We start from the raw sequence: 64611 nt of genomic DNA on the forward strand, positions 1-64611 counted from the left end.
ATCAAACATCAACTCATTTTCTGCCATTTTTTCTTTGAAACACACATTTTATTGGTTTTCATTGCTGCCGTAGATACATAGTCATAAATGAGCTGATGAGATGGATATCAAATTTTACAGTAAATGTAGCATTATATAATCCATCGTATTCATCTTATCAACTAATTTAATGACTAGGTGGCTAAGTCGTCAATGAAACCAATAAATTGTATGTTACATGAAGAAAATGGTCAAATCATCGGTAAATTTTATTTTGGGACTTATTCGCAAATTAGGGTAAAACAATGAGACTTTAGTGAAACAGGTAAGTAATAAAACCAGTAAACCGGAAAAAAGGGGTCAAATCGCTATTTTTACTGGTAATTCATGCTTTTTTGTAAACAAAATTTAGTTTGAGACTTTTTCGTAAATTAGGGTAAAATTTTAAGACTTTTCTGGAGATTTTCCAACAAGATAATAAAACACGACATATTTATTTCATTAAATTTATTTTCATGTGCCATTCAAAAAAAAATTATATATTTCGGGTAATACCTAAATTATCCAAACTCGACCTACTACTCGAATTACCCAAACCCGGATTACCTGAATTTAATTTCAGTTGGATAATGAATATTTTTTTAACATGACAAACACGAATTATCCGACCCGAATTATCTGAAACCAGAACAAATTACCCGATCAACACCCTTAGGTGCGCCAAGCAAGTCCAAAAGGTTGGTTCAACGGCCGGAGGGAAAAGATGAGAGAAAGTGGGAATGCATTGATCGTCTTTATTTTGTTTTTTTGTTTTTTTTTTTTTTTCTAAATCAAACATAATACTATAATAGACACACCAACACTTCTCAACTTTTACATGGTAGACATAGTTTCAAAAAATATCAAAAAAAAACTTATGTGACTAACATATTAAGAGGGTAAGCAATTACAATCTCTCTTCTTGCAAGAAAAAAATATACTTGTAGTAAGAAAAGGATCCGTCGAAATTCTCTTTAAATTCTCACTTTTTAAAGGAAAAAGATGAAATGAAATGAAATGACACTTACACCCCCATAGTCGTTCTGCCAACATAAATATCCTAAGGGTATTTCTGGCGAAGTACTAAAATCCCTCTTCTTGGAAGAAAGAGGGGCTTATCTACTTGTAGGAAGAAACGGGACCTCAAATTCTCTTAAAACTCGCATTTTGCAGACCAAAAATTTCCTATCTTTTCTCATACCTATCAAAATCTTGAAACCTTCAATTATCACATATTTTACCCTTAAAAATCTCTTCACACAATGTCTTGTGCTCTGAGTTTTACCCCTATCTCCTCCTTCAGTTCCCCGAGCAAAACAAGTACTCCCCTCATCTCTCTATATTTATATGTATATTGTATACGTACGATGCATATGTGCATAAAAAAGAGGTGTCGAATTTGAATATGAAATTGTTGTATGATTGATAACTTATTATTATTTGAGGATAATTGTAAACGTACCATGCATATGTGCATAATTGTCTTCTGATTCTTGAAATCATTCTAAAAATACACATTCAAACACCCTCCAAATGTATGTATACACTAATTGTAAACTTTTTTTTTTACAAAAGAGTACACAATATTTGATTTTTATAAATGTATAAATTATAGAAATATGATAAGTAAGATGTAGCATTACTATTTGATGAAGGACTATGTGGAGGTTCTAATGGATTGATGATAATGTTTCAGGGCTCATTGGTGGAAACGCCAATGCCCCGAAAGTGATTTTGATCAACAATTTGACTAATCAGAAGTCAAAATTCGAAAGATTTCAATCTTTGGAAGTCCAGGTCAGATTCTAAAATTTACCTTAATTTGATCACAAAAGCATGCAAAATCTTGTTTAAACCGTTCTATTTTCTTTGTTTTCCACTAAAAATTTGATACTTTGGTGTATAATAAGCTCAAGAATTGTGTTTATAAATTGTTCTATTGTCTTTGTTTTCCACTAAAAGTTTGATACTTTGGTGTATAATAAGCTCAAGAATTGTGTTTATAAATTGTTCTATTGTCTTTGTTTTCCACTAAACGTTAGATAATTTGGTGTATAATGAACTAGAAAAAAAATCCAACATTAGTGAATATTTGAATTCATTCAAGATATATTACCTTTTTAGCAAAATAAAAATTGGGTCATTATTAAAATCACCCAAAAGAAAAAGGGTTTTGTGAATCTTTAAAAGAAACTAGAAAATGTTTTATAGTTTTTTATTTAAATTTCATGTTACATCTTGTAGGCTACAGATGGTACAAGCAGCACCACAAAAGTGAACAGCATAGTTTGTGGTGATTGTGAAGGGAATGGTAAGTTAATACAGGCTACACATGACATAATAGGTTGTACTGTGTTTAATATGTTTAACTGACATAACAGGTTTTACTGTGTTTAAATGATTTCTAGAACTTATCAATAAGACAAAAACTGTAACTTTTTTGTCACCTCATCTATGCTTCGAATTGGCTATAATCTTTCTTTAGGTAAGGAGGAATGGAATTTACTAATTTGCCCTCTTGTGCAATATTAGGTTGTATACAATGTAAACAATGCAAAGGAAATGGAATAAACTCAGAAGATCACTTTGGTGGACGTTTCAAAGCTGGTGGATTGTGTTGGCTTTGCAGGTTTATTATTCTCATATTTATTTTATCTTACTTTATATTTCTAATAAAGAAAAAAACATATATATCATATTATGCTCGGTTTTCGTACCCGATTTGGGATTTGGTTTATTATTGAAGAAATCTTGTTGGTTGACCAAAAAGATTGCAAAGAGTTGACCTTTTTTGATTTGGTATTGATAAAGTGTATGCATTTTGAACAAGTGATGTTTAATTTATGTGTAGGGGTAAAAAGGAGATTCTTTGTGGTGGTTGCAATGGAGCTGGATTTAGAGGTGGGTTCATGAGCTCTTCTGATGACTAGGGAAAATCTTTAGCCACCACCTTCTGCCACCCTGAGTGTGGTGGTTCCGGCGAAACAATGAGTCTATGTTTATTCGATTTTGTAAAACTTAGTTCTTAATGGAAAAATGGTTGGTTGTAAGTGCTCAATGCAAAAAAACATAATAATCTACTTCCGTTTATTTGTTTATTGAAAAACATCGCAATACTTTTATTTCTTTATATTACAACATTGTACTAAAAGCAATAAGGGACATGATTAGAATATAAATATGGTATTGAAAATACAAACAATGAAAAGAAAACTAGGACGTATACTACTTTAATATCCTTATTTAACCATTAAACTGATATTACATTATCATAAAAAGAGTAGCTTAGTGCTTAATCGATATGTTGTGTCATTTTGTATTTTAACCCTTTTCAAAACCACGTAACATGGAAACTTGATTTTTGTAAACAGTCAAAAAAAGTATAATGTTAAACAAATAAGCCAATAAAATGGTAAAATTACGTTGTGTTTTTTCTGTATTCTATCCTCAAAAAAATCAAAACAAACAACACACATATAAAGTGAATATGAAAGACAAAAGCATTTGGGCAATAAAGATCATAACAACACATTATATGCAATTCAAGAAAGTCAAGACGCCTTTTTTCTTCACTTTCATGTTCCACATTTTATATAAAAGTGTACAGATTATGCACAAAAAACAACGATTCATGGCAAAAACAAACAAGAAAGATAGTGTATCAAGGAGTTTTTTTAAAGATTACATTTCATGTGTTTTTCAGCATCATGACAATATCAAACGCAGGATTTCCCCAGAAAACTTGAATGATTTCTCTGTTTCTTCAAGACAATGATTCTTCTCCTCTCTAGTCCAGTTCTGGTTATAACATAACACATAACAAACATGTTACAACATAGAATAAATCTCATTTACACTTCAAGAATCTACTTAATTATAGCAATTCAAATATCGTTTTTTTAAGAGGAAAACCTTTTACCTCTGCAACTACATTCAACTTGTCCCTAACATTCTGCAAGAGTTGAGAAAGATCACCATCCCATTTGTAAAACTCCAATTCCTTTCCATTCAATACCTCCTTAGCTACCTACAATTGAGACATGTAAACTCACAAGCATAAATCATAATAAGACAGTTAAGTCGTTCTTTCTGCGTTAAGTCTTGTTCCTGATAAATCCATTACCTTTTTCCCTATCATTCGACCTCCGGCTGAATGAGCAAAGTAGGTGTTGTAAAAGTGACAAATAAATGCTTGTGGATCTTTCTTTGATAACTCTTCAACATAAGCCGAGTAATTAAGCCCGGGTGATGATGGTTCGGGTATAGAATAGCCTTTTTCTTTGAACCATGTCAAATCTTTTTCAAGACTTTCCGCCCTTTCCAATCCCGTGTTCCTAAATTCAGCATCTGCAAAGAAACAACAGATAGCAGTACATGACATGACATGACAGACTGTACCATGTATAACATGACATAACAGATTGTACTATGTTTGACCTGCATTAGAGACTTTAGATGTATATGGGACATAAACTATTGTCCCACTTTTTGTCAAAGCTCAATAAGTTGCAATAAACACTTTGGACATAAATTAGAACTCTCAAGCCACAATAGATGTATTCAAGAAAAGGGGGTTAAAAACCAAATTTAAATCATAATTAGATCCTAGAGAGTTGACCATAAAAGTCAAAGTGTATCTCTAACTTCTAAAACATGGGGGTAAAGATGGTAAACACAAAATTTGAAAATAAACACCCAATAAACGTTTACCACATATTGCATATGTATACAAGATCATTCTACAAGGTTTCTAATGATAAAGTTGGACAATTATATGAGGATTTCTACCATTCACAACACACGAAAAGCATGATTCTTTATTTCTTTTATACACTTTATCACAATCTTATAACTAAAGTAAGAAACGAAACAATAAGGAAAACTTACATTCAGGGAAGTCAGCTTTATCAACAATCTTCTCAAGAGTATCATACACCAATTTACTATCCACCAAGAACTTCAAGTACCCATCAATGGTGGGTTCCCATTTAGGCAAAGGTTTCTCTTGAGCTTCTTTTTCTCCTTCTTTCGATTGATCTTTAGTATGCAATTTCATAGCCACAAACCTCATCTCCTCTACAAACCCTTTTCCCTCACCTGGATACCTCTTCTTCGACTTCTCCTCCGCTGCCGCCGTCGTCCCCGCTGCCGCCACAACCATTTTCTTGGACTTCAACACAAAACGATTCGAGGGATTGAAGCTGGTTGTGATTGGGAATATAGAAGTTTTCTGGGTGGATATGAACTGGGGTTTCTTCGAAAACAGTTGTGATTGAGAAATTGAAGGGATTGAAGCCATATTTGAAGTGAAAAGTTCTGTGTAGGAGTTGGATTGTGGAAGATGATGACAAGATAAGGGTGTGTATGAATCGGAATTAAAATTAAAATAATGGATTAGCTTGTGAATGATTGTTGGTTTGTTTTGTAATCTTGAAGACAAAGAAAAGCATTTAATAGTTATTTAAGGAAAAATTAATGATGTTCTATGTGGCTATGGAGTCTTCAAGAATTCAGTGAAGGAAGAAAGAGAAAAAAAGCGGTACGTATCTCTGTGTTCGGATGAATGTATGGCCTCCGTATGGCTGTTTCGAGATGGGCAATATTCCGATTATTGGATTTAAATAATACCATTTACCATATTGGAAGGAGAAAAAAAAATATAAATGATAATCTTTCTATATTTAGACCCCACAAAAATAAATTATCATGTAAACTCTTTTATTATAACTACTGTCAGTTAAAACTATAAAATTAAGTTTATTAAACTAATTTATAAGTTAAGTTATTATAAGTTATTTTAAGATAATCTTTGATAAAACTAAAAAAAATAGTTTATTTTATTTTTATAAATTAATTTATAATTTAGTTTGTTAATAAGCTAGCTTTTGACAAGTTTATAAATTTTTTTTAAACATAATCTAAGTATATCATAAAGTATAATTTTTTTAGTTATATATCTAATTGTTCATGTATAAAATGTCATTTTATATTTATAATCTAGCTTATAAGTTATTTTTTAATTTTTATTAAACATTATTAATTTATTAACTAATAAGATAACTTATCAACTTAGATAATTAATTAACAACCAGTTTTTCTACTAAAAACTAAATTTTCAATTAACTTATCAAACATCCTTAGTTTTGTCTTCAATAATACATTAATACTTTATACAATCATTTCAAAACACCAATAATAGTTTTTTGGGTTATAATGATTTAACATCTCAATAAATGAATTTTTAATTTACTATAAATATGAATGAATTTTAATTTACTATAAATAGGAATACATTGTGAATAGATATGTTGTTATTATATATATATATATATATATATATATATATTAAAATTAAAGTTATGAAGAAAAAGAACAGTAAACCTGAGAGATTTTGCCCAATTTTGGTCCCTTAAATTACATTTCCAGTCCCTCTATTTTTATTTGTTTTATATTAAGGAAATGAAAGTTAGGAACAGTATCTGACTAGGGTACTGTTCCTTGGGTTACCACAGGGTTACGCGTATTCCTTCCCGATCCTTCCACCGTCTTCCTTTATGTATCTGTTGTATGCCGATTTGAGATGGCAATTCTCCAAGAACAGAAGACAGGAAGTGGAGCAATTTTCTGTATTTTTTTCATATCCTCAAATGCAAATTACAAAATACTTAAATAATCAAGGAAGCAACTGAAAATAAGGAAAATCTAAGTGGTGGTGGACCTTATGCAGCTAAACTTAAGCAGAAATTACTGGAAACACTACTTCTATTCGAGACTAATTCTCATAACTGACTTCTTCCTCTTATCCTTGTTAGTCCAAGAATCTTACAGGCTTATGGATCACACGTTTGGGCCTGGTTGGCTGTGTTGCTGGACTGATATGAGCTGGACTCGTATCAGTATCTCTGTTCCAATTTCCACCGTCTTCCTTTTATCATCTTCATCAGGTCGATGGTTCTTCTACTTCATGCAGCCGTCTGGCTGCACGACCGCGACCGTGCCTCCATTTGATCGTGTTATTCTTTCCAGTACCTTCAATTACCCTTTTGTTCTCAGTTCATTCCTGCAAGTTGTGTTCGTTCTACCGACTCCCGTTCTCCATCGGCCTCCAAAAGCCCTAAATCAAGAAATTGTATAAATCGATGATCACAAAAGCTTCACGACCACCCTCTTCTATTCCTTTTTCGCTCCAGTCTTCTCATCATATGTATAGGCCTTCTGATCCTCTTCTCCTTCTTTCTACTGAAACCCATCGCCGGTGCTAACGACGACTGCTTGGTGGCCTCCTGCGGCGCCCACCAACCAGAAATACGTTTCCCGTTCCATATCCTCGGCCGGCAACCCACCCGCTGCGGATTCCCCGGTTTCAACCTCTCATGTGACGAACAAAACCAAACAATCATCCGACTTCCGTCATCCCGCTCATACATCGTCAATAGAATTTCCTACGTTTCACAGGTTCGTTTCCAAAACATTACAAAAATAAATCGCTTCAAATTCAAAATCACGTCTCTAATCAGAGACATGTAAACGATTCACAGGTGATCTACATAGATCCGGAATATCTCCTGTTTCCAAATCTGAGTCTCCGAATTCATCTGCATGAACATCAACTGTAATCGCCTCTCTATATCTCTCTATTTGTACTTTTGGAGATGTATATATGGTATGTACATAAGGTGTTCTATGAAATGTTTTACTGTTTTTTTATGACCGAATATTGCTTTTGTTTTGATTTGTTTCGCAGATCTCTGATTCCAAGTTGAACTTTTTGGGTCGATTGCGTCCCAGACAAACGAGATCATGATTTTCCGGATGTGTCGCTGCTCCTCCTCCCTCCAGTTCAATGAAAACTTCCGCTACAACGGACCACGTTCATGATATTGACAAACAAATTCGACAACTGCCAAAGAAGGTAACTCCTTACAAAACATGGGTTTAAACAGTGTAATTAATCCCTAAAATTATTGTTTTCGTGATATTATTGTTTGTTTATAATGTTGGGTTGCAGATTCTATTGATGGAGGCTCAACAACAGAAAGCAGGGTGTGGTCATGATCCAAAACAAGAACAAGTCGAGAAGGTTGCTAAATTTGAAGATTGGAGCAAGGAATTGAAACTTCTGTTGGATGCTTCTCTAGGATCACTATAAAGGCATTTTTGTTGGGATAAAAAAGGTTAGATGTTCAAATACATAGAAATTTACAATTCTTCATTGTTGTTTTTTGTATGCAAAAATCAAAACCATGTTTGTTAGACATGTAGCAATAAACTGAACATATAACAAATGGTGATTTTTTCGGATGTAGTGATTTCCATTTTATGGAAGAATGTGTTTTTCTCTTCTATTTTTGATAATGGAATGATATATTGTAATTTCACATTATTTTTATGAATATTATTTTCAATAACACATGCGTTCAAAAAAATTTTAAAAAAAACTTTAATTAAATATATATTTGTTATATATCTATTGAGATATATTGGTGTGTAGCAATAATTGCATGGTGTTTGATGTTAAGATTTTCCAATCTTAAACTGCATCCTCTGCTTTTGACTACAAATCGGTGAATGAAACTCATGCCATTCATATTACAGAAACCCGTTATCACTGGTATCTTGCTATGTTTTAATTGCTAATTTTTTGTTACTTATAATTGTATAAAGAAAGATTTATATAAGTTGGTATAATCTATTATTCATTAAAATTTCTAACCTTTTTCTATGCCTGTTGACAGAAAAATGCAAACTCATTATGCATGTTCTGAAAGTACCCTTCTGGTTTTTAAGTAAAATAATCACCAATAAGTTAGTTCTTAGAATAATTTTCCAAAAATACCCTTATGGTTTTTAAGTAAAATCATAAACACAACATATCTATTTTGTAGGTAATTAAGTTTGAGGATGTTAAAGAGTTGGGAAGTGTGCCTGCTGTTAAGGTATGTAAGCAAAAAAATCTATGTTTATATGATTTTTGTTTTGTGTTTTATAGGAGATCTGAATTGATGAAAACACATACAATTGGGATAAAATGGTGGAATTTGAAACGACGGTTAGCGAATACTAAATAGTAATGTACCTTGCATTTTTGTTATGACTCTTTTACCAAAAACCAAAGTACATTGCCATTTAGTGCATTTTCCATATTTAGATGGTAAATGCAGTAAATAGCAATGTACTTTGCATTTACACGTTTTTTTTTTCATATTTTTTGTAATTTCTTTTAATTTTTTCCAAAAACCTAGCTACATTGCCGTTAGGTGCATTTTTCATTTTCTGGAGTAAAATGTCCCAAATAGCAACGTACTTTGCAATTACCAAAATACAATGCTATCAGGTCATTTTTCCGTTTTTTGGTTATTGATGCAGTAAATATCACTGATAGTTGAAGAGTAAAACTGTTTATGTGGATGAAAACAGAACATGGAAGTCATATTTTGGTCCACCTTCAAGAAATGGTTGACTGACGATACTACCATATCGTAATTAACAATTTTTTCTCAACTCACTTTGCAGTTACACCTATTTCTTTATGATTTTTTTCCAATTTTTTTCAATTTATCAACAAAACTGACTATTAATGCCCCATTATAAACATTAGTATATAGTATATTTTATCACCAATTCATGTGAATTGAGCCAGCTCTGTGTAATTTTTTGTTTCAAAAAAAAAAAAATTACAAATTAATCATCATCTAAAAATGTAAAAATTAATGTAAAGATTTTAAATTAAGGTTAGAATTACTAAATTAAATTGTTTCTATTAATTCCAATTATTATATCTCAATGTTACCTAAATGGTTAATGACATTCATTTGGAAGAATGTATAACTACATAGTGATAATGTTGACCTATTTAACTATTCTTCATGCTTCTTAACAGCAATCAGCTATGAAGGAATAGAAAACTGATATACAAAATGTCAAAAAAAGGGTTTTTTTGGTGGAAAAAGAATAGTGTAATTGAAATACATGGTAATTTGCATATCCTTTTCTAATGTGCATTCAATCTATTTGTTTTGTAATCAAGCTCGAAGCTGGTTGATAAACACATCTGCACCTTCTTGGAGTAGGAAAGGGAAATGTTGGATGAGATCAGATAATCAAAACAGTGGATGTCCAAGTCAGTCCTTTGGTTTTTTTTCTCACTTTTGCTAATCATAGTGCCAGATCCACCTTTAGCTATGAAATCAGGTATGTTCACTGATTTGTTGCCTTTTTAATTTGTTTTTCTAGATTTGAGAACGTTTGATTTGCTGTTTGTTCCTCAGATTAGTACGGATAGATGGGTTTGCGGTTTTATGAGCACACAGATTTAGCTACAGTTTTATGAGTTTTTGGCAAAAATATCTATGAGGTTAGTTCAATTATGTATTCAGAATATTGTTTTTGGTTTTGTCCATGGATTCTTTTCTTCAGGGTTCTGACTGGAAGGTGAAGATTTCTTTTTTTATTACTCTCATTTTTTCCATTTGGAGCAGTAATAAGAAGAAGACATCGATGTGGTTAGTTTTTTTTTAATCAAATTGATGCTATGGTGCTCAGATTAATATAAAGCTTCTATTCTTCTTTCAAATATCTATAATTTTTCATTTGATTTTTTAGATTTTAGGGTTTCTTAGTTTGTGGTTATTGTACAGGTGATTTGAATAACCTTCCTGCTGCCTTGCTCCACGTTTGAACCAGATGCCCTGTTAAGGTTGGTTTACATGATTCCTAGATATATTAACAGAGAGTGTGACAACTATTAATTAATTAAAAAATGAAAAAACCTTTGAACAGTTGGGACATTTTTTATTTTGATGCTATTGTAGAGGTATTTTTATGCATTTACGGTATTATAAAAATGAAAAATTGTTGAATAATTTGATTAAAAACGATATATTACAATCGTATGTATGTATGATTTATATTCATTAAAAAAAAATTAATATTACAAATAATGATAACACATACTCTGGATTTTATAGGTCGTTGTGTATCTTGGTGACATGGCGGGGGTACGTGTGGTTGAAAGAAGAGAAAGCAAAACACTTGCAGCAACAGATGAAAGAAGGTTGTTATTATGAACATTTAATAGTTGAAAGTATATTCTTATTTGAAAATACTTTTTAGATTAACGGAAGCCATTCTAACTTTAAGTAACACATCTTTATGCAAGGTAACTCTCATTACAACCCGGTTAAATTCTTTAGATTTGGAGCTATAATTGCAAGGTTGCAACATTTTTTATTTTTTGCTGAATATTAAACTAATACAATCATTTTGTTTGTTATAGACCTCCAATTACAACTACTCATTTTTAATAATTGTTTGTTTTAATATTGCATGTGACATGAAAGCATTTGAATAATTACGGTGAATAGCAACATACTTTGACTTTTCATTTTTTCTTCTGCTTTTTTTTCCATTTTTTTTTGTTTTTTTTTCGCAAAAACTTAACTACATTGCCATTAGATACATTTTTTATTTTTTTGTACTAAAATGCCCTAAATAACAATGTACTTTCAAGTTCTACCTATTTTTCTTTTTCTGTTTTTTGCATTGTCATTTTGGTGACTTTTCCATTTTTACGTTATAGATGCAGTGAATAGCACTGTACTTCAAATTTAAAAAATCTTTCCTGTTTTTATTGAAATTTTTCCCGTAAAACTTTCGATCGTATCTGTTTAGCTCCATGCCCCGCAACGCGCATCATCTAGTATATATTAAAGTTGTGGAAGAAAGGAATAGTAAACTTAGGATACTTTGTCCAAGTTTGGTCCCTTGATTTACATATCCGGTCCCTGTACTTCTTTAATTAATTTATTCATGTCCTTTTGTTTGTGTTCCATTCAACTTTCCATTTTTTTGGCAGAATTGGTCCCTGTATTATTGTTGGAAGTTAGGAATACTAAATTTGGATGTTTTTTGACAACTTTGGTCATTATTCTTTACCCATTTTGACACTTTTGGTCCTTGCAATCAATATTTTTACACTTTTTTGGAACCTTTTAATATTTAAAGTTTGGCTACAAAACTTTAACGGTTTGACAACTTTGATCCCTTTTCTAAAAAGTTGCTAATTTCTACCCCTTTAATTCTTTAGCCATTTTCACACTTCTGGTCGTTGCAGTCAAAACTTTTACATTTTTTGTCCGGGGCAAAGCCCGGACTTTTCATCCTTACACTTTCTAGTCATATTTATCAATTCGGAAACAATATTGAAAGCTTCTGGCCCAGCGTAGCGGAGGTAACCTTTCTAGTTTCCATTATTAATGAAAGTTATAAGAACATGTTTTTTTTATTGAATTAACAAATCCTTTACAATAATGTAGTTTCATGTTTATTGGAATATATAGATGACAAATAAAGTTAAATAATTTTGAATATATATATATATATATATATATATATATATATATATATATATATATATAGAGGCTTAGGTTATTCTATTCAAAGTAATTATTGTGTTATTGTATGCATAAATGTGAGCCAATTAAATTTACTTATTTTAAGAAAGTGATTAATATATATTATTGAATTAAATATAATTGAAAATATCATCTTATTTAATTACAAGGGCAATTTAGTGAATTAATATAGATTTAATAAAGGAAATTGCATTTTTTAAAGGATCATAGATTCTATTAATTTTAAAAATCCGATTTTACGAATTATAATTATTTTAATTCGGACATTCTGACAGAATATGTTTATGAGTATATTCAAAAATAAAAATATTCTTGAACCATAAATAATAAAAATATTCTTGAACCTATTTTTTGATCATGAATTTAAAAACTTATTGTAGAATAACAAATTCTTGAACAATCAATTGAAGAATAAAAACAAAAAATACATTATTTCTTATAGAATACGGGTAACAATTGTTAAGAATTGCATTTATTTTTAAAGAATAAAACTAAAAAACAATTAAAACGGGAAAGAAAACATTAAAATCTAACAACGACTAATACATTCTAAAAGAATAATGTGGTCTGTTTCAATTTTGTGGTATGTTCTTCAAGCATCAACTTCTGTGATTCGAACAGAATTGGAATTCGTCATTCCATTCCAACAAAATTGGAATTCGTGATTCCATTCCAATAGAATTGGAATCTCACCAATATCATCCATTGAATCATCTACATAAACATACTTGATACCTTTTCAGAATTCAACCTTGTCAAGATCCTGCACTGTCCACATAAATGAAGTGTTAAATCAGGAAAAAAAAATTCGAATGAAAAGCAAATTAATCATTTTCTGTCAAAAGAATCAGAAAAAAGACAAGCTATGGAGATGATCAAACCTTTGCAACAAGAACTTACGCTCCTTGAATTGACTCCTAGCTTTTACCATAATTTCCATTCGGCTTCTTGAATGCCTTTCAATTTGAGCTTCCACCCATATCAAAGGCTTCACCTGAGTGCTAAGTCGATATGTCATCAGGTCAAATGCTCCATCAGGAGGCACAAATGATATTGTTCTGGTGGAACTTAATGTCATCCAAGTCAATGAAAATGAAAAACTATCTATATATAATATATGTGATATAAGATTTAAAAGAAAATGAAAAATTACTGGTGGAACTTAATGTCATCCAAGTCAATGGCTTTTCCCTTTGTAGTTCGTCCTTGTGCCTCCAATATTACTCTATCATTCAGTCCAAGCTTACACTCAGGCATACCAATGTAACAAGAATGAAATAAAGAACCCTAATTTGAAACTCACCTGGAAAATTAAACAAAAAAACAACAAATGAAAAACTGAAATCAAGAACCCTAATTTGAACAAAGAAGATGGAGATGGTCGATGAAGTGATTAGTAGTGTTCACAAGGGATATATGGAACCTATAATTGGAGCAATACTAGAAAAAAATCTCTTCTTTTTCGCTCCTGTACCCGAGATCGACATGGTGCAGGGGCTTTTTAGGCTTGCTTTTTCGTCAAGATAGGAGGGCCGGTGAGGCTTGATCGGAGGCAACAGCCTCCGGTTTCTTCTTTGGTTTTTCCAGCAAACAATAAAGATGACGAGAGAGAGAGAGAGAGAGCTTCTCCAAAATGTCTATTGAAAGTCGGTAAAAGGGGATGTGTTGTTGGATTCTCCAATCTCTCCATCTGGTTGGGACAGAAGGGCGGTGGATACGGTGGTCGGAGGAGCAAGAGGGTAGGGTGGCGGCCGGTGGTGGGAGGCATAAGGATGGAGGTGACGGCTGGAGATGGTTTGATTAGGGTTACGGTGGTTTTAAAAAGCCTAGTAGCTGAAGTCAATGGTTACCATAATTATAGGATATTATTTGTGGAAACTAATTATCAAATTACCTATTTACCCTTATTTATTTATTTAATTATTTATTTATATTTTAAATTTTGATTGGCCCACATTTATGCATACAATAACACAATACTTACTTAAAACACCTGAACCTATCTCTCTCTCTCTCTCTCTATATATATATATATATATATATATATATATATATATATATATATATATGAAAAACAAATCATACCATTTATAAAACATTTTAAAGTGTGTGGACATTAATAGATGATTTAGGTGTGGTTTGTTTTTTGTCTGCAGATCTTCTTGACCTATTCTGTCTGCACCGTGCAGACATTAGCCTTCACAGACTGTTTGTTTTTCTAAAGACTGCAAACTTAAAAATGTCTGTGCGCCATCTTCTTGACGCAGATGTTGACCAGAGTCTTCTAACATCTTCAAATATCTTATAGCCTAAACAAACACATATATCTTAATTTTTATAGTTTTTTTTTATTTTTATTTATTCAAACTTTATTAATGATAAACCATTTGAAAAAAAGTTACAACACTTTAAAAAAAAGATTCGACGACACAAGCATGATATTTTTGATAAATTTATTAATAAAGATTTATTACAATAATGGTTGTTGAAGTTGTTTATATAAATATGAAAAAAAAAATCATAATATATTCTTATATTTTTTGTACAAAATTTTATAAATCATTATTCGATACAGTATCGTCAATTTCTTGGAAAAATATTTATGGTATGTTTTTAATTGACTTAATTGAAAAAATCTATGTTTATTTCCATCCATTTATGTATCAAGTTCTTTGATTCCTAATTACAATGTTTATGTATAATTTTACGAACAAAATTGTTGGTTTTTATCAAATATATACCTTAATTCGTATAATTTTTATTTTCATTTTTTATACAATAATACATAAAAGTTGATCTTGATTTGTTAATTATTTATAACAAAGTCATAAAAATATTAAAAAGTCACTTTGAAGTTTAAAAAAAATATTTTAGTTTATTTTAATAGCCTGCAGATGTTAAAAAAACAAACAGTCTTCTTTTTTCAAACTGCAGACGTTTGGTCCACCTCTTCTAGATGTGGTCCGTAGACTGCAAACATTTTGCCTCAGAAAAACAAACAACACCTTAGAGAGTATTTGAGATTTCATTCAAAAACTTCTTATTGATTTATTTGTTTTTTTGAAATGTAAATAAGTTTAAAAAATATTTTATAAAAGAAAAAGGCATTTTAAAACAAACTTTTCATTAAACCTTTAAAAATAAGAATCTAAAAAGTCAGAATTTGTAACTTTTACAAACTCTTTATGACTTTTTGGTTAAAAAAATGAACGAAAATATTATCCTAACCCTATATCATCATCGACTACTCGCCTCTTTCACGACCTCTTCCATTGCTCCGCCTCCACAGTGAGCTCCATCATCCCCTTCCGGTGTATCTCTTCTTCGAGGTGTTTCTCCATCAAGCAATCAATTCTTCAAACATCCTTTTCACACATTCTTTTCTTCCCGTGTGGTAATATCGTTTTTTAATATACCTTCTTCTTCGTTTTTTTCACTTGGAGTTCTTCATTTTTTTCTTCAATAATTGTTAAATTGAAGGAACATATTTAGTAATTGTGAAATGAAATTAGTGATTGTTATCTGCCATGAATTCGTTATTAAATTGAAAAGTAGCAGCGTATTGAGTTTTCATAATATTTGATTGTCATTGCATTTGGTTTTTTGACTTGAAACTCATACTTGCTGAAATTTGATAATGATGACTTCATTCTAGCTGTTACATAATTATATTCCTAACATTTAACAATGGAGTAAACTACTTTTCATAACAAGATTGTGTTATATAACTTTAACTGTCTATTATGGCCCCATACTACTGAAAGAACGAATTCCGTACGAGGATCATGAAGAGTCAAAAGGTTATTAGGAAGTTGGTTGATGGTAGATAGTGTGGTATAGCACTAGGGTTAGTTGTAGTCTATTTTCTTATCTATCGGTCTTATAGTTATACTTAAGCATGATGAGGATGGTCTTGGTATTTGTTCGACACTAGTGGCTAAGATGGTTTGGGTCTGAGTGTTGCAGACCTGCAGGAGTTAGTTGATTCCAAGGTCTCAAGGGCCTTGTTTTCCACAATAAAAGGTAATCCAAATATATATTTTTTTTAAAAACTCATTTTCCCATCCTCATAAGTCAATAAGTCATTTTGCCTAAAAATCATTTTGAAGTTTAAAATGAAATCTCAGAAAACCACTTATATATATATATATATATATATATATATATATATATATATATATATATATATATGGACATATAAATGAGAGTTTTAATACTATTTAACTAGATTATATTTGTATATACAAAACTTCTTATGGAAAAAAGCTATAAGGATGGATTGTGGGCTGTGCATGACATGCAACAATAGTGTTGGTACCATCAAGGTGACTACTCTAACAATGAGATGATACCAACAATTATATGTTTGGTGGGGTGGAGAAGCCGCAACTTCTCTCTCTTTCTATTGTTTTTTTGTTCACAAATTATATATATATATATATATATATATATATATATATATATATAGAGAGAGAGAGAGAGAGAGAGAAAGAGAGAGAGAGAGTGTGTGTGTATAACATCCCGAGGTTCAGGTACTTATAAATTCATCTCTATAATTTTATTATATGTCATTTTGGTCCCTAAGTCCAAGAGAATGTTCCTTAAAGCCCTAGTGGCAATTTCATAATTTTGGACAAGAGGAGTACGCTAAGCGTACATGAGGGTACGCGGAGCGTACTAGGGCGCGCCTTAGGACGCTGGGCGTACACTTATGTATGTGGGGCGTACTAATGTCAAGAGGAAACCCTAATTCTTAGGGTTTGGGTGGTATTTAAGTATCATTATGGCTCATTTCTCCCCACCTTTTCAACCGCCACATCCTTTGAGACGTTTTTGCAAACCTTAGCCCCTTTGGTGTGTGTTTTGAGTTCAAGAGTGTGTTTTTGGTGTGTTAAAGGAAGAAGAAGTTACATCAAGGAGCCTTGAAGTGGAAGCAAGCTTGTGGACCTGGGATCTTTGCCTTCTTGAGAATCTCCAGAAGGTATAAAGTCTATACCTTGATGTTTTGATTGTTAGATCCCATTTTGGGTGTTTTATGTTGCTTTTCTTGTCCCAGAGGTCCCATATTTGTGCATGGTTGGTTATTGTCGTTTTGAGCTATCCTTCCAGACCCTAGGAGGGGTCTTAAGCCATAAAAATGAGGTCCCAATTGCTAGAATTGTTTCATGTATCTTGTAAAAGGTATTAATGGATTAAGACCTTATGCTAAGGACTCTATGGACGTGTAAAGTCATAAAGTTGGAAACTTTATGACTCTAGTATGCGTCTGGACCTTGGATCTGAAGTATGGGCTTAAGTGCTTAAGCCGATAAGCACTAAATGGATTTTTGTTGGCTGCGAGGTACGCCCTGCATACTCGGTCATCCACCCTGATGGTGGTCTTCTGCGAGTCTTTGCGTATGCTAAGTGTACCTCCGGAGTACGCCCCGCCTACTCGCACTGGGTCAGCTCGGTGGGTTGACTCGGCTGGGTTGACTCAGTTGACGAGGTGGGTTTGACCACTTGACCTTGACTTTGACTTTGACCAAGTTTAACCTTGAGGGCATTTTGGGTATTTTGAGTTTTTGATGGAAATTATCCACTTGTGAAAATAGGTATCGTGTAGAGAGCTATGATTTGGAGTCGGGCCTCATCAGTTCTGTTCAGTTTGTGAGGTGAGTTCTCATCACCGTACTTGCGGGTCGAAGACACCAAGGCCGACCCATTAGTTTGATAACCTAATATTCGTTGATATGCAGAGTATGGAATAGATATGCGTGCTAGTCTTGATATGGTAGTCTGGTAGATCTATAGGACTACCTGTGATACTATCTGATTATCTGTGTATGTTATTATTTGTTATATGTCGACATATTGTGTAGGTCAGGTTGAGGTTGTACTGCTCTGTGCGGTATCCAACAAACCCTGGAGCAATCCAAATATGAGCTGAGGGCCGGGGAGGGCATGCCAGACTCATACTGAGTGCTCATGAGCATTCCGGATACGAGCTAAGAGCCAGAAAGGGCATGCTATACTCGTACTCAGGGCTTAATGGTATTTAGTCTGAGGACTGATCTGGTCGGGAAGCAAGCCAGACATAAGCTGCGGGCTCGAAGGCAAGCCAAACTTATGTTGTGGGCTCAGGGGTAATCCAGTCTTTTAGTTGTGGACCCATTGCATGTTGTTATTGTATATGTGTTACTTATTGTGTTGATTTTGCGGGGTAACTTACTAAGATTTGGGCTTATAGTTTTGGGTTATGTTTTAGGTACCTCAAATGATCGCGGGAAGACGAAGGCGTGATCGTGCACCTCCTCGTGTTTTGATTTATGATTTTGGGAGAAATCTGATATTAAACATGTTTTGAAAACTATATTGTAAACAAATATGATTTCTGGTTGTTTTTAAAAGTTTAAATTTTTCATAATTTTTTATGCATGTTACAAGTTGGTATCAGAGCCTTGGTTTGAGTGAATTGGAGGAACACTCGTGTGAACCCAATCTCAAACTAAGGGAAAATATTAAAAAAAAACAAATTTTAAATGGTTTTCAAAATAAACAGGGAGGATGTGATGTGTACGATTAGCCGACGCCAGTAAGTAGACCCCAAATTACCACACTGTTATTTGATATTGTGATATGTTAGAACAACATGCTAGTGATAGGCTAGGGTTCTTCAGGAATTTGCATGATAGAATTTCTTGATTATATGATGCCTGATAGCCTAGGGTTCTCCTTCAATGGAATTGACATCATTACTGTAGTTGCTTAGTGTATGCATCATGGTTATACCTAACTAATATTATATAGCCTAAGAATGTTTGGTTTAGCCTTATTTCCTGTTCTTGTTTGATGAAGGGCTTAGGGTAGGATCCCATATCCGACTGTCTGTAGAGTCCATTGTTATGTATGATTAGCATACATGAGTGCTATAGGGTTGGTGGAAGTTTCATGAGTGAGTTGTATGGGGTCATCCGACCAGTTTCGAGATATTTAGCCTTCCTCTAGGGAGTAAGGATTGGATGTATGAGTATTCTAGTGTGTATTTTTAGGGTTTTTGTGATGATCCTTTGAGACTAATACGGGTAGGTGTGGAAGGTAGTATGGTCCCATACTACTGAAAGCACAGGACAACACGTACAACCCCTATGGCTTTGTTTGGGAGTTGGTTCCCCTGTTATTATTTGCATGTTATCTGATATCTCCATGGTTTATTTTTTGTATGGTGACGACGAGACGATTTGAGGTTGGGTCTGGATCGGGATCGGGAGCTGGCAATCAAGGTGGGCCAGCTACGTCTGATGACAAGATTACGGAGATCCTGTAGGAGGAGGTTGTCACTCGCTTTCGAGCTCAGTTGCCAGATATGTTTGGGTCTATTAAGACCGCCATGATAGAGTACTTTGATGAGCGTTATGCTACTTTGTCTGAGGTTGCTGCTTTTGCAGCCACCGCGACCGTTGCGGCTGTAGGGGTTGGATCGGGTCGGGTTTTTCAGTATCGGGAGTTCGACAATACGAAGCCCCCGACTTTTGATGGAGTTTAGGACCCGATCATAGCCATGAGGTGTTTATATGATGTTGAGGGATGATTTTTCACCTGCTCTTGCCTAGTTGACTAGAAGGTCAGCTGCGCTCCGAACCTTATGAGGTTTGGAGCGAAGGATTGGTGGAGACTTGTTATCAGCTCGTATTCCCCTGAGCAGAGAGTTGTTGTGTCTTGGGAGCAGTTCTCGGAGATGTTTCATTCTAGGTATGTGTCTGTAACGCCCCGATTCCCAGGTATTGATTTATGTATGAATCCTTTTTGGTTTTTGGTTCTACTCGACGAGTTGGCCGCCCTACTCGTCGAGTAGTAGCGGGTTGGTCCACATGTTTTAGTGATCTACTCGCTGAGTCCAAGAGCGGACTCGACGAGTAGGAGCTGGCAGATGAAACCTTAGATTTCGGGGCATTTCACCCTATTTAAAGGATCATTGGCCTCCCCCAGCCTCCCCTTTACTGCTTCTTGTCCCTCTCAAACCCTAAATCGAGTGTGTGTGTTCTTTTGGTGTGTTCAAGCTTTGAGGAGGAGTTTTGGAGGAGGAAACACTTGGGGAAAACAAGCAAGTAGAAGCAAGAACTCGTGGGATTCAAGATCTACATCAGTGAACACTCTCTTGAAGGTATTAGATTGTTTTCCTTGGCTCATGTTCATCAAATATCTCTTTTGGATGGGTTTTATGAAAGGCTTCTTATGTTTGAGCTAAGATCTGAAGTTGTAACTTCAGATCTGGACTCCCTTTGGCCTCTAGACCCATAAAGTTATCAGCCTTGCCTAGAATAAGCCTTCCCTCAAGTGTGAGACTTCATTGCAAGCTTAGATTTGTCATTTAAGGGCCTTAAAGCCTTGCATGCACGTAAAGTTTGCAACTTTACGTGATAAGCAGGCCTTGGAAGGTTGGATCTGTAATCTGGAACCTTTGCATGGCTTAAAAAGCATCTGTATGGATGAAGGATTGAAGGGACTCGACGAGCCGCAAAGTCGACTCGGCGAGTCAAAAGGAGATGGTCCCGAACTCGGCGAGTCCGATGAAGATTGTCGTAGACTCGGCGAGTCAGTAGAATGACTCGGCGAATCGTTTAAGGTTCTTACCAACCGTTGGGTGCGTGTGAACTTGTCGATTTGTAAGGGAAAAACTCGACGAGTGGTCAAGGAGTTTCGATCACGAGCCTTAGGAACTCGACGAGTCACTCCGGTGACTCGGCGAGCGGATGGTTTATGCCGGGAACTCGACGAGTGGCTGGATACACTCGACGAGTTCAGGTCAACATGGACTGTTGACCCGGGCAGTTGACTTTGACTTTGACGTTGACCAAGGGTTGACCAGTCGACTTCTGGGGTATCTGGGAATTCATGAACTTATGACGTGTTTGGATATAGGTGGTGGAGTTCGTGGAGGTGATTTGAGAGTTGAGCTTTCTATTTCCAGTTGACAGTTGCAAGGTGAGTTCTCCTCACTATATCAACAGGGTCTACGTCACCAAGGTCGTGTTGGGTTTTGAGCATTCTAACACTCCTAAGGTGTACATGCAACCCTATAAACCTTGGATCTATGTTTGTCTAAAATACATGCAAAATTTGATTTCCAAGGTTCTTAATCCTATCTAGCATACATGGGGAACTTTTATTCATAAAAGATAGCTAGAAATACATACCTTGTAGTTATTGGATTCCTTGAAAACCTTGTGAGCCTAGCACCCCAAGTGTGATGCCTCAAATGTCTCACACAACACCAAATGCACTTGGATTAAACTTGAGAGAAATGATACACACTTAGAAAATCGGCTAGCCCTCTCTATTCTTTCTAGTGCCGATTTTGGTGAACATGTTGATCCTTATATAGTGTGTTACAATTAGGGTTACACCATGTAAACCCTAATGTAACATGGCTCTTCATTTCCATTACCCATGGGTTTGTAACTCCCATGGAGCATCCTATGGACCTTAGCCCAACTTGATAATCCATGGAGCTTTTAGCCCACTATACAAGTTATGGATGATTTACATAATCAACCCATATATTTAATTAGTCATCTTTTGATCACTTAATTAATACTAGATTAATTCTTGATCAATACTAATTAAATAATATTATCAATATATTAGAACTTATAATATATTAATAAACCATAAGTGTTATTTCTCTCATTTTAGTTTATCCAAATGCATGATGTCATGCAACCCAAATGGACCATGTCAGGTCGGGTCAAGTACAACCCAAAAATACTTATGAACTTAGACACCTAATCCAACAGTCTACCACTTGGATAAGTCTAATAACTATAACTGCAAGTATGACTTCAAGAACCGACCAGCAATCGTAGCTCTTTTCAAGGTCTCGCGGAACTGAGATGATGATGATACTCCATTTAATATAAGTGATCATATAATCCTCTGTTTTAGATATCAGCCGGACAAATACATGGAACAAATGTCTTACTTATTGTCCAGCAGTTTGTTTCCCGATTTCCGATTTGTTTGACCGGGCCCGGTACATAGGTCAAAACAAAATCATCGAGGGGCCCAAATATCGCTTCTAATCCAAGAAGGAACAGATAAACTTCGACTCATATGCTTGTTCTACTACTTTTTGAATCATACACAAAGGTACGTTTTATAACATCGAGTTACCAATGCATTTTCGTACGATCAATGTATAACCAATTCATAGGCAACTAGTCATATCTCTAGGTTTGAAGACTTATATGATATTACCGTCTCACGATCACTCGAGATAGAATTCCATGAAGTGATACCAGTGAGCGTGGGTTGAATCCAATACTCAGAACTTATGAGCACTCATGAGTGTTGTAGCACCACTTTGTCCAACATCTTAGACATCTACAATCCAACCCATGACAGTCTTGATTCATATCTACTTCCAACATATGACCGACTGTGGATGGTTTGAATAACTTAGTCATTCAGGAAGAGCGACTTAGTTATTCTGGAAGTCAAAACATGCAAAGTGAAACACAAGAATAATCGAATCAACTATGGTCTCAGAACTTATGAATATAAATAAACACACCTCTTACTTATCACCATATTGATTGCATATTATTCATTGTATACCGTTTCATACTATCAACTTTATACTTGAATTAAAACAATCACTCTAAACACTAGTCATGCCATACACCAAGTATGCACACTATGTTTGTCTCAACATTAGTTATGCAATACATCAAGTATGCACACTAAGTTTGTCTATGCTCTTTACTCTGTGAAATAGATCGATTGAACATACTTCCAATGATTCTCATTTCACAATCCCAAATCCATACTGCAAATGCACGAATCCCAGATTCCTGGCATTTACTTAAATCTGTTAGATTCTAGACTTATATGCAGTGGTCCTCTTGTAATGATTATGCACAAAGTCACAAAGACTTGTCAACAGACATTACAGAGTATTCCAATGGAGATCTATTCCATGGAAACGAAGCCTTATATTCAAAGTTCATTACTTTGAACATTCTTCTTGCATTAAGTTTCCTAATCTTACACAGATTTAATGAATAGCTTCCACCTTTGGGAATATTTCCATATTCCCTTTTTAACTATTACTCTTAAACAAGAGTTACCTCCTTTCAGAATATGTCAATATGGTCCTTCCAAAATTAACACTATACTTCCAACTGTCCCGGAGCAACCAATCTTTGGTAAACCTTAGATTGTCCTCAACAATTGTAACGCCCGCAAATTCGGGCTAGTCAATTTAGAGACGATGAGCATCAAAAAATGAGTTTTTGATGGAAGATTAATTAGAAGGAATAATCTTAACCAAGTTGTAGAATATGTCACAAGGGTTCCGTACATATAAAGAACGCCGAAATCCGAGTTATAACGAAGAAGTTATGACCCGTCGAAGTTTCACGACGGAACCGGCACGACACTGCGCGACGTAAATAGTGAATTTATGATAGACGACTTTTTAGCCTTAGTAACCTAAACAAAAGTTGTAGTATACGTTAAACCGAGAGCGTGCATTAAAAAAAAAGGCCCAAATCTGACTTCATATGAGGAAGTTATGATTTTTCTAAGATTTGGCATAGCAGTGCACGACCCAAAACTCGAATTTTAGATCGAGCGGTTTTTGGCCGATGCGAACTAAATGAGAATTGAAGATCTCATTAATAGGAACTCAACGACAAAAAGACAGACGAAAATGGAGTCCGTATGAAGAAGTTACGAATTTTATGCGGACATTTAACGGTGTAATCTCCTCATACTGTTAAATTTAAGATCGGTCAAGAATTAGCCGACGGAGTCAAAAGTAAAGTTGTAGATCTTATTCTTACCTACGCGTGGATATAAAGAACGTCGAAAATGGAGCTCATATGCGAAAGTTACGGGGTTTAGAAGTCGGCAGGGTGCTGCTGCAAAAGGGGTGACGTGGCACAATCTTGGCCATTGCTTTCTCCCCAAGGCTTGCCACTAGATGGTGACATGTGGCACCAACTTCAGCCATACTTCACCCTATAAATACAACCCCTTCCACCCTCATTTCTTCACACCTCCACCCTTCTCTCTCTACTCTCTCTCTAAACCTCCCAAAACTCCCCTAGCGCTACAAGAAAGCCCCGGAGCGCTCGACGGCTCCGAGAAGAAGAGCTTTCGGCTCGGAAGTTCTGCCCCTGCAGAGCACGACTTCTAGCCAAACCCCCTCGTAGGTAAGATACGCCTACCTAATTTTTAACATAGCTTTTATTTAAATATAGTAACGTTATTAGGACCTTATAATAATTATTTGAGCTATTATTATGGGTTATATAAGTGTCGTTATAATATCTTTTTAACCACTCGCGGTACGGGGAATCCGGTTTGAAGGGCCCCCTAGGTTGTTGGATTTCAAAAGTGCTATATGCCAAAATGATCCTGCCCTCCGGTGTTTTATGTCTGGCCCCTGTCTGTACATAGTGGTTGGAAAATATTGTTTAAACACTTATATAATAATAATAATAAGACTAATAATTAGTCACGGTAATTATTAGACTAAAATCTAGTGGTAATAATACTAGGTACTGTCGAAGGAAATTGTTTTAAGAGTAACGAAGTGCTGTCCAAGTTCGGAATCCCCACCTTAACAAGTGAGTGCATAGTTACTTTCATCTTACACATATATATGAAGTATTTTATATAAATTACGTGCTATGTGTGCATATTATCTGTATACTTGTTATCTATGTTGGATGAACGATTTTATACATGTTTTAAATGATTTAAACCGTATATGTATTTTATATCTACAAAATATGTTGGGTAAAACATGGGTGTATGAATGATGAGGGATGAAAGCTGATATATAGGAACATTGGCAGTATGGACATAGTGCCCTATAGGTGAATATTGGCAGCAATGGACCTAGTACCCTATAGATGAGCATTGGCAGTGGCGCCACAACCTGTAGATGTTGTTGATCTACGGTAAACATCCTAGCAGCTACGCTCTAAGGATGATATCGACAGATGCGCCTAATAGAGAACATTATAACCATGACAGTAGCGTTTAAAGGACAATACCGGCAGAAGCGCCTCATAGAGAATGTCACAATTCTGGCAGTTGTGCCTAAGTGATAATATTAGCAGCTGTGCTTGACAACTGTGTCATTGGCAACGATGGACTTCGTGTCGTTTCCTTAGGATGATCCTTAGGAATGAATGAACGAGGAGTAGTTGATTCTTAGGGTAAATCCTTAAGAAGATAATGGGGATGGGTAATTGGGTTGATTGTTTGATGTTTAAACATAATAATTATATTATTGTGGGTTGAAAACCCTATGTACTCACCAGGTTTCCCAACCTGACCCACTCAGTTTATTTATATCACAGGTGTTGATATGAAGTCACATTACACTGAAAGATTAAGGAGATATAAATCACTAGTGATAATGAATGTAAGTTCTGTTTATGCTTATGTTTCTGTATTGACGATGACATCCCAAATGTTTTAAAATGAATAAAAATACTTCTCTTCGGAAATGCTTTAATAACGTATTTATCATGTTTTACTGGGAACAAATTCCGCAACATTTTTATTAAAAGAGGTACTCTGATTTTTATAAAGCATAAACAAAACCGGTCTTTTCTGGCCGTGAAAATGGGGATGTCACAACAATTGCTTAATCAAATTGGTCATATCTAGTTCTAGTACTTTTTCCTTCTTAATGCTCTGGGCATTTGGAAAAATTTAGAACAGATGATTATTATAGCACATGCAATCGATCCTATATCCGAAGCATATGAGACACGATTCATAAAGACATGATACTAGACTAGTCTTTGGCTATAATATTTCTATTTCTAATTGCCAAGTTCTCATAATTCAGATTATGAAGAGGGATGTCGTAATCATAATCGAATTTTAGAACGCAAATAATGGAACCATATATAGAATTTCCTTATGTTGAGCCATTCCAACATGAAATTCATATATATAACCTTGACTAAATATGATTAAAACCTCAATCTAAGCTTTTAGAATTGAAGTGAAGTATAATTTCCTCTCCCTTAATTATAGCAAAACAACTTTTCCCAGTTGAAACCTTTTTGTTTTCTATAATTAACATTGCTAACTTGCAATACTTAACATAATTATCATGCTCCCACTTGCATGATGATTATTAGCATACTACTTATGCTCCCACTAGCTTTGACATGTACTCAGAAATCAGCTGGGCTTCTAGAAATCAATACTTTATTGACCTTCTTACCAGAGTTCACATTTCTGATACGAGATGCTTTTGATAAAACTTTATCAAAATCATACACCTTTCCTTAGGTAGCACATATGTGTGTCTAAACACTTCTAGAACTATGAAACGGGAGTCCGTAATCATAATCTCAATTGTTTAGACTTTTGCCATTTCTCACAAGTCCATGTTAGTGTGTCGGTTAACCACACACGCTCCACTAACGACTTTGAGAATGAAAATATCACAACTGTTATCTACTTAAAATCTACTTACTGAAAGTGTTTCCTCACCATCTTTTTCATGAATCGGAGAGAAACCTTATGACACTTAGATTTTATGGTGTATGTGTTCTTATCCATGTAAATTTGTCAAAACCATAATCACAAGACAAGGTTAGTGACAAATCCAAACTCTTATGGATTGAACTTGTGCAATCTTAACTTCTTGCCACCTGCCAGCTCAAGGGCCTGCCATTGCTTCCAAGTTGTTATGCAACCAATTGAGAACTCTTCAGAACTCATATGCAAAGCCAACTTTAATTGGAATGGGCACAGAAATAGGAATATGTCAACACGATAGGTTATAAACCTTAAGTCGTGTGCTAGTGCTAAACTATAGGTTTTTTCTTCTTGATTTGATCTGGAAGCTTTTCCAAGATCTTTACGACTCCCACTGTCCTCTTAACATATAAGACTCACTTGCCAAATATTCAAGAGATAGTGTGGATTCTTTATCAAGAGAAACACTTCACACAATTGGCCTTAGTTGTTCTTTGTTTTAACCAAAACATCACAACTTACCAATTTCAAATGTACAAGAGTAGGACACTTTTACTCTTACATTTGACAAGTGTTATAAACCTTTTCTTTAAGATATGTCACTCAACTTACAGTCTTGGAGTATGACTCTAAGACTTGATTTGGAGCGAAGTATGACTCATCTTCTTGATTCAACCATTTCAGCAATTCTTGGTTCCTCTTTTTAGCCATAGGAATGAACTAAGATGTCCTTAGAGGACCAATTGTGATATGGTTTCTTAATCATTAAGATGCTCACACAACATGATACTAAAGTACTCTCCCATCTTTTCAGATTTGAGAAACTTTTATCTTTCTGCCTAAGTTGATTCTTCTTATTCGTTCTGTCATACATCGAAACTTTTCCAATGTTTCAGAATTATACTTAACTTGTAAGTATAACCATATTTACTAAACCTTTGTAAATCATGACGAATAGTCTTATCAATCTTTTGTGGCGGACTTGACTAGTGCACAAGACTGTGTACTCGGTTCCTTAGTCCTTCACTTGACTCACATACACATGTGAACAAGGAATTAGTCTTAATTTTCCAAAGATGAAAGTTCTCATTCATCATAATGTACAACTTGCATGATTCCAAGTTTTGGTCCAATATAAACTTGGTTGATGAGAATCTTTCTTTATTTGGTAAATTTAGACACTACCACAAATGAAAGAATCAAATTCATATTTCCATTATTGCTAGAACCATACAAACATCAATTTTCCATAAATGCCATTTCAAGGAGATATAAAATAAAGTAAAACAAAATTTTATTTATTTAATAAATGCGGAAAAAACTTTCCTTACAATGCAACTTTAAATGGAAACTATGCTATTACATATTTCCTAGCAATCTATCATAACTCTCTAAGTAGTAGCTCAAGAATCCGATCTTCAAACCATGCGATTGAAATCCATCTTCGCGATCAGATTCAGCATACCTTTCCTTTAAGTTTCCTTCCCTTTGCTTGATCCTGCCAAACACAAAATGTAACCGAGTCACATTTTGTATTAAGAATCATCAATAAGGAACTTAATAGAGTTAGATAGTGGACTTACCTGAAGTAGAGTCAAATCTTCTTGATTTTTTCTTCTCTCTTAGATCTTTCAGGTAGTTATGGCAGTTTCACAACCAATGCCCCTTCTCTTGACAATGAAAACATATGGACTCTTTGGGTATGGTACATGGGACTATCACAGACTTAGCTTTTCCCTTTACCTTTTGGTCAACCGGGTTGACTAAGGCCGATCCCTTTCCACTGGGAAGAGAAAGCTTTTCTGGACTTCCAATGTTACCATTGTCAATGTCCATGGAAGTTTGAGAAATAGACCTTCCACCCATATTTGCTTGACTATTGCGCCAAATCATTGCTGATTCAGCAGCAACAAGCAAATAAGAAAGATCTATTAGGGTCATGTCGTGATCTGTCATATAGTAGTCTTTAATAAACCCACTATACGACTCAGGAAGTGACTGAAGAACCCAGTCAATAGCAAACTTCCTTGAAATAACAGCACCCAACATTCTCAACCTGTCAATGTGTGACTTCATTCTGTAACACCCATAAAATTTGAGCCAATTTAAAACATTTTAATTCATTCAAAAATACGTTCATACATTTCGTTTTCAAAATAGTTTAAACATCAGAGTATCCCCCAGAACCATATCACATAAATCATAAAACATGAGGAGCGGTACGATCACGCCCTCACCTTGCCACGTTCTCCTGAAGTACCTGAAACAATACACTGAAACTGTAAGCCCGAAAGCTTAGTGAGTTACCCCCAAAATACCAACCACACATAAACATAGTCATAACATATCACAATACAGAACAACCATGCACATCGGGTCTACTGTGTGACTGGTCCGCCCGCACCGGGCCTTCAGTCCACCTGGTCCACCCTCCGAGTCTATCCATGTACATCGAGTCTACAGTGTGATTGGTCCGCCCGCACCGGGCCTTCAATCCACCTGGTCCACTCTCTGAGTCTACAGTATGACTGGTCTGCCCGCATCGGGCCTTCAGTCGGCCTGGTCCACTCTCCGAGCCTCAGCACGTCTGGTCCGCCCCTCTTGGGCCTTCAGCTTATCCGGACCGCTCGCTAGGCCTTCGGAATATCCGGTCCGCCCTGGGTATGTTGGCCTACAGCACAAAGCAGGACCCGCCTCAACCCAACCCCCGTCAAACAACCATGTGCACATAAAACAATCAATCACATAACAAATCCTTAACCAGACTATCAGTCTAACAGATCACATAGCATATCAACATCCTAACCAGGATTCCGACCTAACCGGTCACTAGCATAACATTACCCTATATACCGGGTACCGACCTTAACCAGGTCACTAACATAACACCATCCTAAATACCAGGATGCAGATCTAGCAAAGCAATAACATAAAAAAACACTACCCGGATTCCCATCCGATAAAGGGCCGGCCTTGGTGCCGTAGACCCTGTCGATATAGTGAGGATAACTCACCTGCAATTGCCGACTGAAGAGATAAGACCAAGCTGCTCCGAACACCGACACAAACTTCACCACAGAACACTACCAAAGAACCAATTCCATAAATACCAAAATACCCTTGGAAGTCAAACTGGTCAACTCTTGGTCAAAGTCAAAGTCCTCAGTCAAAGTCAACCCTCCTGGTTGACTCTACTCACCGAGTCAACCCGTCGACTCGTCGAGTCCTCATACTCAGAAAACTCCCATAACACGACTCAACTCGCCGAGTCGCCCCAAGACTCGTCGAGTCCAACGATCTCCGAGTCCCATCCTGACCAACTCACTGAGTCACCCCTCGACTCACTGATCTGCGTCTTAACCAGAAGAGGTTAGGGGTTCTGCGACCTGACTCGCCGAGTCCAAGAATAGACTCGCCGAGTCCAAGGCAATCTTCAACAGACTCGCTGAGTTGTTCTTCAACTCGCCGAGTCCATGCCTATCTTCATGTGCCTCGCCGAGTCCACCCATGTGACTCGCCGAGTCCCTTCAGTACTTCATCCATACAGAGGCTTTTTGAGCCATGTAGGGGATCCAAACTATAGATCCACTCTTCTAGGGCATAACTCCCTCGTAAAGTTGAAAACTTTACGTGAAACCAAGGGGTTAAAGGTCCAAAATCACTCTAGGGCTAGGGTTTAAGACAAAGGGGCTTCACCAACAACTCATTGACTGATGCTTTATGACATTCTAGACCAACACAAGTCTAGATCTGGAGTAGCAACTTCAGATCTAAACTCCAAACCCGAAATAGATCTTAAACACACCAAAATGGCCCCAAATCTCCTACATGAATAGATCTAGATGCAAAAGAGTGAAGGTAACAGCTTATTACCTCCAAGATGTGCCCAAACTTTAGTAGATTCTGGATCTACACCACTCTCTTGATGCAAACCCTTTTGATCTTCAAGTTTCTTCCACTAGAAACAACTTCCAAGCTTCAATTTCCCTCCAAAGGCCTCACACACACGAGCTTAGGGTTTTCTGGTTCTCAAGGGCAATAAGGAGGCTAAGAGAAGGACATAAAGTCCTTTAAATAGGGTGCAACCCTCGAGATTAGGGTTTTCTCATTCCAGCACCAACTCGTCGAGTCCAAGCCGCCGACTCGTCGAGTCCCTTCTTCGAGATTACACTTTGCACCCTTCAACTTCTTGCTTCCGAACTTGGGATGTTACACATTCTTAAGACATGAGTGCACGCAGGTCTTCCATCTTTATGTTTCATTTCTAGCAGAGCTTGAGTGACCTTAAACCTTTCAAGTCTTCGGGCTTCTGGGTCAGGGAGAATAAATGGAGGAGGTGGAGGTACAGAAATATGATTTCCATGAGATTTGGGAAGATCACAGTTGTCTAACCCAGACATCTGCAATGGGAGATATTCAAGTTAGTTGATTTAAGTCCTTAATATAACACCCAATATGAAATATTAAGGCTAGGACCCAACACAATATTTTATAACTTGGAAGAGGGATGCCGTAATCCAAGCTATAAAATATTTGAAGGTAGGTGAATGACGATTCACCAATTTCCACCATGAAAAACGAAATAAATTATTAGGTTTTTAATTGGATTTGAAACTCCTAGATCTTTTGAGATTCATTGAACTTTCAATGGCATGTTTCAATCTCGAGTGTGCCCTTCATGTTTTGTGACTGGGATACCGAGGATCACAAAACAAGGTGCGAAGTAACCATGCAAATTACTTGGTACCCTTAATGTTTTTCACTTAATCGATGTGCCGGTTAACCACACGTGCTCCACCGACCTATGAAAAACCTTAAGTCACCCTTTGCCTACCTTGTTATGTCCAAGTTAGTGTGCCGGTTAACTACACACGCTCCACTAACCGACTTAAGCAAAGTGCAAAGTGTAATTTCATGGGTTAACACCTTATTCACTTTTTCCTAAAGTAACTAAGATTGGGAATTATAAAACATTTAGTTACTTTATATTCATCATTAATACTTTTAATGAGGGGAGAATTCTAGTCCTTGTCCTACCCGTTCGGCTAACGACCCTCCACCGATCAAGGAAGCGGTGGGTGAGAGTGGACACCCATTAAGCTGCCATTTTATAGGCAACAACCTTATACCCCCCTTATAGACCGACTTCGTGAATGAGGCCTACTTGCGGTAAAACGACTTAATCTTATACATATATAATTATTATTAAACTTGTAATATTATAAAGTATAAGGGTTGAATTTTAACTTTTAAAATTCTAGGGGTTGGAACTAAAGTTTTTAATGTGACTTTACATGTTCCAAAACTTGAGGGCAAGTTTTGTAACTTTTAAAACTTTTCATCTTTCATAACTTATGAGTTAATGGTTTAATAAAATGAGTGACCTTTCATTTTATGTAACCTATGTGTTTCTTTAATGAACTTTTAAAAGAATGACTTTTGGTAATCCATAACTTGAGGACAAATTATGGATTGCATTAAAACACATAATGATCAAGAATTAAAACTAGCAAGAAGTTACAAATAATTCCTATGATCATCTAAACTCATAAGAACATGAATATGAATATCAAAATTTCAAGAACATATGAACACATATAATCATGTAAATTTGATATTAGCCATTGTAAATGGATTAGAACAACCATTACCCCTTCAAAAACAAGTTTTAAAACACCAAAACAGTTTAGGGTAATGTTTCTAGTCCATTTCCAGCAGCAAAAGTCGAAAATCTTCACCCTGGGGCTCCTACTCGTCGAGTGCAAGAACCTACTCGACGAGTAGGATGATTTTATGCTTGGACTCGTCGAGTCCCCCCATGGACTCGGCGAGTTCCCTGTGCAGACAGCAAGAAATTCGACTTTTTTTCACTATTTTGCATCAAGTATCAACAAACAAGCCTTGGCTCTGATACCACTGTTGGGTTTTGAGCATTCTAACACTCCTAAGGTGTACATGCAACCCTATAAACATTGGATCTATGTTTGTCTAAAATACATGCAAAATTTGATTTCCAAGGTTCTTAATCCTATCTAGCATACGTGGGGAACTTTTATTCATAAAAGATAGCTAGAAATACATACCTTGTAGTTATTGGATTCCTTGAAAACCTTGTGAGCCTAGCACCCCAAGTGTGATGCCTCAAATGTCTCACACAACACCAAATGCACTTGGATTAAACTTGAGAGAAATGATACACACTTAGAAAATCGGCTAGCCCTCTCTATTCTTTCTAGTGTCGATTTTGGTGAACATGTTGATCCTTATATAGTGTGTTACAATTAGGGTTACACCATGTAAACCCTAATGTAACATGGCTCTTCATTTCCATGACCCATGGGTTTGTAACTCCCATGGAGCATCCTATGGACCTTAGCCCAACTTGATAATCCATGGAGCTTTTAGCCCACTATACAAGTTATGGATGATTTACATAATCAACCCATATATTTAATTAGTCATCTTTTGATCACTTAATTAATACTAGATTAATTCTTGATCAATACTAATTAAATAATATTATCAATATATTAGAACTTATAATATATTAATAAACCATAAGTGTTATTTCTCTCATTTTAGTTTATCCAAATGCATGATGCCATGCAACCCAAATGGACCATGCCGGGTCGGGTCAAGTACAACCCAGAAATAGTTATGAACTTAGACCCTAATCCAACAGGCCGACCCTTTATGATTGCATCCTGGTTTTAGGATGTTGCTATGCTATGTGATCTGTTAGATCCGTATGATTATCTGTACATATGTTAGTGACCTGGTTAGGTCAGTATCCTGGGCATAGGATGATTTTATATTAGTGACCGGTTAGGTAGGTATCCTGGTTATAGGATGTTGCTATGCTATTTGATCTGTTAGATCGGTTGACTGTTATATATGCTAGCGTATGATATGTATGTGCACATGTTTGTTTGATTGGGGGTTTGGGTTGAGGCTGTCTTGCTTTGTGCTGGAGGCCAACATACCAAGGGCGGTCCGGATAGACTACGAACCTAGGAGGTTATGATAGTCAGACCGAAGGCCCGACGAGCGGTCTGGATAGGTTGAAGGCCCTACGAGGCGGTCCAGACGTGCCGAAGGCTCGGAGAGCGGTCCAGATAGACTGAAGGCCTGCGAGGCGGTCCAGTCAGGCTGAAGGCTCATCATGCAAGCTGTTCTATGTTTGTTTATATGATATGATTATGGTTATGAGGTTGGTATTTTGGGGGTAACTCACTAAGCCTTGGGCTTACAGTTTCAATTTATCGTTTCAGGTACATCAGGGGATCGCGGCAAGGCGAAGTCGTGATCGTACATCTCCTCATGTTTTATTTATGTTCCTGGGATGAACTCTGATATTTGACTATTTTAAAAACAAATTTGTAATAACTATTGTTTTTAAATGTTTTGAAAAGTTTTAATTTGGCTTGAACTTTATGGGTGTTACAAGTTGGTATCAGAGCCTTGGTTTGAGTGAATTGGAGGAACATTCGTGTTAATCCAGTCTCAAATCAAGGAAAGATTTTCAAAATGATTTTCTAAATGGTTTTCAAAATAAGTAAAGGAGGATACAGGGTGCACGATCAGCCGGAGCCAGTAAGTAGACCCCAAAATACCATACCGTTATTGATATTGTGATATGTTAGAACAACATGCTAGTACTAGGCTAAGGATCTTCAGGAATTGCATGATAGAATTGCCTGATTATATGATGCCTGCTAGCCTAGGGTTTCCTTTATATGAGATTGACATCATTACTGTAGTTGCTTAGTGTATGCATAATGCTTATACATAATTAAGATCTTATAGCCTGAGAATGTTTGATTTGGCCTTATGTTCTGTTCTTGTTTGATTGGGAGCTTAGGATAGGATTGGATATTCGAAAGTCTATAGGGTCCAACATTATGTATGGCTGGCATACACTAATGTTGCAGGGTTGGTGGAAGTTTCATGGATGGGTGGGTTGTGTAAGGCCGATAGGCCACTTACGAGATATTTAGCATTCCTCTAGGAGTGAGGATTGAGCGCTCGCCATGTTGTGTATTCAGTTAGGGCGTTGTGGTGATACTTGAGACAAATATGGGTAGGTGTGGAAGGTAGTATGGGCCCGTACTACTGAAAGCACAGGACCCATACACGTAGCAAGGAAGTCACAACCCCTAGGGTTTAGTTGGGAGTTGGTTCACTGTCATTATGTGGTTATCTGATATCTTCTTGGTATGTTTCCAGAATGGTGGTCACGAGGCGCTTTACGACTGGATCCGGGTCAGGATCAGGATCGGGAGACGGAGGCCAAGAGGGGCCAACATCACCTGAGACTGTGGTGCAGATGGGTACGGACGAGTTGGATGCCAGGATTCGAGAGATCCTACATGATGAGGTTGCTGCTATGTTCCGGGCACAGCTGCCGGAGATGTTTGAGTCGATTAAGACCGCCATGGTCGAGTACTTTGATGAGCTCTATGCAACTCTTGCAGAGAGGAGTCAGTAGGGGCATTCCAGTACCGGGACTTCGATAACACGAAGCCCCCGACATTTGACGGTACCCAGGATCCTATTCGAGCTATGAGGTGGTTATCTGACGTGGAGGGTTGTTTCTTCACATGTTCATGTCCTACTGACCTGAAGGTCAGATGCGCCCTGAACATGCTGAGGCTCGGGGCCAAAGACTGGTGGAGGCTGACGACAAGGTCATACACCGATGAGCAGAGAGCTCTTGTTACTTGGGAGTAGTTCCGGGACATGTTCTGCGCCCGTTACATTCCGTGGGTCGAGCGGGAACGTTTGGCATAGGAGTTTTTGAGTCTGAGACAGGATGGGGAGTCGGTGACGGACATCACCCGTATGTTCACTGAGAGGGCGATGTCCTGCCCGGAGTTTGCGTCTGAGCAGGACCAGATGACACGTTATCTGAACATGCTCAAGACTGACATTCGACAGTTTGTTGCCACACAACGATGCGATACTCTACTGGAGTTACAGGAGGCTGCTAGGCGGCATGAGTTGGAGATTGAGTTGCAGTTGAGGGAGCAGCGGCCGGCCCCGACACAGTCGCAGCCGACGCCGAAGCGGCCTAAGACCGCCGATTCTAGGACCCGGGGTCAGCAGTGCCGCACTTGTGGAAAGTGCGGCAAGGGTCATACTGGGGATTGTCGAGCTAGTAGCGGGTGCCACAGGTGTGGCAAGGAGGAGCATTTTGCTAGGGACTGTCGTTAGTCTGCCCCTGCCTCGGATATGAGGATATGCTATCATTGTTATCAGGTTGGTCACGTGAAGACCTACTGTCCACAGCTCGCGGCCAAGCCGGCGTAGGCTCCAGCGCCGGCTACATTGAGGGTTACAGATGGGAGGCCAGTTAGGGCTGAGCCTCCGAAGGCTCAGGGACGTGCCTTTCAGCTTACGGCCGAGGAGGCCAAGGCGAAGCCAGATGTGGTTGCTGGTATGTTTCTATTCGTTACCTCATTTATTACTTGTGTTATACTTATCTGTTGTACCTATGATTAGGTACGTTTTTAGTGAACTCCTTGCCTGCATTGGTTTTAGTTGATTCTGGGGCTAGTCGGTCATTTGTATCACAGACGTATAGTAGGGAGTTCAGTATGCCAGTAGGCGAGCTAGAGTATCCGTTGCGAGTCTCTATCGCCAACGAACACGGGATTTCTGCTTCTTTGGTCTACCGAGGATGTGAGTTAGAGATCTTTGGGGTGTCTTTCCCGATAGACTTGATTCCGATTCCCATGAGGGATGTATGCGTGATTGTGGGAATGGATTGGCTTAGTCAGTTTGGTGCTATGATAGATTGTGAGGGCCAGCGGGTGGTAGTTCGCACCCCAAGTGGGGGAGAACTGATTATATATGGCGAAGGCACCAGAGTGGGATCAGGGTTCTGTTCAGCTGCTAGGGCTCGACAATATATTCAGCATGGGTGTGCGGGTTATTTAGCATATGTGGTGGATACACGGGTCAGGGATCAGACTCCAGTTTCAGAGGTTCCAGTGGTTAGAGAGTTTGCTGATGTGTTCCCGGAGGAATTACCAGGAGTACCTCCGGAGAGACAGGTCGAGTTCCGAATCGACCTGGTGTCGGGTGCGGCTCCTATCGCCAAGGCGCCATACATGTTGGCGCCACCTGATATGCAGGAGATGTCATCACAGCTGCAGGAACTGCTGGGCAAGAAGTTCATTCGACCTAGCAGTTCTCCATGGGGAGCACCGATCCTCTTCGTCAGGAAGAAGGATGGATCGCACCGGATGTGCATTGACTATAGGGAGTTGAACAAGTTGACGGTGAAGAACCGTCATCCGCTCCCGAGGATAGATGACCTCTCTGATCAGTTACAGGGTGCATCTTGGTTCTCCAAGATTGATTTGAGGTCGGGATATCATCAGGTCCGAGTTAGAGAGGAGGACGTGGAGAAGACCGCGTTTCGAACTCGTTATGGTCACTACGAGTTCGTGGTGATGCCGTTTGGGATCACCAACGCGCCAACAATATTCATGGACCTGATGAATCGGGTCTGCAGACCGATGCTTGATCGCTCGGTCATTGTGTTCATAGATGATATCTTGGTGTATTCCAAGACCCGAGAGCAGCACGAGGAGCACCTCAGGGAGTTGTTAGGAGTTCTGAGACGAGATCGGCTGTATTCCAAGTTCTCGAAGTGCGAGTTCTGGTTACGAGATGTCCAGTTCCTCGGACATCTCGTCAACCAGGAGGGGATTTTGGTCGACCCGGCCAAAATCGAGGCAGTCATGCAGTGGGAGGTGCCGAGGTCTCCCTCGGACATCAGGAGTTTTCTGGGACTGGCAGGGTACTATCGGAGATTTATTCGAGATTTCTCCAAAATTGCATTACCCCTCACTCGTCTGAAGAGGAAGGGTGTGGATTAAAGGTGGGGCCCTGAGCAGCAGAAGGCGTTTGAGACCCTCCGTCAGCAGTTATGCGAGGCCCCAGTTTTGACACTCCTAGAGGGAGTGGAAGATTTTGTAGTATTTTGTGATGCATCCATCACAGGTTTAGGGGCAGTCCTCATGCAGAGAGGACGGGTAGCCTACGCATCGTGGCAGTTGAAGCCGCATGAGACGAGATATCCTACTCATGATTTAGAGTTGGGAGCGGTGGTGTTCGCTCTCAAGATATGGAGAAATTATCTGTATGGGGTCCGATGTACCATATACACGGATCACAAGAGTTTGAGACGCATTATGGACCAGCCGAACCTGAACATGAGGCAGCGCAGGTGGCTGGATGTAGTCAAGGACTACGACTGCGAGATCCTTTACCACCCTGGTAAAGCGAACGTGGTGGCGGATGCCTTGAGACGTAAGACAGCTGGGTCTTCCACCCCAGCAGTGTGTATGAGGATAGCGGTGGATTCCCCGCTTATGAGCTTGATCAGGGACGCTCAGGTCGAGGGCATGCGACCAGAGAATTGGAAGCTGGAGAGGATCAGGGGTGAGAACACTCGGTTTGTATAGGATAGCCGGGGATTATTAACTCGATGCGGTCGGGTATGGGTTCCGATGTCTGGTGGGGCCAGACAGACAGTCATGGAGGAGGCTCATAAGTCTCACTTCTCTATTCACCCGGGGGCCACCAAGATGTACCGGGATTTGAGTTTGAGCTACTGGTGGCCGTGCATGAAGCAATAAATTGCTTGGTACGTCGAGAGGTTGACCGACGTGTACGTCCGCGAGATCGTCGGCCGAGAGGTTGACCGACGTGTACGTCCGCGAGATCGTGGCTCGCCATGGGGTTCCGGTCTCCATTGTCTCCGATCGGGATGTTAGGTTTACCTCCCATTTCTGGTAGAAGTTCCACGAGGAGTTGGGCACACGGTTGCACTTCAGCACAACATTCCATCCGCAGACTGACGGTCAGAGCGAGCGGAGCATTCAGACCCTCGAGGATACGTTGAGGGCATGCGTCATTGATTTCGGTGGGAGCTGGGATTCCCACCTACCGCTTGTAGAGTTCGCCTACAACAACAGCTATCATTACAGCATTGCCCCCCGCCTTTCGAGCTGTTGTATGGGCGGAGATGTCGCACCCCGGTTTGTTGGGGTGAGGTCGGAGACAAGGTGATGGGACGAACGGAAGTAGTCCTGCAGACTAGCGAGAAGATTCAACAGATTAGGTAACGATTGCAGACCGCTCAGAGTCGGCAGAAGTGTTACGCCGACAAACGTCGATCTGAGTTAGAGTTTCAGGTGGGTGATATGGTACTCTTGAAGGTCTCACCCTGGAAGGGTGTGATCCGCTTCAGGAAAAGGGGAAAATTGGGTCCCCGTTTCATTGGTCCATTCAGGATCCTTGCCAGGGTTGGCAAGGTGGCGTATAGGCTAGAGCTACCGGAGGAGCTTAGCCGAATTCATAGCACTTTCCATGTTTCATAGTTGCGAAAGTGTGTTTTGGATCAGGAGGCAGTAGTGTCGTTGGATGATATTCAGGTCGATGAGCGCCTGAATTATGTGGAGAGGCATGTGGCCATTCTGGAGAGGAAGATGAAAGTTCTGTGGAACAAGGAAATACCTTTGGTGAAGGTGCAGTGGGAGCAATGGAGAGGATCCGAGTGGACGTGGGAGCCGGAGGCAGAGATGCGAGAGCATTACCCAGTGTTGTTTACCCCAGCAGACTTTGAGGACGAAGTCTAATTCAAGTGGGGGAGAACTGTAACGCCCCGATTCCCAGGTATTGATTTATGTATGAATCCTTTTTGGTTTTTGGGTCTACTCGACGAGTTGGCCGCCCTACTCGTCGAGTAGTAGCGGGTTGGTCCACGTGTTTTAGTGATCTACTCGCCGAGTCCAAGAGCGGACTCGACGAGTAGGAGCTGGCAGATGAAACCCTAGATTTCGGGGTATTTCACCCTATTTAAAGGATCATTGGCCTCCCCCAGCCTCCCCTTTACTGCTTCTTGTCCCTCTCAAACCCTAAATCGAGTGTGTGTGTTCTTTTGGTGTGTTCAAGCTTTGAGGAGGAGTTTTGGAGGAGGAAACACTTGGGGAAAACAAGCAAGTAGAAGCAAGAACTCGTGGGATTCAAGATCTACATCAGTGAACACTCTCTTGAAGGTATTAGATTGTTTTCCTTGGCTCATGTTCATCAAAGATCTCTTTTGGATGGGTTTTATGAAAGGCTTCTTATGTTTGAGCTAAGATCTGAAGTTGTAACTTCAAATCTGGACTCCCTTTGGCCTCTAGACCCATAAAGTTATCAGCCTTGCCTAGAATAAGCCTTCCCTCAAGTGTGAGACTACATTGCAAGCTTAGATTTGTCATTTAAGGGCCTTAAAGCCTTGCATGCACGTAAAGTTTGCAACTTTACGTGATAAGCAGGCCTTGGAAGGTTGGATCTGTAATCTGGAACCTTTGCATGGCTTAAAAAGCATCTGTATGGATGAAGGATTGAAGGGACTCGGCGAGCCGCAAAGTCGACTCGACGAGTTGGATGAACAACTTGGCGAGATGAAGATCGTCGTAGACTCGGCGAGTCAGTAGAATGACTCGGCGAATCGGTTAAGGTTCTTACCAACCGTTGGGTGCGTGTGAACTTGTCGAGTTGCAAGGGAAAAACTCGAAGAGTGGTCAAGGAGTTTCGATCGCGAGCCTTAGGAACTCGACGAGTCACTCCGGTGACTCAGCGAACGGATGGATTATGTCGGGAACTCGGCGAGTGGCTGGATACACTCGACGAGTTCAGGTCAACATGGACTGTTGACCCGAGCAGTTGACTTTGACTTTGATGTTGACCAAGGGTTGACCAGTCGACTTCTGGGGTATCTGGGAATTCATGAACTTATGACGTGTTTGGATATATGTGGTGGAGTTCGTGGCGGTGATTTGAGAGTTGACCTTTCTATTTCTAGTCGACAGTTGCAAGGTGAGTTCTCCTCACTATATCAACAGGGTCTATGGCACCAAGGCCGGCCCTTTATGATTACATCCTGGTTTTAGGATGTTACTATGCTATGTGATCTGTTAGATCCATATGATTATCTGTACATATGTTAGTGACCTGGTTAGGTCGGTATCCTGGGCATAGGATGATGCTATATTAGTGACCGATTAGGTCGGTATCCTGGTTATAGGATGTTGCTATGCTATTTGATATGTTAGATCGGTTGACTGTTATATATGCTAGCGTATGAAATGTATGTGCACATGTTTGTTTGATTGGGGGTTTGGGTTGAGGCTGTCCTGCTTTGTGCTGAAGGCCAACATACCAAGGGCGGTCCGGATAGACTACGGACCCAGGAGGGTATGATAGTCAGACCGAAGGCCCGGCGAGCGGTCTGGATAGGTTGAAGGCCCTATGAGGCGGTCCAGACGTGCCGAAGGCTCGGAGAGCGGTCCAGATAGACTGAAGGCCTGCGAGGCGGTCCAGTCAGGCTGAAGGCTCATCATGCAAGCTGTTCTATGTTTGTTTATATGATATGATTATGGTTATGAGGTTGGTATTTTGGGGGTAACTCACTAAGCCTTGGGCTTACAGTTTCAATTTATCGTTTCAGGTACATCAGGGGATTGCGGCAAGGCGAAGGCGTGATCGTACATCTCCTCATGTTTTATTTATGTTCCTGGGATGAACTCTGATATTTGACTATTTTGAAAACAAATTTGTAATAACTATTGGTTTTAAATTTTTTGAAAAGTTTTAATTTGGCTTGAATTTTATGGGTGTTACATTGTCATACCCCGCTAAAGCGGAAACATGAGGCGTGGCAGTATAAAGGGTTTCATAGCAAAAGTTAAAAGACAACACCAACCATAACATTAAAAATCATTACAAATTTACAATGGGTTTGAACAAATTTTAAAAGAAATTACAATGTAAATTGAAATACAACACATGCGAATGCTCCTAACAGTGATGTGTCCCTTGGTGCCACTTACTCGATGATTCCTGAAAAAGCATGTAAAATGAGCGTCGACTATAAAAATAGTTGGTGAGTACTCACAGATAAACAAAATAATATCGGTTCCATGAATTGAAATCCAAGTTTTGATAAAAGTTTCCAATAATAAAAGTATATTGTTTAAATGAGTAAATAAGTTTGTAAAAAAAAAGTTCTTTGTCATCATGAGAGATAAAGTATGTTGCCACAAATGAGATGCAACGTTCATATTCTCATGGAAGATAAAGTTCGTTACTCAAACGAGTAAACAAGTTTCATTGCTAAAATGAGCAATCAATTTCGTTGCTACAAGGAGCAAACAATTTCATTGCCAAAACATGTATATAAGTTTCCAGTAATAAAAGTTCGTTGTTAATGAGATACAAAGTTTATTGCTATAATAAGTAACGAGTTTGTATGTGTATGAGCAAACAATGAGTTCCCAACCAAGCCTATGACTGATGCCCTATCAAGATCTATGCTTATCGTTCCATAGATTATATGGTATCATGCACTCCAGCAATCGGACGAGTGAGGAGTTGTCAATTCCTAATAGCGCTATCCATAATGACCATTGGCTCAAAGAGTTAATGATTGGAGTAATGTATAAGGGAAGGGACTTAAGACGATAAGGCCTCATGTTTCATGTTGCATAGACATACATAGAGAGATATAGCAAAATATAGCAATCAAGTATGATACAAATCAATTTAAATACAACGAACAATAAATAGTTTTTCGGACATGCTTTTCCACCCCAAAACATAAAAATCGAAAATAGGGGGAAGGTGTGAATACTCACAATATGCAAAATATAACAACCAAGTTTATACGAGTCAAATAAATACAACGAATATAAATAGTTTAGGACATGCCTTTCCACCCCAAAACATTTAAAAACCGAAAATAGGGGAGTGTTGAATACTCACAATGCTTTGAGATGATGCATATGATGACTTGAACTACACTCCACTTGTACCACTATCGATTCCTACACGATGTTACACACTAATGGGTCTCTAATAGAAAGTCAATACTAGTATACTTGCTACTACAATAGAATTATGTCAATATTGTGTCAAAATTTAATATTGTTAAGTTACAAACATTTTCTGAAATGGTGAAATTTTATAACTCATGTGATTATGATAATTTTGGATATTATTTTCCAGATTTTTGTAATATTAATTGAGGGTATTTCAATACATTTAAAGGTGTTTTAAATCCCTAAAAATCCAAAATATTATCAAAAAATTTCCAAAAATTCTCAAACTTTGAGTTTTCATTCTAAATACAATAGAGGTCTTCCAGAAATTTTCCCTTGAATTTGATGTGATTAACTATTTTTCCCAATTTTTAAGGCTTCATAACAATATAAATTCGTGAAAAATAGTATCCAGATGATAAAAATTCCTAAACTTTTTATAATACTGCCATTGAACATACTTAAGCTGGAAAAAAATATAAAAATGGATTTCTAAACTGTTTAACCCAATTTTACGATTTTTGTGCATTTATTCTAATAAAAATGGGGATAAATAGAAAATAGTTTCCAAAATTACCCAAACTTTTTGTATTACTGTTATTTAACATTTGTTAAGCTGGGAAAAAATATAAAAATGGATTTCTAAACTGTTTAACCCAATTTTATGATTTTTGTGCATTTATTCTAATAAAAATGGATTTAAGTGTATTTAATCTTGGGAAAATGGAAGAAAAATAGCATACAGAAGAGTAAAATCATCAAAGTCTTTATGTAGCATCCTAATATACTATAAGGTGTTTTGGTAAATTTTCATGAATTTTGGATGAGTAAAAATATTTTTCCTGTTTTTAGTCAATTATAAACACAAAAATCATGAAAAATAGATATACATTTTGAAAAATTCCCAAAATATTTTTATGAGTCTTCAACATAAGATAGTAGCTGCGAAAATTATTAGATAGCATTTTTATATTCTCTAAAGTGGTTTTATGATTTATTGGAGCTAAACAAAAAAGAAAATTCAAAACCATACTAAACAGTAACAAAAATCGATGAAACTTCATGAGAGATGTTTATTAACTTAAAGGGTCATGCACAAATATTTTCAGAATTTATTTACAAATGTAAGTATTTTATATGCTTTAACACTTTATTTTCTTATTATTTTCATGTAAAAATAAAGAAAATATATATTGAGCTGAAAATTTCCAGAATGCATCTTCATACAATTTAATATCAATGAAAATCGTTTTCTTATTTTTGATGTCGAAAAACATGCCTAAAGGCTCAATAAATTATAGAGAAAACTTGATACTTGTGATTTTGGTAAAGATTATTGATGTTACTTTGAGAATTTTTGCAACATATTCCAAAGACTTTTGAATCAAGATCTTTTTGTACCTCTTAATACATGATGTTAAGTGCTCAAAGTAATTTTTTATAGATTTTTAGTGAGGAATAAGACCTTTGAACATGCAATACAAAATTAGTATTCACAAAAAGGTGCTGATTGAGCAACAGTTTTGTAAATATTGCTAAAAATTGAAATATTTGAATTTTCCAGTGAGGTCAGATGGGTTTGAAAACTAACGCAAAATATTATATTTCAGAAAAATAATCTCGAATTTTGGTTAAGAAATGAGTGAGATATGTCAGTTTAAAGCCAGGTAAAGAAATCTGGCAGATTGCATGCATGATGATTGGTTAGAAAAGTGAGTTTTCATCATTTCTTTGAGTAAATCTTTTGAAATATTTTAAAGATATCATGATCCATGCATGTTATGGTCATGTTTCCAGAGATCAAATATATTTAAAAATCATAATTTACATACATGCATTAAAATACAAAAATCTTATTTTTCAAAAACTCTTAAAAATGAGTTTGATGTTTTGATCCTTAAAATCGATTTTTGCACTAAGATCATGAACATGCAACCTTGTTTCACATACATGAATGGTGTTAAGACACATCCATGATGTTCTAAAAACCATTTTAACAAAAAGAAAACAAGTTTGAAGAAGATGAAGAAGTAGAAGAAGGAGAAAATGCAAGAAAACATGTAAAACTTGAAGGAAGATGAAGGAAAAGCGTGTTAAACCTTAATAAACACCACTAGATGATGAAGATTTGAGTATCTTGAGTGTTCTTGGACTTATTTTTTGGAGAAATTTCATGGTTCTTAGGGGGAGAAAGAGAGAAAATGTGTGTGAGAGCGTGAGAGAGAAATGAGAGACATGAGAGAAGAGTGTGGGAGTGAATAACTTGAATGAGTGTTTTGGGAAGAGCTTTCTTGGGAGGTGGAGGCCGAATTTAAGAGGGATTAGAGAGGGTTTTAGGAGGCTTTTAAAGCTTTACTTTGAATAAATATGGGCTCCTAATCATTTTTATAAAAATCATCTTTAGTTTTTATAAAAATCATCTTTAGTTTTTACAAGGTTCACTTGTATTTTGTCTTATAAATTAAGGGTAAATGTCAATGAATTAATTTTTATTTTCCTTGATTGTATTTTCCTGAATTTAGTTATATTAAATTGATATTATGTGGTTCATAACAATTTTATGGAATTTTGGGTGTTAAAATTTATAAATTTCAGTTTTTAGGGCTTTTTAGGGTTTTGAGGAGTTTGTAAGTCTTTAGATATCAAAATTAATTAAATTTTGAGACTTCAAACTATTTTAGAGTTTCATAACTCTTATTCAAGTTAGAAATAATGTTTGTAATTTATTTTTACCGATTTATTGGCATTCTATGTAGTGATTCCGAGATTCAAGCGAAATTGAGGAATCAAGTATACTAGTCCTAGTCTTCAACTTTGACTTAAGTTTCTATGAGACTTTGACCTAATTTATAGTTATAGGTCAAGTGAATGATGTGTGTATATGATTCATGAAAAGGTGTTCGAGTCAAGGAGCGACCCGAATATGGATAGTCACTACAGTTAAGTAGTTGTAGAATTCACATATCAATGTGAAATCTAAGTACACTATCCACTGTTTCTAATTGTTTCCAAGTTTCTATTAGGTTATAAATTAGCTTATAGTTACTAAGTCTAGTATGTGTCGTGCCTATAGGTGCAACTAAGTTTAGTCAAATCTAGAACCGACTCAAATTTTGACGGTTGTCACAGTATGTGCCGCTGGTGGAGGGTGAGAGGTTGGCCTAGGAGTATTTGGACCTGAGGCAGGGGACAGAGTCGGTGACAGAGATCACCAAGATGTTTTTTTTCCTGAGTTTGCAGCATCTGAGCAGGCTCAGATGACCCGTTACTTGAGCATGCTCAAGACAGATATCAGACAGTTTGTAATCACCCAACGCTATGGTTCATTGTTGGAGTTGCAGGAGGCCGCCAGGCGGCGTGAGATTGAGATTGAGTTACAGACGAGGCAACAGAGACCATCCCTGACACAGTCGCAGCCTGTACCAAAGCGGTTTAAGGCCGTTGATGTCAGATCTGGGGGCCGAAAGGGCCGCACTTGTGGGAAGTGCGACAAGGTTCATGAGGGAGCATGCCGATTATCTTCAGGGTGCCACAATTATGGCCGACAGGGCCATATGGAGAGGGATTGCCGCCAACAGACCCTAACACTCAGCTCAATGATTTGTTTCCATTGCGATCAGGTTGGCCATGTGAAGGCCAAATGTCTGTCGCTTGCTGCTAGGCCAGCGCAAGCTCCAGCACCGACTACTTTGAGGATCACTGATGGGAGTCACGACAGGGTGGAGCCCCCGAGGGCTCGAGTTCGCGCTTTCTCGCTCACTGCCGAGGAGACCAGAGCAGCTCCAGATGTTGTGACTGATATGTTTCTATCCATTATCCTGTTGATTATGTTTTGTGTTATGCTTATATGTGTGCCTCTATTAGGTACATTCCTAGTGAACTCTTTGCCTGCCCTTATGTTGTTTGACTCGGGTGCCAGACGATCCTTTGTATCTCGTTCATTCAGTAGAGAGTTTGATATGCCTATTGGGGAGTTAGAGTGTCCGGTGCGGGTTTCTATCACCAACGAACACAGGGTTTTTGCGACATCAATATATCAGAATTGTGTATTAGAGATCTTCAGGGTGCCTTATCCGATCGATCTGATCCCTATTCCCATGGGGGATGTCTACGTGATTGTGGGAATGGATTGGCTGAGCCGGTTTGGTGCTATGATTGATTGTGAGGGCCAGCGCGTGGTAGTTCGAACCCCAAGTGGGGGAGAACTAATTATCTATAGAGAGGGCACCAGGACGGGTTTAGAGTTTTGTTCAGCGGCCATGGCTCAACAGTATATTCTGCAAGGGTGTGCGGGCTACTTGGATTATATGGTGGATACATGTGTTGGGGATCAGACTTCAGTTTTAGAGGTCCCGGTTGTTAGGGAGTTTGCAAATGTGTTTCCGGAGGAGTTACCCGGTGTGCCTCCCGAGAGACAAGTCGAGTTCAGGATTGACCTTGTGCCAGGTGCGGCCCCGATCGCCAAGGCGCCGTACCGCTTGGCACCGCCTGAGATGCAGGAGTTGTCATCTCAGTTGGAGGACCTGCTAGGCAAGCAGTTCATCAGACCGAGCAATTCTCCATGGGGAGCGTCGATATTGTTCGTTAAGAAGAAGAATTGTTCACATTGGATGTACATTGATTACTGGGAGTTGAATAAGTTAACGGTGAAGAGCCGTTATCCCCTTCTGCGGATTGATGACCTCTTCGATCAGTTGTAGGGTGCATCTTGGTTCTCCAAGATAGATTTAAGGTCTGGGTATCATCATATTATAGTGAGAGAGGGCGACGTGGAGAAGACCATGTTCCGGACTCGTTATGGGCATTACGAGTTCATGGTGATGCCATTTGGGCTCACCAATGTGCCTATGGTGTTCATGGATTTGATGAATCGGGTATGCAGGCCGATGCTAGGTCATTCCGTTATTGTGTTTATCGATGATATCTTAGTGTATTCCAAGACTAGAGAGCAGCGTGAGGAGCATCTTCGCGAGCTTCTGGGGTTTTGAGGCGAGAACGACTTTATGCTAAGTTCTAGAAGTGCGAGTTTTGGTTACGAGAGGTTTATTTCCTTGGGCACCTCGTTAACCAGGATCGGATTTTGGTCGATCTGACCAAGATCGAGGCCGTAATGAAGTGGGAGGTTCTGAAATCTCTCTTAGATATCAAGAGTTTCTTGGGATTGGCAGGGTACTATTGGAGATTTATTCAGGATTTCTCTTAGATTGCGGTACCCCTCACTCGTCTAATGAGGAAGGGGGTGAATTTCTGATGGGGCCCTGAGCAGCAGGTGACATTTGAGACCCTTCGACAGAGGTTATGTGAGGCCCCAGTGTTGACCCTCCTGGAGCGAATTGAGGATTTCATGGTACTTTGTGATGTTTCCATCACTGGTTTGGGGGCAGTCCTCTTGCAGAGAGGACGGGTGATAGCGTATGCTTCGCGATAGCTAAAGCCGTACGAGACACGATATCCCACACATGATATGGAGTTGGGGGCAGTGGTTTTTGCCCTCAAGATATGGAAGCACTATATGTATGGGGATCCGTTGTACTATCTACACGGATCACAAGAGTCTGAGGCATATTATGGATCAGCCGAACCTGAACATGATGCAATGCAGGTGGCTGGACGTAGTCAAGGATCATAACTACGAGATTCTTTACCATCCGGGTAAAGCGAAAGTAGTGGCGGATGCTTTAAGTCGCAAGTAGGATGGACCTGTTGGGTTATGATCATTCTAACACTCCTAAGTGTACATGCAACCCTAAATACCTTGGATCTATGTTTTCTCTATTATACATACAATTATGAACATCCAAGGTATTATCCTAATCTAGCATACAAAATAATAAATATAACAAGATAGAATACATACCTCTTTGATGTAGAATGTCTTCATGAAGCTTGAGTGGCTAGTGCCCCAAGTGTGACACCTCAAATGGTTCACACAACACCAAATACACTTGGAATAGCTTGAGAGAAACTTGAACACTCCTTGAAATCGTCTAGCCCTCACACTCACACATTAGTGCACGATTTCTTGAGCCATGGGATTCTTTTATATGGTGGCTATTAGGGTTACACCATGTAACTCATAACTTTACCCATTCCTTATGCTCCATGGATTTTAACCTCCATGGAGTATCCATGGGTCACCCCATAGACTTAGTCCAACATAAGGAATCTTGGATCACAAGCCCACATATATAAGAATGAATGATTTACACAATCAACCCATATATTTAATTAGTCTCCTTTTGATCACTTAATTAATTCCAAATTAATTCTTGATCAATACTAATTAAATAACCTTATTAATATATTAGAACTTATAATATATTAACCAACCTTAAGTGTTATTTCTCTCATTATAGTCTATCCAAATGCATGATGCCATGCAACCCAAATGGACCATGCCGGGTCGGGTCAAGTCTTACCAATTATAGTTATGGACTTAGACATTAATCCAACAGGACCTTCAGATGGGGTATCGTGTATAATGATATCAGTGGATTCCCGGCTTTTGGGATTGATCAGGGCGGCTTAGGCCGAGGGTCTTTGGGAAGAGAATTGGAAGAAAGAGAGGATTAGGGGTGAGATTGTCAAATTTATATCGGATAGTCATGGGTTTTTAACCCAATGTGGTCGGGTCTGGGTTTCGATGTCTGGTGGGTTAGACAGATTGTGTTGGAGAAGGCTCATAAGTCTGGTTTTTCTATTCATTCGGGAGCCACCAAGATGTACCGAGATTTAAGATTGAGCTATTGGTGGCTGTGTATGAAGAGAGAGATAGCCTGGTACGTGGAGAGATGCATGACCTACAAGATGGTCAAGGTTGAGCATCATAGGTCGCATGGCAAGTTGCAGCCTCTGGAGGTTCCCATGAGGAAATGGGAGCAGATTTCGATGGATTTCATCACCAAGTTGCCGAAGACGGCGAAGGGTTTTGATGTTATCTGGGTCATCGTGGATCGATTGACCAAGAGTGCCCATTTACTGGCGATTCGGGAAAGTACTTTGGCCGAGAAGTTGGCCGATGTGTATGTTCGCGAGATCGTTGCTCACCATGGGGTTCCGGTCTCCATTGTTTTAGACCGTGATGTTCGGTTCACCTCCCGTTTTTGGCAGAAGTTCCATGAGGAACTGGGCACGAGGTTGCACTTCAGGACTGCTTATTATCCGCAGACCAATGGCCAGAGTGAGCAGGTGATATAAACCCTTGAGGATATGTTGCGGTCCTGTGTTATCGATTTCAGTGGGAGCTAGGACTCCTACCTACCTCTTGCGGAGTTTTCCTACAACAACAGTTATCACTCCAGCATTGGTGCTCCGCCTTTCGAGTTCTTGTATGGGCGGAGATGTCGTACCCCGGTTTGTTCGGGCGAGGTTGGTCTCATGGTTATGGGGCAGACCGAAGTGGTCCTTCAGACCACATAACTGATCCAACAGATCAGGCAGAGACTGCATACCGCTCAGAGTTGGCAGAAGAGCTATGCCGACCGGCGCCGATCCGAGTTGGAGATTTAGGCCGACGACATGGTATTACAGAATGTCTCACGTTGGAAAGGTGTGGTACGCTTCAGGAAGAGGGGAAGTTGGGCCCCCGGTATATTGGGTCTTTTTGGATGATTTCCAGGGTTAGCAAGGTTGCTTACATATTGGATCTTCCTGAGGAGCTTAGTTAAATTCACAACACTTTCCATGTTTCATAGCTGTGAAAGTGGGTATTAGATGAGGATGCAGTGGTTTCCTTGGATGATATTCAGATCGATGAGTGCCTGAACTATGTTGAGAGGCCGATAGCTATCCTGGAAAGGAAGATAAAGGTTTTGCGTAGCAAGAAAGTACCTTTGGTAAAGGTACGGTGGCAGCACCGGAGGGGCTCTGAGTGGACCTGGGAGCCGGAGGCCAAGATGCGGGAGCATTATCCGGATTTGTTCGCTGTAGCGGACTTTCAGGACGAAGTCTAGTTCAAGTGGGGGAGAATTCTAACATCCCGAGGTTCAGGTACTTCTAAATTCATCTCTATAATTTTATTATATTTAATTTTGGTCCCTAAGTCCAAGAGAATGTGCCTTGAAGCCCTAGTGGCAATTTCGTAATTTTGGGAAAGAGGAGTACGCTAAGCGTACATGAGGGTACGCTGAGCGTACTAGGGCACACCCTAGTACGCTGGGCATACACTTATGTACGCAGGGCGTACTAATGTCAGGAGGAAACCCTAATTTTTAGGGTTTGGGTGGTATTTAAGCATCATTATGGCTCATTTCTCCCCACCTTTTCAATCTCCACATCCTTTGAGACGTTTTTGCAAACCCTAGCCCCTTTAGTGTGTGTTTTGAGCTCAAGAGTGTGTTTTTGGTGTGTTAAAGGAAGAAGAAGTTGCATCAAGGAGCCTTAAAGTGGAAGCAAGCTTGTGGATCTGGGATTTTTGCCTTCTTGAGAATCTCTAGAAGGTATAAAGTCTATACCTTGATGTTTTGATTGTTAGATCCCATTTGGGTGTTTTATGTTGCTTTTCTTGTCCCAAAGGTCCCATATTTGTGCATGGTTGGTTATTGTCGTTTTGAGCTGTCCTTCTAGACCCTAGGAGGGTTCCTAAGCCATAAAAATGAGGTCCTAATTGCTAGAATTGTTTCATGCATCTTTTAAAAGGTCTTAATGGATTAAGACCTTATGTTAAGGACTCTATGGGCGTGTAAAGTCATAAAGTTGGAAACTTTATGACTCTAGTATGCGTCTCGACCTTGGATCTGAAGTATAGGCTTAAGTGCTTAAGCCATTAAGCACTAAATGGATTTTTGCTGGCTGCGAGGGTACGCCCCGCGTAGGTGGGACTACGCTCCGCGTACCCAGTCAACCACCCCGATGGTGGTCTTCTACGAGGCTTCGCGTACGCTAAGCGAACCTCCGGAGTACGCCCCGCATACTCGTACTGGGTCAGCTAGGTGGGTTGACTCGGCTGGGTTGACTTAGTTGACTTGGTAGGTTTGACCATTTAACCTTGACTTTGACCAAGTTTGACCTTGAGGGCATTTTGGGTATTTTGGGATTTTGATGGAATTGGTCACTTGGTGGATATAGATATTGTGTAGAGAGTTGAGATTCGGAGTCGGGCCTCATCAGTTCTATTCAATTTATGAGGTGAGTTCTCATCATTGTACATGCAGGTCGAAGGCACCAAGGACGGCCCATTGGTTTGATAACCTGATATTCGTTGAGATGCTGAGTACGGAATAGATACGCATACTAGTCTTGATATGCTAGTCTGGTAGACCTGTAGGACTACCTGTAACACTGTCTGATTATCTGTGTGTGTTATTATCTGTTATATGTCGACATATTGTGTGGGTTAGGTTGAGGTTGTACTGCTCCGTGCGGTAGCCAACAAACCCTGGAGCAATCCAGATATGACCTGAGGGACGGGGAGGGCATGCCAGACTCATACTGATGACTCATGAGCATTCCAGATACGAGCTGAGGGCCAGGAAGGGCATGCCAGACTCATACTGAGGGCTTAGTGGTATTCAGTCCGAGGACTGATCTGGCCGGGGAGCAAGCCAGACATAAGTTGTGGGCCCGAGGGCAAGCCAAACTTATGCTGTGTGCTCAGGGGTAATCCGGTCTTTTAGCTGTGGACTCATTGCTTGTTGTTATTGTATATGTGTTACTTATTGTGTTGGTACTTTGGGGGTAACTCACTAAGCTTTGGGCTTACAGTTTTAGGTTATGTTTCAGGCACCTCGGATGATCACGGGAAGGCGAAGGCGTGATCGTGCACCTCCTCGTGTTTTGTTTTATGATTTTGGAAAAACTCTGATATTAAACATGTTTTGAAAACTATATTATAAACAAATATGATTTTTGGTTGTTTTTAAAAGTTTAAAATTTTCATGATTTTTTATGGATCTTACAGAGAGAGAGAGAGAGAGAGAGAGAGAGAGAGAGAGAGAGAGAGAGAGAGTGTGTGTGTGTGTGTGTGTGTGTGTGTGTGTTTCATAAGTTCTAAGTATATATTGTGTGGATGTAAGAATCAATATAGGCCAACAATTTAAAATTTTAATTATGTAATCTTACACTTAATTAAAAAATTTTATTTAATTAATTTAATATTTATCCCAAATCAAATCATTTATGAATATATTGACATAATCTCTCTATAGCAACTATATCACACGTATATTCTTCTTCGTCTACCGGTACATCGACCACAAAAGAAAAAGAAATCCATGTCGTTGCTTCACCTATAATCGCCATGTTGGCGTTGGTCCCTTCCCCGGCATCATCGCTAGATCAATTCTCACCGATAAAATCTTTCACTCGTCCATTCTTTTTATGGTTGGATCTAATAAGTATTTGGGTTTTATTTCTCATATTTGGTCGTTTCTTTAGTTTTGTGAATTTCTATATGAAATTTCGTGTCACATAATATATATTCATCAATTCGTAAATTTCCCCTACATATTTTATTTTGTTAAATAAAAATGGTTCTTGAATTTATGTCTTTTATGAATTTGGAAGCGAGTTTCAAAGTTTTTTATATGATTTTTTTTCTCTAGGTTTTCGTGAAATATATTTTTTATTAATGTCAAGAAAAAGAATGAACTTTGGATGAACTTGGCCGCCACAAGTTTATTAACAATTTATTTTGTATGAACTTCCAACAATTTATGTCCTTTTAGTTTTTATTTTTTAAAGCAAAGAAGCGAAGAAGTAGAAAACTTGCGACCATCACCATACATAATCAAAATTTGTGTTCATAAAAATTCATACCCTTTCTGTTCGAATAAAGTTAAAGGGTAAATAACACAAAAGACACTACGTTTACACGAAAATTTTAATTTGACACTGTGTTATTTTTTGTCTCAAATTTGACACTGTGTTTTCTAATTTGTTACAATTCTGACCACTTGACCGGTCAACCCGGTTACTTGCTGACGTGTCAGTTTTGATAACGTGGCATGCTGACGTGTCAAATTTGAATTTTTTTTCCACAAAAAACACTAAGTTTTTAATTTTTTTCGATTTTGACACTAAGTTTATTTTTTTTTCAATTTTGACACTTTATTTTTTTGTTTCAAATCGAACATTATTTTTTTCAATTTTGTTTAATGCTGACCATTTTCCATTTGAAACCGTATAAATATTTTTTTATTACATTTTAAACCTTATAAAAACATTTTTTTTCATTTAAAAACCATATTTTTATATAAATTCAAAGTTTTTTTTTACATTCAAAGAACTAACCATAAACTTTAAATAAGAATAACAAAATTTTATTAATTATTACTTATGAAATATTATTTATTTTATTTTTTGTTGTAGATTTTACACATATTTTTATTTACGATTAAATAGTTATAATGTTTCAAATAGAAAATGATCGGCATTGAACAAAATTGGAAAAATGATTTTCGATTTGGTACAAAAAAATAGAGTGTCAAAATTGAAAAAAAAAAATAAACTTAATGTCAAAATCGAAAAAAAATGAAAACTTAGTGTCTTTTGTGGAAAAAAAAATTTAATTGTGACACGTCAGCATGTCATGTCAGCATCCTACGTCATCAAAACTGACACGTCATCATGCCACGTCAGCAAGTAACCAGGTTGATCGGTCAAGTGGTCAAAATTGTAACAAATTGGAAAACACAGTATCAAATTTGAGACAAAAAATAACACAGTGTTAAATTAGAATTTCCGTGTAAACATAGTGTCTTTTGTGTCATTTACCCAAAGTTAAACAGTTAAAAAAAAACTTGTAGGATATTTACTATTATAACTTAGCTACATGCTTGCTTCATAGACGTGACTACTACATACCATTTTGTAGTCTAAAAAAACTTTGGAGCTTTTACCATAAAATTAAACGTCTTGATGTCCACTCAACATATAGTTATGTGAATAAATTTCATAACCATTGTTTGCATTATGATAGAAATAGATGATGAATTCAAGGATGCTATAATGAAGCAAAGGGACAAGATAATGTTTACTTTTACACATGTAATGAAATTTTAATATTTGAAAGTTCATTAGGTTTTCTTTGTGGCTTTAGGTTTTGAAAAAGATTGTTACTGATGTGGAAAAAAAATGGAGAACGAAAGCGTATTCTAGCAGAACGTATTCTGTCAGAATGTATAAATCGATTCTTAGCAATAATATTCTAGAGTTTCTTTAATATTTTCTATATAAAATATTCTCATGTAATGTTATTATTACATAATCCGATATCATAGTAGTTACTCTCATAGAATGCTCGATTTCATGACAATTATTCTCATAGAGTGCGTGAAGGAAACATGATAATCAAGGTCCTGAAGGTTGGATGATAGTGTGTAGGATGTAGGTAAACAATCACTATTCATTGTTATATTCTAACAGAACAATATACAATAAAATGATAAAACAATATGTAATAGTATATTCTGATAGAATAATCTTCATATTGTGTGTGTTTGTTATTAGTGAGTATTTCATCATTATAGAATAGTATATACAGTTTTTTATTTTTTTTAAGAATATTTATTAGTTTATAGCTTGCATTCTAACATAATGTCATTCTGATAGATTAAAATCGGGTATGATTAAAAATTATATTATAATTAAAATTGAATTAATTAAAAACTAGTTATTTAAAAAAAATTGACAAGCTTATTTAAGATGGGAAAAACAAAAAAGTATTCAGATGAAGCTAGAGATTTCGGAGATGACAGTCTGAAATGCTATAACATAACATATTTTTTTATTGTCATTGTCACATATCGAAACTACACTATCAACTTTTCTTTTGCTATGAAATTATCTTTGAAGTTATTAACACAATAAAACATAAAAAAATAATTTTTTTGAATAAAAATCTAATATTTTCGTGTTTTGTAGAGAATAAACAGATCGGATTTGCAAAATTATCTGATTTTTTTGTCATTTTCGCAGGTTAAAACTATAACTCAAGCTTTATTTTGTTGTGGAAATGGTTGTCGAAGATTTCCACACAAAAAACAACTTCATTTTTTTGTGCATTTTTGCATGTTAAACCAACAAAAAGATGAATAGATGATTTTTTTTTTCAAAACGATATTGTTTTATGATTTTGCAGATATTATGAGATTTTCGTAGATGACATCTATAAAATTGATGTTTATTTTTGTCAACTCTTTAATACTCTTGATATAAAAAAAACTAAATTGATTTATCTTTATTTTTTAGATTTAATATAAAATTAATGGCAATTTAGATTAATTTTCTAGAAGATGTGGTATATTTTGGAATTTAAAATACTATTTCTTTCGTTTGAATTTCATCAAATGAAATAGACTCATTTAATTTTAAGAAATTATTACTTTTATAACTATAAAAAATCTTTCTACATGTAACGATTAAAAGTATTACCGATAATAATGATACACAAAAAAGAGCCGCATAGCTCAATATCATCTTACTTACGTGCATTAGTAACTACTCTAATTGTAGAGCAGCTACTAATATTATGGGTTTGCGTATTTTAGAAGTAGAAAGACTTAGATAAAAATAATACTTGAGACCGTTATTGCGGTTAAATAATTTTTTCTTGTTTTGAAATAAAGGACTATATAAATAGGGGATAATTCTATGAAAGAAATATTAATAACTAATATAAATCACTCAGTTATCAAATGAATTATAATTACAATTGAAACAATCGAAAAGGAAATATGAATATATATATATATATATATATATATATATATATATATATATATATATATATATATATATATATATATATGCTCTAAAGTAGATAAGCCAAAGTTGAGAGCTTTTTCGAGAGTTGTATACGAAGAGAATATTCCAAAAAAAGAGAAAGAGATTATATTCATTTTTTCTTTAGTTTATGTATCTAGTAAACGAGAATATTCGAAAAATGAGGTTATATTCACTTTTTCTTTTTGGTTGTGTATTTATAAGTAATAGAATGAAAAAGAAGAAAACAGAACAAGAACTCTTGTTTTTAGTTATGTTTTTAGTTATGGTTACAATTATGGCCTGAAATTTATGGATAGTTGAATACATGCACCACATATGTGCATGATTGTAATAATTTGGCTAAACTACAAAATTTGGGTAGTTTCGTAAAAACTGTGGATAGAGCCCAAAATATTTCCGACTTCTATAAAAGATCCTAAATAAAAAATTTCTTGTAGTTTTAGTCCTGAAAAAGTTGAAAGGATAGTATTGCCTTTATTATTTATTTTATATATTTCCTTCATTTATTTAAGTATTTCAATAACTATGAAAAAAAAATGAAATTCCCCTTAACCCACCATACCCACTCACCCCAGTCCATATCTCTGTTTCTCTTTTTCTAACTTCTCTCTCCTTCAGCTTCCCACACGATGTATCCATTGCCCAAACTTCTCCTCTCTGCCTTCATCTTCAATCTGGTTCATTCACTGTAACGCCTGCAGATTCAGGTAAGTCAATTTAGAGATAATAAACGTTAAAAGTGATTTTTTAATAGAAGATTATTTAGGATAAACAATTTTAACCAAAGTTTTAGTATATGTCCTAAGGATTTGGTACATATAAAGAACGTTGAAATCCGACTTATAACGAAGAAGTTATGACCCGTTGAAGTTTCACGATTTAAACCGACACGACTCTACATAACGTAGAAAGTAAATTTTTGATAAAATACTTTTTAACCTTAGAGATCTAAATGGAAGTCGTAGTAGTCGTTAAACCGAGAGCGTGCATATAGAGAACGTCCAAATCTGACTTCATTAGAGGAAGTTATGATTTTTCTAAGATTCAGCGTAACAGTATACAACTCAGAAATCGAATTTTAGATCGATCGATTTTTAGCCGAAACAATCTAAACGAAAAATGAAGATCTCGTTAATAGGAGTTCAACGATATAAAGACAGTCGAAAACGGACGTCGGATGACAAAGTTATGAATTTTTAACAAACTTTAACTCTCTAAGCTTGTTAAAATATAACATTAAAAATAAATTCAAAATTAACAAACGAAGTGTAAAAGAAAGTTGTAGATCTCGTTGATAGCTATGCGTTGATATAAAAAACGTCAAAAATGGAGCTCATATGAGAAAGTTATGGATTTTACAAGATAATTACTTTTCAGATTAACAAGAGGGCGACACAAGTCTCGATCTAGCACACTCCTTCCTCCCCAACGCTTGCGATATGATGGCGACGCCTGGCCCCCAGTACGCTCAGCGTAAGTTGAGTACGTCAACATACTGGACCACTTGCAACCTATAAATAGAACACAATTTTCACTCTTTTCTTCACACATTTTCATCCGATCTCTTCTAAAACCATCCCAAGGTCCCTAGGCCTTGTTCTAGTAGTTCCCGAGGGTAGTAGTGAAGCCGCAGAGTGCCAAAAAGCTCCAAAAAATAGAGCTTTCGGTTTACATGTTCTGCCCGTGCAAAGTCTGGTTTTTCGCTAAACCACCTGTAAGTTGAGTTATGTTTACCGTGTTTTAAGTATAAATTATGTTTAAGTTCATTATCGTTATTATAAACCTATAAACAAGATTTATCAGTGATTTCAAGTTGTTATACTGATTGATCTACTTATGGGGATGATGAAAAGGCTAGATTTAGTGAGGTGTTTAAAGTGGGCTTTCCAAACAGTATACTATGTATGCCAAACGAACCCTACCTCCGATATGATCTTACCTAGTTGTCCCTTATCAGCTATAGATCAGTGGAATTTGAATTAATGATGAACCTAGACCAATGATTAGTTGCAATAAATATTTGACCGAGTTTAGTGATAATGATACTAGGTTACGTCAAAGGAAAAGGCAGTTGCTAGGAGTGAAGCGATGTTCGAGTTTCGAGTCATCACTTTAACAAGTGAGTGTATAGTCCCTTTCATGAACATGATTTTAATACAATTATTAATAAAAATATTATATATCAATTAAAGTGTTTATGTGTGAGATATTTTCTATTGCTTGGAATACGTGTTAAGAACATATCTGATAATATATGATGATTTAGGACTTACAGAATGGACCTAAATTAATTAAGATGAATATTGGGTATTATATCCTTAAGAGTAAGGGTGAGATATACACGGAGGGTAGAACTCTAACATTTGTCTTTGATTCGAGAGCATGAATTAGACATAGTCAGTCGTCCCTAGTCTGAGAGCATGGATTGAGGATAGTCATTTGTCATTGATCCGAGAGCATGGATTAGACATGGTCATTCATACCTGATCCAGGAGTATGGATTAGGTAAAGCCATTCATTTTAGTTTCGAAAGTATGGATCGTGTTGTTTTGAGGATTGACGGGGTGGGGTAAATTGTTTATATGAGGTGAAATTGTATCTTGCGAGTTCTAAAATATATATAACATTATGGGATTGAAATCCCTATGTACTCACCAAGTTTTCAAACCTGAGCCACTCAGTTTATTGTATCACAAGTAGCGATATAAAAGATACATTATGCTGAGAGATTTAAGGAGTATTAGGCCACTAGTTTAATTACTGTAAGGATTGTAATATTTCGTTATGCTTATGTTTATGTATTGACGATGACATCCCAATGTTTTAACATAAATAAAATATATTTCTTAGGAAATGATTTGATAATATCATTATCATGTTTTTGGGAACAAATTTCGCAATATTATTCCTCAAATAGGATACTCTTATTTTTAAATAAGCATAAACGAATCAGTCTTTTCTGGCCGTGAAATTGGGGATGTCACAGTTTGTATCAGAGCATCAGTTTAAGCGAACTAGGAATTTGTAGGATTTCTAGAATTAAACTTAGAATGCTAAGCGATGATTGTAAGATGAGTGTCTGCTATATTTAGGAAGTATACCTGAATAGACACGAGCACTAGCTTATTTTAGGAAAGATGCCTAAATTGCTTTTAAGTGCTAAATGATTTATGTTATAGATATAAGATGTCGGATATGCTTTAGGATGATATTGTTTGATCTGATCTATGGTTTATTGCCGACCGGATTTGGAAATTTTATGTGTTCAGGTTTCAAAACGTATAGCTACGGCATTAGAACTGACATGTAACTTTTTGGAGTAATAAGGAGGACTTATGCGTCTATCATAAATGAAACCTTCTCTATCTATATTCTCGTCTCGGCATACTAAACGTCTGTTTTGGTGTACAGAATGTCATGGTGAAGACTCGTAGCGGACTGAGCAAATAGAGGAAATGAAAAGGCTTACGTTAATGAATGATACCTATCGGAAGAGATCGTAAGAGCGGTATCTTGCCTTTAGAATACGTCTAATAAATAATACGTCTGGTGCAGGAGAAGTACACTTTTGATTGGTAGAAAAAAAAAGAATGATTGGTGTAATACTAATTCATGAAGTTGTCCCATCGTTTGGCGTTTACACCACCAACCAAGCTGAAGTAGAATTGATGTTGAGGATACACATGGAAGAAGTCCTAGTGGAGTCTAGGGAAATTTTTGTGATTGTTTGAATACATTAGTATGCGTTAGGTTGCTAGGTGATTTTAACTCAGTGGACTGCAAGGCAATTCTTGGGACAAGTATGAGTAGGTGTGAAATGTAGTAGAGACCTATAATACTGGAAGCACACGACTCACACTTGGATAAGGGAAAGTCACAAGGTTACTAAGGCATTAGTAGTTGACTTTGTTTCGTTTGTTTCGGTCGTTACCATCGTATCGGTAATGACTACGAAGATTACTGTTATTCTAACCGTAGTGGTCATATCAAATCGAGTTCGACTTGAGAATAAGTTTGTGAAATAAGTTAATTGGTTCAGAGAACCATGTTCGATGTAGTATCCGAATCAAGTCAGGAGGTTAAAGGAAAAGAAAAATCAAAGCAATCGATAGAAGTGTCGCGACCGTCGGTAAATCTAAGCATCATGTAGCTAGAATTGCTAACTGCTTCAATGTGATTATATTACATTAGAACATGAAGAAAGGTGTCATCCATGTTCGAGTCCGACTCAAAAGACCTAAGTCTAGCCATTGCCTCATACGATGAAAGGTCATTAAATGCATGACCCATCGGTATATTACGGTAGTCGAAGTAAGGACCTTAATTTAGGTTAAGTCTATTCTAGAAAGAGAAGGAGTCTCCGATGGAGATCAAATTTAGAAGGAAGAGTAGGTGCAGCACTATCAGCGATCAAGAAGTCTAAGAATTAGAAACTCAATAGAAAGGACATGAGAGTTACGATTACCGCCTAGGTTGGAAAGTTAACGTGCAGAATAATTATATAAGCTCTATTTTGTTGATGATTCCGAGACGTAATCATCCTAAGGGGGGAGATAATTGTAACGCCAACAGATTCGGGCTAGTCAATTTAGAGATAATAAGCATTAAAAATGACTTTTTGATAGAATATTATTTAGGATAAATAACCTTAACCACAGTTATAATACATGTCACAAAGATTCCGTACATATAAAGAATGTTGAAATCCGACTTATAACGAATAAGTTATGACCCGTTGAAGTTTCACGATTTAAACCGACACGACTCTACGTAGCGTAAAAAGTAAATTTTGGATACAATACATTTTAGCCTTCGAGATATAAACGAAAGTCGTAGTAGTCGTTAAAACGAGAGCGTGCATATAGAGAACATCCAAATCTAACTTCATTAGAGGAAGTTATGATTTTTATAAGATTCAGCGTAGCAGTATACAACTCAGAAATCGAATTTTAGATCGATCGATTTTTAGCCGAAAACAATCTAAATGCGAATTGAATACCTATTTAGTTGGTGTTCAACGATATAAAGACAATAAAAAACGGACTTCGGATGACAAAGTTATGAATTTTTAAGAGACTTTAACTATGTAAGTCTGTTAAATTATAACTTCAAAAATAAAGTCAAAATTAGCCGACAGAGTCTAAACAAAATTTGTATATCTCATCGATAGCTACGCGTGGATATAAAGAACTTTAAAAATGGAGATCATATGCGAAAGTATGGATTTTACAAGATAATTAATTTTCGGACTAACAAGAGTGCGACACGTGTCGTGATCTAGCACACTCCTTCCTCCCCAAGGCTTGCAATCTGATGGTGACACCTAGTCCCTGGTACGCCCGGTACTCTCCAAGGCTCGCGATCTAGAATAAGATTTTCACTCTTTGCTTCACACATTTTCATCCAATTTCTTCCAAAACCCTCCCAAGGTCCCTAGGCCTTGTTCTAGTAGTTCCAAAGGGTTAAAAACGAAGCTCCGGAGTGCCAGAAAGCCCCGAGAAATAGAGCTTTTGGTTTAGAAGTTATGCCCGTGCAAAGCCCGATTTTTTGCTAAATCACCTATAATTTGAGTTATGCTTACCGTGCTTTAAGCATAAATTATGTTTAAGTTCATTATCGTTATTGTAAACCTATAAACAAGATTTATCAGTGATTTCAAGTCTTTATACTGATTGATCTACTTATGGGGATGATGACAATGCTAGATTTAGTGAGGTGTTTAAAGTGGGCTTTCCAAACAGTATCCTATGTATGCGAAACGGACCCTGCCTCCGATATGATCTTACCTGGTTGTCCCTTATCAGCTATAGACCAATAGACTTTCAATTAATGATGAATCTAGACTAATAATTAGTCGTAAGAAATATTAAACTGAGACTTAATGATAATGATACTAGGTTACGTCAATGGAAAAGATAGTTGCTAGGAGCGAAGCGCTGTCCGAGTTTCGAGTCATCACTTTAACAAGTGGGTGCATAGTCTCTTTCATGAACATGATTTTAATACAATTATTAACTAAAGTATTAAATATCTGTTAAAGAGTTTATATGTGAGATATTTTCTATTGCCTGGAATACGTGTTAAGAACATATATGATAATATATGCTGATTTAGGACTTACAGAATGGACGTAAATTTATAAAGATGAAAATCAGGTAGTATCTCCTTAAGAGTACGGGTGAGATATACACGGAGGGTAGAACTCTAACATTTGTCTTTGATCCGAGAGCATGGATTAGACATAGTCATTTGTCCCTAGTCGGAGAGTATGGATTGAGCATAGTCAATTGTCATTGATCCGAGAGCATGGATTAGACATAGTCATTCATACATCATCCGGGAGTATGAATTAGGTAAATCCGTTCATTTTAGATCCGAAAGTATGGATCGTGTCGTTGTGAGGATCAACAGGGTGGGGTAAATTGCTTATACGAGGTTAAATTGTATCTTGCGAGTTCTTATATATATATATATATATATATATGTGTGTGTGTGTGTGTATATATATATATATACATGTATATATGTATGTATGTATGTATGTATGTATGTATATATATAACATTTTGGGATTGAAATCCCTATGTACTCGCCATGTTTTCCAACATGACCCACTTAGTTTATTGTATCACATGTAGTGATATAAAATATACATTTTGCTGAGAGATTCAAGTAGTATTAGGCAACTAGTTTAATTACTGTAAGACTTGTAATATATGCTTATGTTTCTGTATTGACGATTACATCTCAACGTTTTAATATAAATAAAATACATTTCTTCGGAAATGATTTGATAATATCATTATCATGTTTTTGGGAACAAATTCCACAATATTATTCCTCAAATAGGATACTCTGATTTAGATAAGCATAAACAAATAGGTCTTTTCTGGCCGTGAAATTGGGGATGTCACATTCACCTTCAATCATGTCGATTCCTAAAATTATTTCAAAATGGAGTTTACCTATTTCCTTGAAAATTAGCAATATAATATTTAAATCCTCACAACCAACAAAAAGAGATGGACTAATGTCTTATGGTTTCAATCCCGCACCCAACCAGACTTCGGTAATGTTTTTAAGTAATTTTGGTATTGGTTTGCTGATTTGTTTTATTTTGTTAGTGATTATCTAATAAGGATGAGATTAAATGCCAGAACAAGATTAGTAATTATAAACTCTAATAGATATATGTTTCGGGGTTGGAATAAATTATTCATATGCGACTGTATTCATTGAATTTATTTTAGTTGATATATTGTATTTTGTTGTTGACATGGAGGTGGTTCATGTTTGATGATTTCATATGATCCATTTGCAATTGTTAAGGTTTTTAAATTTTTAGTCTGCTTTTTGTGTGTATATTTTGAGTTGCAGGTATCTGTAGGTTTTTGTGATGTTTTTGTGTGCATGTGTGTTTTAATTTCCAGGAAGAAATTTGAGTTGGAAGGAGGAAGAGATAGATAGTGAGGAAATAGAGAGAAAGTCAAAGAGAGAGGGAAAAAGAAGTGGTACAGTGGAGAGGGTGGGCCGGAATGGTATTTTATTTTATAATTATTTTGAATACTAGATAAATAAAGAAAAAGTAAAAAAATAAATAGTTGGGGTAGTCATTTGAAAGTTGTTAGGACTAAAATTATTGGGAAATTTTTGATTTTGGATTTTCAATGCAAGTTGGAAACTTTTTGGACCCTATCCATATATTTTAACCATTGTTGCAAAAAAATCGGCCACGACGGTCGATTAATCGCTTGACGGTCTTGAACCGATTACGATTAGGGTGCTTGTCGGAAATTGGCAAAAATCGGTCAAACTTGGGCTTGGCGGTCCTCGACGGTCATAGGCGGAAAAAATTTTAAAAATTCAAAATTTTAAATTTTTAAATATTACACCAAAAAATTTAAATTTTCAAATCTTCATATTTAAAAATATTATACCAAAATTTTCATAAATTCAAAAATTTAAAATTTAAAAGTTTCAAATACTTATTTTTTTAGGATATATTAATTATTTAAATAATTTTATTAGTAATTTAGGGTCTTCGATTAATCGCCGCCTAGTCCGATTAATCGTTTAACACC

At 37.1% G+C, this 64611-nt stretch overlaps 2 protein-coding genes and 1 long non-coding RNA gene across 9 annotated transcripts; 2 read left to right on the forward strand and 1 right to left on the reverse strand.

The window, feature by feature from the left end:
* Window positions 1–1160: 1160 nt before the first annotated feature.
* On the forward strand, window positions 1161–3148 carry LOC145126329 (protein BUNDLE SHEATH DEFECTIVE 2, chloroplastic-like). The gene is made up of 5 exons (XM_079061717.1): window positions 1161–1338; window positions 1715–1815; window positions 2263–2329; window positions 2551–2647; window positions 2870–3148. The coding sequence occupies exons 1-5, from the start codon at window positions 1281–1283 to the stop codon at window positions 2946–2948; spliced, it is 402 nt and encodes a 133-aa protein (XP_078917843.1). The 5' UTR covers window positions 1161–1280; the 3' UTR covers window positions 2949–3148.
* A 388-nt stretch (window positions 3149–3536) lies between these two features.
* LOC145124834 (heme oxygenase 1, chloroplastic-like) lies at window positions 3537–5627 on the reverse strand. Its single transcript, XM_079060298.1, has 4 exons — window positions 4906–5627; window positions 4142–4365; window positions 3938–4045; window positions 3537–3816 (listed from the first exon to the last, which is right to left on the reverse strand). Exons 1-4 carry the CDS (start codon window positions 5315–5317, stop codon window positions 3724–3726), a joined length of 837 nt encoding a protein of 278 aa, XP_078916424.1. The 5' UTR covers window positions 5318–5627; the 3' UTR covers window positions 3537–3723.
* Window positions 5628–6907: 1280 nt separating this feature from the next.
* On the forward strand, window positions 6908–11290 carry LOC145125085 (uncharacterized). 7 transcript variants are annotated; one of them, XR_013715802.1, is made up of 12 exons: window positions 6909–7473; window positions 7557–7630; window positions 7763–7930; window positions 8027–8192; window positions 8904–8954; window positions 9385–9497; window positions 9899–9990; window positions 10089–10209; window positions 10287–10520; window positions 10656–10714; window positions 10986–11071; window positions 11177–11290. It is a non-coding gene; the product is annotated as an uncharacterized LOC145125085 (long non-coding RNA). The 7 variants fall into 7 exon arrangements; XR_013715804.1 differs by lacking the exons at window positions 8904–8954; window positions 9899–9990 and adding an exon at window positions 9008–9085 and having other exon boundaries at window positions 6908–7473; window positions 10046–10209; XR_013715801.1 differs by lacking the exon at window positions 9899–9990 and having other exon boundaries at window positions 6911–7473; window positions 10046–10209.
* Window positions 11291–64611: the final 53321 nt, after the last annotated feature.

The sequence above is a fragment of the Lactuca virosa genome, chromosome 7 (assembly GCF_052849685.1).
Source record: "Lactuca virosa cultivar CGN04683 chromosome 7, Lactuca_virosa_CGN04683_v6, whole genome shotgun sequence".
Classification (NCBI taxonomy): Eukaryota; Viridiplantae; Streptophyta; class Magnoliopsida; order Asterales; family Asteraceae; genus Lactuca; species Lactuca virosa.

Coding starts and splice junctions, on each gene's coding strand:
- LOC145124834 (XM_079060298.1), bottom strand. CDS start 5,317: ATGGCTTCAATCCCTTCAATTTCTCAATCACAACTGTTTTCGAAGAAA. Junction 4,046..4,141: donor GTCGAATGATAGGGAAAAAG/GTAATGGATTTA, acceptor TCTCAATTGTAG/GTAGCTAAGGAGGTATTGAA. Junction 3,817..3,937: donor AGTTGAATGTAGTTGCAGAG/GTAAAAGGTTTT, acceptor TGTTATAACCAG/AACTGGACTAGAGAGGAGAA.
- LOC145126329 (XM_079061717.1), top strand. CDS start 1,281: ATGTCTTGTGCTCTGAGTTTTACCCCTATCTCCTCCTTCAGTTCCCCG. Junction 2,330..2,550: donor TGGTGATTGTGAAGGGAATG/GTAAGTTAATAC, acceptor GTGCAATATTAG/GTTGTATACAATGTAAACAA. Junction 2,648..2,869: donor GGATTGTGTTGGCTTTGCAG/GTTTATTATTCT, acceptor ATTTATGTGTAG/GGGTAAAAAGGAGATTCTTT.